General features: G+C 38.4%; 4 protein-coding genes across 5 annotated transcripts; all 4 read left to right on the top strand.

The window, feature by feature from the left end:
* The first annotated feature begins 434 nt into the window (after positions 1-434).
* LOC104441045 (protein MOR1) lies at positions 435-22090 on the top strand. Its single transcript, XM_010054049.3, has 54 exons — positions 435-867; positions 3078-3183; positions 3277-3400; positions 4052-4131; positions 4216-4393; positions 4478-4542; positions 5068-5150; positions 5338-5423; positions 5548-5661; positions 7889-8008; positions 8186-8288; positions 8668-8804; positions 9163-9228; positions 9595-9712; positions 9797-9837; positions 10613-10684; positions 10767-10871; positions 10946-11051; positions 12103-12215; positions 12297-12384; positions 12459-12559; positions 12686-12793; positions 12910-13015; positions 13106-13185; positions 13269-13418; positions 13544-13619; positions 13748-13872; positions 13962-14072; positions 14187-14336; positions 14429-14503; positions 14579-14660; positions 14743-14858; positions 15024-15125; positions 15221-15295; positions 15382-15477; positions 15556-15657; positions 15755-15856; positions 15965-16147; positions 16213-16324; positions 16460-16536; positions 16614-16693; positions 18169-18231; positions 18329-18443; positions 18665-18787; positions 19018-19095; positions 19227-19385; positions 19465-19623; positions 19955-20052; positions 20183-20339; positions 20419-20535; positions 20687-20782; positions 20890-20961; positions 21036-21321; positions 21422-22090. The coding sequence occupies exons 1-54, from the start codon at positions 708-710 to the stop codon at positions 21682-21684; spliced, it is 6060 nt and encodes a 2019-aa protein (XP_010052351.2). The 5' UTR covers positions 435-707; the 3' UTR covers positions 21685-22090.
* A 26170-nt stretch (positions 22091-48260) lies between these two features.
* LOC108959192 (protein MOR1-like) lies at positions 48261-49492 on the top strand. The gene is made up of 6 exons (XM_039310700.1): positions 48261-48363; positions 48498-48662; positions 48756-48884; positions 48996-49093; positions 49200-49356; positions 49445-49492. Exons 1-6 carry the CDS (start codon positions 48292-48294, stop codon positions 49490-49492), a joined length of 669 nt encoding a protein of 222 aa, XP_039166634.1. The 5' UTR covers positions 48261-48291.
* A 12945-nt stretch (positions 49493-62437) lies between these two features.
* Positions 62438-65137, top strand: LOC104441044 (protein MOR1). The gene is made up of 8 exons (XM_010054048.3): positions 62438-62776; positions 63119-63232; positions 63556-63636; positions 63771-63935; positions 64031-64159; positions 64272-64369; positions 64476-64632; positions 64720-65137. Exons 1-8 carry the CDS (start codon positions 62516-62518, stop codon positions 64780-64782), a joined length of 1068 nt encoding a protein of 355 aa, XP_010052350.1. The 5' UTR covers positions 62438-62515; the 3' UTR covers positions 64783-65137.
* A 1381-nt stretch (positions 65138-66518) lies between these two features.
* On the top strand, positions 66519-70499 carry LOC104441042. 2 transcript variants are annotated; one of them, XM_010054047.3, is made up of 4 exons: positions 66519-66736; positions 68859-69058; positions 69240-69504; positions 70133-70499. In XM_010054047.3, the coding sequence occupies exons 1-3, from the start codon at positions 66647-66649 to the stop codon at positions 69493-69495; spliced, it is 546 nt and encodes a 181-aa protein (XP_010052349.2). In that variant the 5' UTR covers positions 66519-66646; the 3' UTR covers positions 69496-69504; positions 70133-70499. The 2 variants fall into 2 exon arrangements, with proteins under 2 accessions (XP_010052349.2, XP_010052348.2); XM_010054046.3 differs by lacking the exon at positions 70133-70499 and having other exon boundaries at positions 69240-69847.
* Positions 70500-71181: the final 682 nt, after the last annotated feature.

Below are 71181 nucleotides of genomic sequence, written 5' to 3'. Positions count from 1 at the left end.
TCCCTCTTATTTCGCCCGACAATCTTACAATCAAGCTTCCAACGAGACTTCATCAAATATAAAACGGGCTTCATATCGATATGCATAGAAACTGAAAAGGTCTATCCTCATGATGTCGGCCGGTCGCCGATTCGATACCTTCGATTCACCCCTCGGCTCGAGCGAGGAAGGCAAACACGCTAGGAAATCCGAAAGGGCTGGGGCCCAGGCCGGGGCTGGGGCCGGGGCTCGAGGGGGGGGTGACGTGGTCTTTTCCCCCCACCCCACCCCCACGCCTATGGGGCGAGTGAACAAACCACCGGCCCGGTGCAGCGCGTGAGACAAGCGCACATCAGACGGGCGAAAAACAGCCGCACTCGATTGAAATTGAAAACGTACAACTCAAAAAAATACACAACACCCCCAAAAAAAACCAGCCCTTTTTCTCCCTCTCTCCCTCCCCCATTTTTTGAAAGATAAACCATCGCTTTGTCATTCTCTCTCTCTCTCTCTCTCCATCGCCGGCTCTCCGCCGTGACAACCAGTGAAAAATTCACTGAGAGATCCTCCCTCCCTCTCCCTCTCCCTCTCCCTCTCTCTTTCTCTCTCTACCTCCCTCCCTCCCTCTCTCTCTCTATCTCTTCGAATCGACCGATTCTTCGAGCTCCGGCCGGGGGAGCGGCCGATCGGCTAGGGCTGCGAATCGGCGGCGTCCGGAAGAGGCGGCAATGTCGGAGGAGGAGAAGCTGCTGAAGGAGGCGAAGAAGCTGCCGTGGGAAGATCGGCTGCTCCACAAGAACTGGAAGGTCCGGAACGAGGCCAACCTCGACCTCGCCGCCCTCTGCGACTCCATCGCCGATCCCAAGGACCCCCGCCTCCGCGAATTCGGTGAGTCCGTTGGTTTCTCCCCTCCCTTCGTCGGCGCTTGCGGGTCGCCCCTCGGGCCGTTAGATCTGGTCTCGCGGGCGGTGATCCGGCCGTCGGTCGCGGTACCGTCTGGTGCCGCGGGGGCTCGCGCGGGTGAAATGTGGCGGTTTCGTGTGGCGGATGAGCTGAGCGATGCCGAATGCTCGATTTTTGGGGTTCGGTTTTTTGGTTTGAATTCGCGCCTGGGGGTGCTCGTCTGTTGGTTTGTTCGCGTGTTGGTTGTGAATGCATGTGGATAATTGGCAATGCTGCTCTCGCCCTCGAGGAATTGCTCGAGCATCGTCCTCTCGTGGCGTAATTAATTGGATTTGTGGAAGTTTGAATGCTTACGAATCGCCGACGCCTAGAGAGCCTCGTTGTTTAGGCGATGCTTCCGGAAATTGACCTGCCTGATGGTTTATCTGACCCTTTGAAATTTGGCGATGGTATTGCCTGTGCCAACTACAATTGTTGCCTACCGATTCCAAAAACTAGTAGTAAAGCTGAGTGTTGGAAGTGGAGGTGTTCTGCCTGGGAACACAATGCAGACCTTTACATATCTGTTTTCCAGCAGAATCTTTTCTTCATTTGGGAATCTCTGATATTTTCTGTGGCGCCGATGCTTTATGGAGATGTGTTATGCTTTAGAGGATTGCGATTTAATCAACTTTCTTTGGCTTTTCATAATTCCATTATGTTGGAATGTAGGTTTTGCAGTAGGGCTAACTTTAGGTTACCGATTAAATTCAATATCTTTTGGTGATGCTCTAGTGAAAGTGAGCTTCCCATGAATCAGTATGTGTCGTCTTGCTTTAAATTGCATTTGCTGTTTCTCTACCTTATATTTTAAAGTAGGACGGGATTGAAGTTGAACAAAATGCTTCCTTAAAAGCAGCATGGGCAGGAGTGTAGTATATGGTGGCACTGGCAAGCAAATTCAATAGGACCAGGGTGGGGTTAATTCTTGTGTTTGCTAAGATTCTATCCATGAAATAGGGATCAAGGGGTTGAAATGCTCAGATGAATATGGAGAAGGCTGATTTCTGTGATGGATAACGGATCATTGTTAGTCAACCACTTGAACTAAACATTACTTGATTCAATAACTTGGAGGTGAAGCTCAAATTGAGCTCGGTAGAATTGCATTTCTTGAACTCTTAAAAGATGGCTCAATAGTCTCGAGTCCAAATGTCTAGGCAGTTAAATTGAGATCGGTTTGTAAACAGAATAGGTCCTTGGGCCAAATCACTAGCATTTCTCCAATATACTTGGGAAAGCTCTCTATTGACCAATAACAATGAAGATGTTTTATACCTAAAGGGCGTTGGGTGCACAAAGCTTCCCACACTGCGAGGGTCTGGGGGAGGAGTTATGTAGCATTAACCCTGATTTTCCAGAGAGGCTGTCTAAAGAAAAGCAAATTCATACCTATTGCTGAACATGCATATATAAGCCCAATTTATTCCAATTGGTTTCAACCCAAATGGAAAAATTCACAATTCATAACTATGAGACTATTGAATGGGAGCATTTTGGTATTTCTCTATGCAATCTAGAGGCCCTAATGTTGAGAGAACCAAAAATTGCATAGAAGCACCAACATCTCTGATATTTGATATCAAGTCTGAGCAATAAGTACTGTGGTCAACTAATCAATAATGAATATGACTATGTTATTATCAAGTATAAAAAGTTTGAATTTAGAACTCGTTAATTGATGCAAGAAAACTAGGATACATCTCTGATATTTGATATCAAGTCTGAGCATTTTGGTATTTCTTCTACTATATGGTTGACATGATACCCTCAGACCAAATGAAAGAGGTATACTTGTGCATCGGTTCATTGTGCTTGAGTTAACAGGATACACATTGGCTAGAGATTTCGGTGAATTAATGAATGCTGAGTGTGGGAAAGTGGAAGGAATTCATTGGATTGCGTGTTTGCGTGTGTGTGTACAGCTCATTAGCTCTTATACTAGTTTTGCAGCTTTTTGCCTTAAACCCTGCTTTATATGAATGTATCTGATAGTGTCCTTGTAAGGCATTCAAAACAACTGCCTAGTAGATAGATGAGAAACAGACTCCTAGAGCTTAATAGGTGGAAGTGTTATAGAGTAATTCAATTAAAGCTGATTTGTGTAGAATTTGTGGTATGCAAATGTTTACTCTTTATCTTTCCTTTTGTTTTAGGGCCACTTTTCAGGAAAACTGTTGCAGATTCTAATGCACCTGTCCAAGAGAAAGCGCTAGATGCTTTAATTGCATTTTTGCGAGCTGCAGATGCTGATGCTGGAAGGTATGCTATTGAACTTTTAGGTTTAACTTAATTTTATGGATTCTTTATTTTTCTCTTGTTTGTTGATTCTGATTATTTGACCCATGCCTTTAGGTATGCGAAGGAAGTATGTGATGCAATTGCTGCAAAATGCTTGACTGGAAGACCGAAGACGGTGGAAAAGGCTCAGGCAGCATTTATGCTATGGGTGGAATTGGAGGCAGTGGAAGTTTTTCTGGTACTTTCTACTTGAGATATATACGCATGTGCTGCATCCTTTAATGACTTTTTATGCTTTTTAATGATTGTGGTTTTACTAAGTATTGTACGAGAATAATCAGTGTGCTAATGGCATCAGTCACTTTGATGATTTGTAGCTGAAGAGGGCCATGTGACCTTTTCTTCTATTTTTTAGCTGATTGTGTGAAGGGAATGAGCCATTTCCCTTACTTTTTTATTAATTACGAGCATGTGAGTTTAAGTACATGGTAATTATGTCTCCTTGAAATTTATTTTGAAATTCTGTTAGGCTCTAGCTGATACCAGGTTTCTTAGTGTAAAATGTCATCGTTAGAATGATCCATGCGTGAAGTTATTTTGTTGGGAATGATTTAAGCTAGGTTCAATTCTACACTGGCTGTCCCTCATCAGGCTTTGGATTGTCCAGTAAATGCGAGAGCTTGTATTGTTATTTGCGTTTAAATCTTTAAATCTTCTCTCTTTGGCCACATAAAAATTTTTCAGTATAGGTTGTCAATGTCGATTGTGTTATTAGTACACTATTTATGGCTGTCACCAATTTATTTGTTCGGTGCTCCTAGATGAGATCATGATCCCATTGCTTTTTTAGCCAGTCCTCAGACATTTACAAGGACTTGTCTAATGACAGGATACTATGGAGAAAGCAATCAAGAACAAAGTTGCTAAGGCTGTTGTCCCTGCAATTGATGTTATGTTTCAGGCATTAAGGTATTGTGATGAATTGCTTTGGTGAAGGCATTCATGCGATTTTCCTTTGCCCTTTTTCCTTATCAGACATGATATTTTGATCAGTGAATTTGGGGCAAAAATTGTACCGCCGAAAAGGATATTAAAGATGCTTCCCGAACTGTTTGACCACCAAGATCAGAATGTTCGGGCATCATCCAAAGGACTGACCCTTGAGCTTTGTCGTTGGATTGGGAAAGACCCTGTTAAATCCATATTATTTGAGAAAATGCGAGATACAATGGTAAAATAGCTCTATGTTACACCTTTTATCAAATTCCTTTCCATTCATGCGAACAAGGTTAACTTTTTCTCTGATTAACTGTAGAAAAAAGAATTGGAGGCTGAGCTGGTAAATGTTTCGGGGACAGCGAAACCAACACGAAAAATTAGGTAAATCATGTTTACTCAGCATTTTTTTCTTTCAAAGTTGCTTCTTTATGAATATTTGCTCAGCATCGTTTTTTCTTGATAAGACTGTGTCTCAATGTAATTAGCACAGTTGATGTATGGTTTACCCTATTAAAAAATACAACTGATAAGATGATGAACGTAAGCTTTTGATGGCTGAAAGTTTATTACATTATATTGGTATCTGGGGATAATGAGGTACATGCATGTTCTTTGTGTACGAATGTTACATAAATTAAGTTAGAGCTGACAATGTTACATCTTGATCAAGAGAGAGCAGACTAACTTTTGTTTCTTGTTTATCTTGATTTTTTTTTTTTTGGACAATTTGTTTATCTTGATTGACAATGCTGTATAGTCCTGTATGTTGCGTTGCTTTTGCTTGATTTGCTTTCTGGCAACTAAGATCCGATGCCTGTCTCTGCTAGGGTAGCTTAATCTGCTCACTTAAATGTAGTGTAGCTATAGCAACAATAAAATCTTTCGGCCTTTGCCTTGCCTTGTCAGATCTGAACAAGACAAAGAGCCAGAACAGGAAATTGCATCTGATGTTGTGGGTCCCGGTCCTTCTGAAGAAGCTGTGGCTGATGGTATGTGTCTTGCCACCTCACAATTGAACCTTTTGGTGATTAGGGTGTGTCCTTTTTTTTTTTTTTTTTTTGGGGTGCCATTTTCTTATTTTTCTCGTATGAAAGAATTGCTTGAGTTGCAGTAGAGGATGGACTGTTGATGCTATGAAGTTTTACTTACTACTTTTTTCTGGTATTATTGGATCAGCCCCTCAGGAAATAGATGAATACGAGCTTGTTGATCCGGTTGACATTCTGACTCCTTTGGAGAAGTCAGGTTTCTGGGAGGGAGTGGTTAGTAGTCCTCTAGAATGCATTTTTCAGGGAAATCCCTTAGCTTTCTTTGTCATCACGTGTATGCTTGCTGCATAATGTCAGATATTTGTTTGTTACATAAGTTTTTCTATTAACGCCTCAGAAAGCTACCAAATGGTCAGAGAGGAAAGAGGCAGTCGCAGAGCTAACCAAGCTGGCTTCAACCAAAAAAATTGCTGCTGGTGACTTCACAGAGATAAGCCGTACACTGAAGAAGGTATGCAATTATTTTTTGCTTCACTGCAATTATCTGACATTGAATTTGCAAGGAGTTAATTGAAACTTTATCAATCACACGGTTAGATATCTGAATTTGGGACATATGAAGTACTCGATTAGAAAAGATGGAACGTTTTGCTTCTTTTGGAAGAAATATTGTGAACTGAGCTTTGTCAAAGGGGCATCATACTTGCACTTCATATGTTCACCGGAATGGATACTCTATTTCCAGCCTATGCTCATTTGGTTTGGAATAGATATCTATTCCCTGCCTATTTTTGATAGAACAACTATTCCATTGTCTGGTTCCTGGGGCCCCCACCAGTTTCATGGGACTAGGAATATCTTCAGTTTTTCTAATGAACCAAACAAGCCATTTTTCCCGAATAGCTATTTCATCTTGTGAACCAAACTATGGAATACCTACTCTGTTACAATTTTCACTTTATTCTACACCCCATTGAATAGCTCTTCTATTTCTGCTTTAGTCTAATCTGTGAGCCAAACACCGTGTCAGAATTCTGTAAGTTGATGCAGGCCTTGTTGGAAAATCTTTGGGAATGAAAGGAATTATCATTTTCTGCACTTGTTCATATAAATAGCAGTTCAGCCATGCTCCGCTCGCGTTTCTTATGTATGTAATAATGAGAGCAAAACCCAGATATTTTTATCATTGAGAATTGTTCCTAATGATGGTAGTCTTTTCCTTGAACAACCTACAGAGACCATAGTTATCTTCATTTCTTCTTTGTTCCTACAACTCATGTCTACTCATTTAGCATAAAAAGAAAAGAAAAAACCCTTTTAACACTTCAAAGCTCTGACATGTCATTTTGGAGCTTAATTTAGAAATCATGGATATGTGAAATCAATTTTGATGGTTACAAGAGCTCTGACATACAGGATTTAGAGAGAGACTGAAAGTAGCTAACAAAGCTGCGAATGCACGAGTATCCTTTTGGTGAAAATTGTGCTTAACCATTTGACTTGTTATTTAACATAGCAGGCCTTATTCCCATGATCGAAAAGGTTGGGTGCACAGTTTTTTGCATGAATGAATGGGAATACTTTCTGTTTTAAGCAGTCCTCCTCTCTCTAATTAATCTATTGCAAGTCAATAATAATAATGGTAGATCAATATTCCTCATGATTTGAGCTTTGCAAAGAATGATAGTACCTGCAATGATGCAGAGTTTGGTTTGGCTTTGTAGAAGATTTAGCTCTTTCAAGTGATATGATTTTGGGTAACAAGAAGTAATATGGTCATGCCTTGGAGGGAAGTAATCTACCATAGGATTAAGGATTTTGAAATCAAGATTCTAAGACATTGATTCCACAAGCTTCTTTGTCATTGAAGGCTCCAGGCATCTGGTCCTTTTAATAAATCTCAATGAACTGTTATTCATTTTTGAATTCTAGGTCTTATAGCAACTTTCATTCGCAAAGAGTAAACACATAATTTGGCAGTCAATCATCCCAATCGTTTGATCTTTCATGTGCTCGTGAACAAGGGAAAAGAATGAGTTCAACGTGTCTTCAGTCTCTTGACTTCTGGCTTCATGTTCTCAGATAAAAACACGCCATCAAAGAAAGTCATCGACTTCATGATATTATGTCAATTGTATCAATGGTTATACTAAGCTGAATGCGGAATTGGAATAATTGATGAGGAAAAATGCAAAGCTGTTTCACAACCAAAAAGAATTTGCACCCAGCCTTTTAGAGTGGAAAGTATGAAGCTTTACCAGATGTTCCACCATGGAAAACGGAAAACTTATTGATTCACCTAGGAGAATGGTTTAATCAATAGTAGATTATGAAAGTCGCTTACACTTATTGAGTGGTTAAAATATTATATTGAACAATGAATGATGCAAACTGCATCCTCTGTTGGGCAAAAAAAATGAATTCTATGTTGGTAGAATGGGTGAATGGTGTCAAGTTGATAGATTTAATAGTGAATTGATTCATTGGCTTGTGATATGTATCTGGGAGCTCCTCTGGTCAATAATTTATTTGGGATCATTCCCATTGCTGAAAAATGGAACATAGCATGCCCTGCCTGAATCAGCGTATTCATATTGTTTGGTCCTGGAATTAAATTGCATTGTAAGATCAAAAACCAGATGTGGTTGACTCAATATCTATACTCATCGTTTTTGATCTTCATATTTTCTTTAGTTGTGTGAAACTGTTAAAACTCTTTTGCTATCTGTAATTTTCAGCTTATTACGGATGTGAACATAGCCGTCGCAGTAGAAGCCATCCAAGCTATTGGAAACTTGGCTAGGGGACTGAGATCCCATTTTTCAGGAAGTTCCCGCTCCTTACTTCCGGTTTTACTGGTAACAACTACAGCCTTTTTTTTAAGGGCATTTTCTTTATATAAGAACAAGAAAAGTGTCTAGGTTTATCTTCATCTATCAAAAAAGTTTTTGGTTTTGGTTCTTTGTCCTGTAAAAGTGATACTTAGACCATTTTTATTGCTTGGTACCAATTTGCCTGTTTTGCCTGTTGAACAGGAAAAACTCAAGGAGAAAAAACCAACCATGACTGAGGCACTTACTCAAACTCTTCAGGCAATGCATAAGGCTGGGTGCTTAAATCTGGTGGATGTTGTTGAAGGCAGGTTCAAATTTGATTATTTATCATAAATTCTGGATCAGTGAGGACAACTAAGTGCTGGATTGTGTTCTCCCCTTCCGTTTAATGCAATCAGCGTAGTAGTTTGCTCACATCAGTGATTTTTTCCCTCTCAAATTAGAGACTTGCACTTGATCATCTGTGGCAGACAAATAAGCATATGTTGTATTGTTGCACTTCACATCCAACATAAGCTCCATTTATGTCTCTTAGTGAAAGTTGGGGATATCAAGGTTTTATGTAGGGTGTGAAGTGCAATAACCCCCTTAGTTCAATAAAATGTAATATTACTGATGGGTAATGCTCTTAAGATGTGGCGTCTTGGTAGCTGCTGGGTTTATGACATATTGTTCCTTTGCAGATGTTAAAGCTGCGGTTAAAAATAAAGTTCCTCTTGTGCGATCATTAACTTTGAGCTGGGTGACATATTGTATCGAAACAAGTAGCAAGGCAGTTATTCTCAAGTTGCACAAGGATTACGTGCCGATTTGTATGGAGGTCAGTGAATTCGAGTTGGAAGCATGGTTTGTTAGTTCAAGACATTCAAATATTGTAGTATGACAATCTTAAAATACTTGTTTAAATTTACTTCAGTCCTTCAGGGAGTTTGTGTTTCCCTGATTTACTACTCAAGCTCGGTTTATCTCATGAGAAGATTAGAAAAGTCTTCAGACAATGTTCTTTTCTTAGAAAATGTTATCTTTGTCAAAATATGGCCCAATGGAGAGATAGTTCACTACTTTGAACATCATGGTCATGGCTGCCTTTCTGCTTAATGTAGTTTATCAAATGTTTTGCTCTTGTCTGGATTTGGTGTGCGATTGTCCGAAATTTAAAGTTACTTTTTATCTTTTAGTGCCTCAATGATGGGACGCCAGACGTCAGAGATGCTGCCTTTTCAGTTTTGGCAGCCATAGCTAAGGTAATCTACGTTGTCCATGTAGTCTTAAGTCCACATTCATTGTGGCTTCTGGATGGTCTTTTAGTTTCAAAATGTAGTGACTATTAAATATGACTAGTTTGAATTGTCATATGATGCTTTTAAATGATCCTGCATAGCAAAAATGTTTGAAACATGTAATTCAGTAGTGAAACTTTTCCTCTTCACAGTTTGTATGTATCTCATTATGTGAAGTAGGAGTAGGTCTATATGGTGCTCTCAAGTTATAGAATACCAATTTGTCATAGAATCAAATACTCTGATTAAGCCAAGTAAGAAATAAATAAAAAGGGCTCAAAATTTTTGATTGTTCACATCTGGTGGTGATACATTTCCTTTCCTTTCCAGTCGGTTGGCATGAGGCCTTTGGAGAGGTCGCTTGAAAAACTCGATGATGTGAGAAAAAAGAAACTCTCTGAAATGATTGGGAGTTCTGGAGGCGCTGTTCCAACTGGTGCTGGGGCAGGTATGTGAAATATTCTTTGTTCTGCAGATTATTAAAAATAAACATTTCAAGCGAGTATATTCTAAAATTTTAATCATGTCTCAGCTACTGTCCAAGCTTCTGGTGGGATCTCTTCCTCAGTGGAGGTTAGCTCAGTTCCTGCCATTTTTATTCAGAAGTCCATTTGAATGCTTTAGATGTGCTTCCATTTTCAATTTTGGACTTCCTTGGTGCTGTTTGTCTGCCACTGGATATGCAGTCAGTATACCGAAGCTTTGGCACTCGGAAAGATTGTCAGCAAATGGGTTACTGGTAGATTTGAACAGGAGCCATAGCTGAACTGTTTTTACCAACTCCTCCTAAGGCTTTTGACCTTGCCTGTGGAGTGTCCTTGACACCTGTTGTTTTGTTGTATTTTTGAGGACTGACCTATGTATTCCATTTTTGGCCTCTGGGGACTCCACAGGGGAAGGGAAAAGAAAGGGTGGGCCCCGGGGGGGTGGCCTTTTAAAAGCAAAAGTACCATAAATTAGCATAGCCAAAATGTCATCTCTTATGGTTTTTTGTTGACCAACGCTTTCGTTATTCAAACCTGACCGGATCATGAACTACTTCACTGTTAATCTCTGAAAAGTAAGCTGGATACTTTCAATTGGCAATAGACAACAGGTGGTGTATTTCAATCACTTTTACTTATGCCATTATTAAATTGTTTTCAATTGGTGGGAGTGATTATGGTAATACTTGGTGAAGTGGTTATGCTTCATTGTGAAACATGTTATGTTCTCTTTACCATCTCATTCATGCTTGTCTTGTTACATTCCATGTGATTTGGGAGTTATTTAATTTTTCGGGTCATGTAAAAAGGGCTTTTTTTTTTGGTAGTTTTGCTTATGCTGGGATTAATAATTATCTACACAGGTTGCAGACAGTTCATTTGTTAGAAGGTCAGCTGCTAGCATGCTTAGTGGAAAGAGGCCACTTCCTGCTGTGGTTAGCATGACTGTTTGGTTTATTAAATTTGGCTGCTTTGCCACTTATAATTTTCATCTAAATGATATTCTGGTTTTGTCAGAATCCGGGCAAAAAGGGAGGCACTGTCAAATCTGGTGGCGGAAAGAAGGGAGAGGGGACTGCACAGGCTAAACCTTTGAAAGCTGTTGTACCCGAAGATGTGGAGGTGATAAGACTCTCCTTTGAAAATTTATTGCTTCTTTCTCTTGAATTATCGAACAAGTTTGTGTTAATCAACAGCCTGCGGAGATGAGTCTTGAAGAGATTGAAAGCCGAATAGGATCTGTCATACAAGCAGATACTATTTCCCAATTGAAGAGTGCTGTTTGGAAGGAACGCCTTGAAGGTTTGGAATTTATTTTCCCTTAACAATTTGTCAAATGAGCAATAGGTCAACTAAGCGTTCACTGAACTCCTTCCTGCTGTTGGTGTCTGTGTCACATTATCGTTTTAACTTTTTTGTCTATCAGAACTATATTTTTCAAACAGTAACTTTCTGTGTTTCACTGAGGGTCCATTTGGTTGTATTCATTTTTCTGTTTTCTTGAAACAGTGTTTGATTCATGAAAATATAATTTTCAACATGAACAGAAGTTATTTAACATAACTAATGCTGGGAAGTGTGTTTTCATTTTATAAGGGAATTGCTTTTTCCTTGGTGATGAAAAATTTGAAAACTAATCTTCTTTTTTTATGTTTTAGGTTTGTAGTTAAAGAATGAAAACAGTTGTCCTTATTTTCATTCAGAAACAGTTTTTAGTTGATGAACAAAGGCGTTTTGGTACTTTTTTCTTTTTACGGAAAATGAAAACAGAGAACTGGACCAGTTTTTTCATACCAAACAGGCCCTAAACTTGTCTTTCTTTCTTTCTTTACCAAGCAGTAGTTAGTTGAACCAGTTAAAAATTTGTACACCTTGATCTGTTGAAAGACAGATTCAGAAGCAAATTCAGTTTTCCTCTGTTTGATTTTGAAGTGTCTTAGATATACTGAGATTTATAGGACTCTGGTCAGATATTCTAGTTGGAAGTCAACATCCTGTGATGCATCTGTAGCTGGTAAATGGGATGTTGGAGCGGGTCTGGTTTTATGTTACCTTTTTGTTTATGATTTCTTAACAAATGCCTGTTTTGGTGGAAGAATTAGACAGTGCATCTTCAAAATGGATGATGGTTCAAATGTTCATTCCATTCTACTTTGAAAGCGTAGTACTTTATTTTTTTGCATTAATGTTTACTATTGGTTAAACATATACATGCATATTTCATGTTTCTTTGGGAAGTAGAAGAATGGCAGATTCCATTGTTCAAATAGAATCAATTCTCGACATGCAGCTTTTAACTCTTTTCTAAAAAAGTTTGCCCTTGTTTAATGTTTAGCTCTGAATATCCTTGCAGCAATTGGCTTATTCAAACAACAGGTGGAGCAAACACAGGACTTGGACCAGTCAGTAGAAATTTTGGTTCGATTGCTCTGTGCTGTGCCTGGATGGAATGAGAAAAATGTTCAGGTTTTGGAAGTTCTCTTCTACTTGTTTACTTGTCAGAATTGATTGACTTTGTTAATATGGGTTTCATTGTGAGTATTGCAGGTCCAGCAACAGGTTCTTGATGTCATTACATATATTGCTTCCACTTCTGCTAAATTTCCCAAAAAGTGTGTTGTCCTTTGCCTCCTTGGTGAGTATCCAATTTGAGGTACTTTCTTCTATTACCCTGGTATGTGGACTTGTTTTGACTTAATTAAATATCAGGTACAAGTGAACGTGTAGCAGATATCAAAACCCGTGCTCATGCCATGAAGTGCCTAACTACTTTTTCTGAAGCTGTTGGCCCTGGATTTGTTTTTGAGAGAGTGAGTTCTTTCTTTTAAGAGAAATATTTGGCATAACTCGAACCTAAAAAGACACAACGGTGTATTTTTTTTCCCAGTCGATTACGCGTCTTGTGTTGACTGAAGATATGTACTTTGTTCTTGTAGATGTACAAAATTATGAAAGAGCACAAAAATCCTAAGGTCCTCAGTGAAGGAATTTCGTGGATGTTCAGTGCAGTTGAAGACTTTGGCGTGTCACATTTGAAACTGAAGGTTATTTCTAACTGTTTTTTAACATATGTTTTGCAGTTATAGGTTTTTTTTTTTTTTTAGTATATTTTATCTTCATTGTTATAGTGAAACTTATGACATCTGGGAATTGGATACAGGATATGATTGACTTCTGTAAAGATACTGGACTGCAATCTAGTGCTGCAGCAACTAGAAATGCTACTATCAAGCTTATAGGCATTTTACATAGATTTGTTGGTCCAGGTAATTTCTTTCTCAAAAGACTATCGTCTTAAATTGTTTGCATAGCTCCACTTTGTGAATTACATGGATGTGGTCTTTATTACTCTCTAGATATTAAAGCCTTTGTTGCGGATGTCAAGCCGGCCCTGCTCAGTGCACTTGATGCAGAGTTTGAGAAGAATCCATTTGAGGTATATCATACTGATGTTTAAGACTATTTTATATTTGCTTCTTGAGTGCTTGCTGGAAGTATCTACATGTGAAAATCCTGCAGGGTAGTGCCGCTGTTACGAGAAAAACTGTTAAGGCCTCTGACTCCGTGTCGACTGTGTCTTCGGGTGGGGTAGATGGCCTGCCACGTGAAGATATAAGTGGGAAGATCACCCCTTCCTTGCTGAAGAATTTGGAAAGTTCAGATTGGAAGGTTTGGCATCTGAGTGATGAAGCTGTTTATCCTATCTCTAACTTCCGGTTTTTGAATATTCTTCGTGATAATCGGCAATAAGCAAAATAATGATCATATTGATGCACACAACTTTCGATCTCCAGGTCCGTCTTGAATCCATCGAAGCTGTCAACAAAATGTTGGAGGAGGCCAACAAGCGCATTCAACCAAATGGAACTGGTATGAGATGGTTGATTCTAAATAACACTGATTCCAACTCTTGTTTTGACAAGTTTGATAAAAGTTGATTTTCATATTTTTTTGCGTATCAAGATGACCTCATTCATTAAAATTGCTTTGATATGCAGTTGAGTTGCTTGGTGCCCTCAAAGGACGCCTGTATGACAGCAATAAGAATTTAATCATGGCAACTTTAACAACCATTGGTGGTGTCGCATCTGCAATGGGTCCAGCGGTTGAGAAGTCGAGCAAGGTTCTTATCTTCCTGTTGGCATTATGTACTTTTTCTCTGTGCTGTTGAAAGCTGATTATACTCAGAAGTGTTCTTTTCTCTATTTGCAGGGTATTCTTTCTGATGTTTTGAAATGCCTGGGTGACAATAAAAAGCATATGAGGGAATGTACTTTGGCTGCAATGGAATCATGGCTTGCAGCTGTTAATCTTGATAAGATGGTCTCTCTATCTCTCTCTCTCTGAGACGCGTGTTCATGCTTGTGTGTGTATCTGTAGGATATGGTTATGCTTTATTTATGGCTCCACTGAACCATGATGAGGCCTCTGCTACAGGTTCCGTACATTGCAGCTGCTCTAATGGATTCTAAGCTTGGGGCTGAAGGGCGCAAGGATCTTTTTGATTGGTTGGGAAAGCAAGTTTCTCGCTTAAGCGATTTCCCTGATGCTGTGCATCTGCTGAAACCAGCTGCTACTGCTATGACTGTAATGTCAAAATAACCTGCTTCGATAATATCTCTTCTTTGGACCCAAACCTTTTCTTCAGATTGATAAGGACTGCTGCTGTAACTTTTCAGGATAAGTCGGCAGATGTTCGTAAAGCTGCCGAGGGATTCTTCGGTGAAATTTTGAGAGTCAGTGGACATGAATTGGTACGTATATGTGCAATCAATTGCAAAAGTGTGGCTTCTTTAGTATGTGGTGATCATGGTGACTGCTGTGTTCAGGTTATGAAACATTTGAAAGACATTCAAGGCCCAGCCTTGGCTGTTGCACTTGAACGATTGAAGCCTCATGGAACATTCCAAGGTGCTCTCTCTCTCTCTCTCTCTCTCACGCGCATGCGTGCACGCGCACACGTTCTGTTTTGAACCTGAAATATTGCTGGCAGAATCATTTGAATCAACCAGAGCTATACCGGTAGGGTTACCTTCCAAAAGTGGCTCTAAAGTTGGAAGAGCTACTTCTCATGGTGCATCAAAGCCTGGAAGTCGGACTGCAGCTTCGGTATGTTAAGCTCTCATTAATGACTAAAGAATAAGATTAGAGATGGAGTGAGATCCTTTTGTTTATTTCATGAAGGCTGTGTTGGTTCTTTCTAATTTACATTGGAGGGATAAAATTGTATGAGGAATGATGGGGATTTTGATTCTTATTTTCCCATTTGCAAAGAGGATTGCTGTGTCAAAGGGCTCAAGAGGAGACTCGATGATTTCTGTGCAAGACATTGCTTTGCAGTCACAGGCTTTGATAAATGTCAAGGACTCAATTAAGGTATGAACTAATGCTTCTACAATAGGTTGTATGAAAAAGACAAAACTTTAGCTGAGCCACTCTTATCCGCGTTTCAAAAACTGACTGTCCTATAGGAGGACCGAGAGAGAATGGTTGTTCGGAGGTTCAAGTTTGAAGAGCTGAGGATAGAGCAGATTCAAGATCTTGAGGTAACTGTTGTTGGGTGTTGGCTGGACATATGGAGCACCGTCCTTCTCTTTGTAATTTTTCTTTGGGATCTACACCTTTATTGCAGAATGATATGATGAAATATTTTAGAGAGGATTTGCACCGGCGACTTTTAAGCTCTGATTTCAGAAAGCAAGTGGATGGGCTTGAGATGCTGCAGAAGGTATTTAAATGGTATTCTTGTTGCAACAAGTGCAAACATCTTGACATTGTGTTATGATAATGTTTGCTTTCCCTTCAGGCTCTCCCATCTGTTATTAAGGAAATAATTGAAGTTTTAGATATACTGCTGAAGTGGTCTGTGCTACGGTTCTGTGAGTCAAATACGACGTGCTTGTTGAAGGTAACTTTCTTGGTGAAATGGATTTATGTGGTTTGTTCATAGAATTGGTGATTTTGCAGCATCGTTCTATCTCTTAACATTTTAACATGATGAGTAGGTGCTGGAATTTCTCCCTGAGCTTTTCAACAGATTAAGGGATGAAGATTACTTGTTGACTGAATCAGAAGCAGCAATATTTCTTCCATGTTTGATAGAGAAGGTTTTTAAAACAAGCCTTGGCATTTTCAATTTTGGATGCAAATGCAACTACATTGAAGAACGTGAAACTGTTGTAAGATTCATAATTTATGCCTCTTTTTTGCTGCAGTCTGGGCATAATATTGCTCAAGTGCGAGAAAAAATGCGGGAACTTACAAAGCAAATTGTTCATATATACTCTGCAACAAAATCATTTCCTTACATTCTGGAGGGGTTACGTTCAAAAAACAATCGAACTCGGATAGAATGTGCCGACCTTGTAGGATTTTTGATGGACCATCATGCAGCCGAGGTATATTCTTAAATGTCATTGTCTTTCTTTTATAACTTTGTAGTCTAACATTTCTTTTTCAACAGATTACTGGACAGCTAAAGTCCCTTCAAATTGTTGCAAGCTTAACAGCAGAACGTGATGGTGAAATTAGGAAAGCTGCCCTAAATACTCTTGCTACGGGTTATAAGATTCTTGGTATGCAATGACATAGCTGTAGCTACATGTGACTGACTTTTATGCTGTCTCTTGTGCACACGCACCTTAACTGGTTGAACTTGATGGTTGATTGTTTATATATGGATCTGTAATTTTATTCATGCACTTTTTCAGGTGAGGACATTTGGAGATTTGTTGGGAAGCTAACTGATGCTCAGAAAAGCATGTTAGATGACAGATTTAAGTGGAAGGTTGTCTCTATTTCACACATGTAATTCTACCTTCTTTAGTTTACATTTTATAAACTAATACTTGTTCAAAATACTAGGCCCGAGAAATGGCCCAAAGGAAGGAGGGTAGGCCTGGTGAAGCTAGAGCAGCATCTAGGCGATCGGTCAGGGAAAATGGGTGTGTTTCTGATGTTCTTGCTCTTTATGGCACTATAGCATTTGCCTTGTTTTGCTGCTTGAAATCTCTTCTCTCCATATATTGGAGATTAATCTTTTGTCAGCTTATCATCAGTCTCTTCTTGCTCAACTTCTTTTTGTGATTAGTCTGGTTATGTAGGCTAATAAGTTCTTACCTTGGTAAACTTCACATTAAAGGAAAAAATTGGCTCTGCATCCTGCATACTCCAAAAAGCACATGCTAGTGTACACCCATATTACTCATTTCCATACACATACAATAGATGGAAATGGATGCTTATGCACAAATTAAAGAGAGCTCATAGTTTTATCTGTTTTCTGCACAGGCATATCCTGTTGTCTAAAATGGTTGAAAATAGTAAATGTTAATGCGTGATTGTTTTCTACTTCATTTTTAACTGGGGATAGCTGATAGATTATAATATTCACTTTTATGGTTTTATGTGCTTGAAAAGAAGTGAGCACGACAAAAATACTGGAAAATTCTTACTTTTGAATTGAATAAAATAGAAGCAAGAAGAGAGTTTCGAATTTTTAGGTTGTTCTGGACATATTATTCGTGAAATCAATTTATTATAGGCCATAGGGAAAACAAGCAGCATCATGATAATAAAGCACTTAAAGAACAGTACTGAAGAAAGTACAAAAGTAAATTATGCCACCTTTGAGATTTTACACTGTTTCTCAAGCAATAATTTGGAACAACTTCCCATTTAATGGTACCCTAGCAAATTAAAAATCAAAATCAATGTTCTCAACGTGTCGCACTGGGAGTAATAATTTTACTTTGTCTCGACTATTAGCATATAAAAAATGCTGGTTCTTCCAGGCATAGGCTTTAGAATAAACCCTTAAATTTTATGTGATGGAGTCTTTTGGCAATGCATAAAGCTTAATAGTCCAGGTTCTAAGTACAATCAAATGTTCATGCCTCATCTCAATTGTATTATCTAATGAAGCCTACCCATTCCATGCCCCATTTTGGACAACCCCCCAATTCTCAGTTTTATTCCCTGTAGTGAAGCTATCCATGCACTATGTAAGCTGTCTATACAGCACTTATGAAATTATTGATGTTTTCTTATCATCTAAGGAACACCTATTCCAATGATGCCACAATTTAGACGTGTTATATGTGTTTTTGATTTCGTTACCCATGCCTTAGCTTTTCATACTCTGAATAACCTTTCTGTTTTGAATTTCTAATTTTTTATTTATTTGAGTTTTACTTTCATTTTAAGAAAAGTTGAAGTAGCTGTGCTTTAACTAGCTGTACTCAACTTTTTGGAAAGATAAGAGGAACGAGGGTAGGTTTGATGGTTTGCGAGAGTTTTAACCTTTAGATGCTGTGTCAAAACAAAACAGTTGATGTCATTGAAATTATTTTCAGCTTTAAAGTATGATGCTTGCTTCTACCAATTGAATCATCAGTCCTCTTTAATCTCTTCATTTCAGGTCTGATATGGCAGAGCAAAGTGGAGAAGTGTCACGGTCTATTTCTGGTCCTATATTTGCAAGGTATGGTGGCTTTCCTTCAATTCTGCTAATGTTTTGACTTTGAACTGTAATTTTCTTCTTCACCCTCCATCAATATGCTGGGTTAATTTTATTTCAGGGAGAATTATGGTCATTCTGAGGTTAATGTGGATAGGCACTTGATGTCACATACTAGTAGCTCCACAGACTGGAATGAGGCACTGAATATAATTTCATTTGGTTCCCCTGAACAGGTTATGTTCGACATTTTATACTATGTATTGGATTATCTTCACAAACAAGAATGAGTTCTTCATATTTCTTAAAGTTCTTGCTCACCCTTGTGCATAGCAATCCATATTTAAGTTGTGCAAGCACAGATTTAAATTCTGTCCATACCCAATCTGTACTTTCTTGTACCTGCTCACTTTTACTGAAATAGAGTTTCCTATTTGTGCTTTATTATATTTAACAGTCTATTGAGGGGATGAAAGTTGTGTGCCACAAACTGGAGCAAGCCACTAATGATCCAGATGGCAGTGGTATGGAGGATCTTGTGAAGGTCTCGGATAGACTTGTTTTATCCTTGGCAGATAAGGTAAAAATGACAGTGAATTAAGGGGCTTAACACCCCACCCTTTGTCCATCTCTATCCTTGTCCATGTCAATTTGTGGGTGTACACTTTCGTGCTCTGCTTTATTTTTGTTCTTGTTAAGGTCTTTGCTTGTTCTTCTCTGTTCCTAGCTGTAGTTGTTATTGGAACTTGCTTGACATTTTTTTATCTTTTCGGGCTCAAAATATTTCTTGATTTCTTTGCTTGTTATTAGGTTGCCAAGACATTTGACTTCAGCTCAACGGGAGCTTCATCAAGGTCATGCAAGTATGTTTTGAATACCCTCATGCAGGTGAGTTAACTTTTAGCAGCTTCAGTGTCATTTAGCTTAAATACAACCTTGTTTCTTTGACAGTCATTTACATCTTATGTGTATGTGGAAGAGCTTATTGCAGAATTGTCTGACAAATTTCCTTGCTGCAGACATTTCAAAACAGACAACTTGCGCATGCTGTCAAGGAGGGTACTCTTGACCGCCTTATTACTGAGCTTCTACTTAGACTTTTGGATGAAAGAGTGCCACGTATGGATGATGGAAGCCAACTTTTGAAAGCTCTGAATGTCTTGATGCTTAAAATTCTGGTAATTTTTGCAATATTCAAATTCATATTTTACTTGGTGGTGTCTTATTCAGTGGTTTGACTTGTCCTTGCATATCCAGGATAATGCAGATCGATCTTCGTCGTTTGTTGTCCTTATTAACCTCTTACGTCCATTGGATCCTTCAAGATGGCCTGCCCCAGCTGTTAACGAGACAGTTGCTACCAGGAACCAGAAATTCTCTGAGTTGGTTGTCAAATGCTTAATTAAACTTACGAAGGTGACGTGTAGTATTCCTCAAATGCTAATTCTGTCTATCTATGACATTTAAGGCACCTAAATATGATAATTGTTGCATTTTTTTGTCCTTTCAATCTTTGAAGGTAGAAAAAGGGTATTTTAGGCGAATGTTATTTCAACTAAAAGCTTTATCCGTGCGAGTTTCTGTGGGATTAGTGCTGAATGTTTTATAAACTTAAATTGATAGATGAAGGCATGGTTTTTTTTTTTTTTTTTGAACAAGATGAAGGCATGGTTTAATGTATCAATAGTTTAGCAATCCAGTTGGCTACTGAGTGCTTGAAACCTCGGACACTTTTTTGCTTCCACAGGTCCTTCAGAGTACTATATATGATGTTGATCTTGACCGCATCCTTCAGAGTATACATGTCTATTTACAAGAACTGGGAATGGAAGAAATCAGGCGAAGGTTTTTACCAACTTTATTTAGACAAATCATGTGATTATTTTCTAATGATTTATTACTATAAAGATACCTTCAGTCTGCATGAACTGACATTTTCTCCCCTCCTCTTGGTAATTTGCTTTGCTCGGGAAAGAGCTGGGGCTGACGATAAACCATTGCGTATGGTTAAAACTGTCCTACATGAACTTGTAAAGCTTCGTGGTACTGCAATCAAGGGTCACCTTTCCATGGTTCCTATAGATATGGAGCCCCAGCCAATTATTCTTGCCTATATTGATCTTAATCTTCAGGTATTACTTAATGAATCAAGCACACATTTTGGTCAAGTTGAAATAGCTTTTTTTAATTATTCTGTTTTGTGTGAAATAGACTTTGGCTGCCGCTAGAATGCTAACCCCATCTGGCCCTGTTGGCCAAACACATTGGGGTGACTCCACTGCCAACAATCCAACTCCTGCTACACATTCTGCAGACGCCCAATTGAAGGTTAGTTAGCAGATGGGTTTGTTGTCAAATTTTGTAGTTTGTTCTCACTGATGCCACGGCATGTTTTTTCTTTATTTTTGTCTGGGTTTTTCACGTTGCTTCTCCTCTTTTGTGACTTCTCCTTACTTCCAATAATATTGTGCATCTGCAGCAAGAACTTGCTGCCATATTTAAGAAAATTGGTGACAAGCAAACATGCACCATTGGCTTGTATGAATTGTATCGCATCACTCAACTTTATCCTCAGGTAAATATGTGACATTATAGACTGCTCATGAAAGTTTGCATATACTAGGCTGGTTTGTTTTTAATTTCATTTTGCTCTTCTGATGGTATTACTATTATTTAATCCAGGTCGATATATTCGCTCAACTTCAAAATGCTAGTGAAGCCTTTCGAACTTATATTCGAGATGGTCTCGCACAGGTTCGTGGTTCTGTTAGCCATACTCCCTGGATCATAATTTCTACCTGTTTTTGACATTGGTTCCCATTGCTCAGATGGAGAAGACTGCCGCTGCTGGGAGGACCCCTTCGACTTTGCTAATGGCTACCCCGCCCCCAGCTGTCCTAAATCTTTCTTCCCCCAAATTGACACCATTGTCTCCTGTTCACACAAATTCCACAGCCGATGTAAAAACTATTAATGCGAAACCTGAACCCACAAGTTTTAGTTTACCGCCATCATACAGCGAGGATGACAGGGTTGTCTCTGCCATGAGTTCAAGAGGCCCTCATACCGATGCCCTGTTTGCAGAACAAAGAAATGAAAGATTGCTCACTGGAGGTAAATTGTGCTAGTTAGAGTTGTCGCATCTCTTTTTCCTGTTCATGTTTTTTTGTCTCTTAACACTTTTTTCTGCTGTGTGCCAAACTGGTAACTGTAGTGAGCGGTGGTACATTGGACGCAATCAGAGAGAGAATGAGGAGCATCCAATTAGCAGCAGCTTCTGGTAACCTCGACTCTGGAAATAAGCCACCATTCTACACAAACGGCAATGTACCATACGGACAAAACCCAAACACAACAGATAACTTGAGCATGGATGATGCTGGACAGGCTGGAGTTCGTCCGATGGACGAGAAGGCCCTGTCTGGCCTTCAAGCCCGAATGGAAAGACTCAAAAGTGGGACTCTTGAGCCGCTATAGGGTAGTTGTGAGCTGTAAATTGATTTCTCCACCTTGTTAGGCGAGATTGCAGATGTTTGCAATACCGTCACAAGGCCTGCAATTTATTCCAATTGAACTGCCGACGGAGATATGGCAGAATCGAGTTTTTCAAGTGAATTCGGCTCGGAGCCTACTTCAGGCATTTTGTGCTCCCCATTTCTGCCGAAATTTTGCAATAGCACTTCGAGCATACTTGCTGTGTTTCGCGGTCTGACAGGTTCTTTGTATATGCTTAGTAATTTTTCCGACACCGATGCACCTTTGTCTTTCCCTAATTTAATCTATGTATATACTGAGGTTTTATGGTTGCCCAAGCTAAGCTTCCTGTATTCCATTCTGTTTAACACAAATGGGAAATATATGCTTAGAAAGAAAGTTTGCTTCAGATGAATTTGCGAGAATCCCTGCGCCACTGTAGTCTTATTTGTCTGCTTGACATGTTTCCTGGTTGGTATATCATCAAAATAAGACGTGCCTAGTCTCTGCTCGGAAGAACAAACCATCCCGGCTGGAGTCGAGAAAACTTGGACTTTTAGGAGACGGCTGAGCCATGGATGCCAGCTCCGCTGAAGGATCGTCGGGTGCGCTCTTGAAATCTTCCCCACGAGCTGTAGCTCGGCCCTTGCCCTTTCGCTTTCTTTGCCTCTTCCTCGTCCTTCCTGAGTATTGTCTCGTTGCAAGGATTCGCCAGTAATTTCTCAAGCGCGACAGCATTGTCGGTGAAGTACGCAGCCGGTTCAGGATCACTAGGTCGGCCATAGTAACCATTGAACTACAACCTCCTTTAGATGCTAGTGCTGGGATCTGACATCTCTGCCGACTCTCCCTCCTCGAACGGAACAACCCCTATCTAGCTTAACTGTAGGAAAGCCGAAGGGGAAAAGAAAAATAAAGAGAAAATAGTCTAAGGGTGCGTTCTTTTTGCAAAAAATGAGTATGTTCTTTATGTGAAAAATGAGCATTTTGCAAAAAAATGAGTAAATTGAAAAATATTTTTCTCAAAATAATCGCTTAAATCGCTTATACAAATAAATGAATGAAACTTTTTTTTGTTACCCATGAAAATAGTTAGGTATAAATTATTATTAATAATAAAAATGTTTTCTATTTACTAACTTTCTAAAAGATAAAAATAAAATCATTCATTTTTCTGAAAAGAATGCACTCTAAAAATCGAAAATGGGGCTATAAGCAGGTTTGCCATATACAAGATGAAAATTATATGGTTCAGGACACAAATGGGTATGTGTGTCATTTTCTTTAAAAGTACGTGAAAGAATTTCAAATTAGAGTTGATATCCTAAAAAATCCCAAATTGGTATACTTGTTTTGTAACAAATTTACTCCGATTGACCATAAAAAACTCTAAACTGGTTCAAACTAATTTATTCGATTACAAAAAATTCAAATTAGTAAATTTGTAACAAATACACCCTCCGCTAAATTGGATTAATACCACAAAAAAATCACAAAAATTGTAAATTGTGACAAACGGAGCGTAAAATCCCAAATTTGTATACTAGTCAATGGTCACGTATAATTTAATTTAATAATTTGATAGTAAAATTTAACGAAAACTAATAGAGAGTAAATTTATTATAAGTGTACTAGTTTGGGGTAAATTTGTCAAAAGTATATCAATTTGGGGTAAATTTGTTACAGGTGTATCGGTTTAAGATTTTTCAGAGTATTAACCCTTTAGTAAAATGATAATTGTCCAAAAAAGTCCTAAACGTCTTATGCAGTGGCTAGTTTAGTGACGAACTTATATTAATTGAGTTTTAGACATTTTGATGATTTACTAATTTAGTCCTAAATCTTTTGGCGATTTGCAAATTAGTCATGATAATCAATTTTGGTTGAAAATCATTGATGTGAATATCGATCGTCTTACGTGGCACAAGCATATAGGTAAACTAGTGCTGACATAAACAATTTTTTCTAGATTTTCCTCCTTTTTTGTTTTTCATATTTAAGCAAGCAAGCAAGGTCGCTAGGCAACTCTCATTGACCATAGGTGAGAGGGCTGATGGTCCTCACTTGCTCTAGGGGAGGGTGTCGCAGGCGTTGCTGCCACAAGTGAGGGCATTGAGCCCTCCCTAGGCTTAGGCAAGGTTGGCTGGTGACCTCAATAGCCCAAAGTGGGAAAAAAGAAAACAAGAAAGAAAAGTAAAGAAAAATCATAAAAAATTCAGAAAATTAAAACAATTATATATATTTTGGTTTGAATGAATAAATTTGCAAATCATTAAAAATTTTATAACTAAATTTAAACAATTAAAATATTTAAAATTGAATTAACTGTCGTATGATAAGTTTATGACTCTTTGAATAATTTTTCCAAGAATCATAAGATGATTTATTATGATTTCATATCTATTGTATGATAATATAGTAAGTGCTTACATATACTTTTAATAAGATAAGTCATATCTAATGGCAAATGTCATTACCAATTATATGAGGAATTACATTCATGTTTTGGACATGTAAACGATTCTTGAAATGCTACATCACTTGTTAATTAAAGAAAAGAGAAGAAACAATTTGTTTTTCTTTTGAGAATGATGTACGTATTTCTACTCTTTGCAAGGGTACGGAGCATTAAATTAAGAGAGCTCAGGATAGACGATCTCGGATTCCGCAACCCGAAGCTCTGCAAGCGGGGAATATGCCTCGATCACGAAAGTGGGGAACATGCCTCGAACCGAAGTGGCTCCTACCTCCGTCGTACATTCCAACCATCAACTTCTGTTGCTTTAATATTAGTCAAATCGCAAGGCGCTAGGATTAAGGAGGTGGGATCATGAGAATTTTGGGGAGAGGAGCAGGTCCACGCGATGCTCCGGGCCACTCGAATTGAATCGATGTGTACATATATACATATAATATTTAAGCGCTGCTTTTAGTAAAAGAAAGAAACCCTTCCTTTTAGTTTTAGGTTAATACCTTAAAAAAACTCTAAACTGGTATATTTGTGACAAATTTACCAAAAATTATTTTTTTTGACCATAAAAAACCCCAAACTGGTACACATATAACAAATTTACCCCGACTAACTATAAAAAACCCTAAACCGGTACATTTATGACAAATTTACCCCAAACTAATTTATTCGACCACAAAAAACCCCAAACTGGTAAATTTGTGACTAATATACCCTCCGAAAAATTAGATTAATACAAAAAAAAATCACAAAAATTATAAACTATGACAAATAGAGCGTAAAATCCCAAATTGATATACCGGTCAATTGTCACGTGTTATTTAACTTTATAATTTAACAAGAAAATTTAACTAAAACTAACAGAGGGTAAATTTGTCATAAGCGTACCGGTTTAGGGTAAATTTGTCAAAGGTATACCGGTTTGGGGTTTTTGGTGGTAAAAAAAATAGTTTGTGGTAAATTTGTCACAGGTGTACCAGTTTGGGATTTTTCAAGGTATTAACCCTTAGTTTTATTCATTGTTCTCTTCCTAACTCCTCACCTCAGTCCTCCACCTCCTCGCACATGGAGTATGCTCTCTCTCAAAAAACGATATTTTCTAGGCTCTATTTGTTTCATTAAAAGTGTGACATTTCTGGAAAAAGTTTTTTCAAGAAGTTATTTTCTAGAAAAAAAAAAAAAGATAATATTCTTAGGTGTGTAAAATTGAGACCTGAAAATAAATTGAAAAATATTTTCTATCGTTAAGTACAATCTGATTTGATTTTTCCAAATAGACATATTATTCAAGCATCAAGGTCTTGGCACATCACTAAAGTCTCGGGTTTGGCCTTGATGGACCCCGACTTGGGTGTTGGAGACCTAGGTCTTGCATCAATGGACCTAAGTGTTGGAGACTGAGGCTTGGGCTGTATGTTCTCAATCCCGACCTTTATGGATGCGGGCCCAATTGTCACACTTTGGTGATGTATGAAGAGGATAATATTCACCAAAACCAAGTCGAATACCAATTGTCACAATTGGGCCCGCATCCATAAAGGTCGGGATTGAGAACATACAGCCCAAGCCTCAGTCTCCAACACTCAGGTCCATTGATGCAAGACCTAGGTCTCCAACACCCAAGTTGGGGTCCATCAAGGCCAAACCCGAGACTTTGGTGATGTGCCAAGACCTTGATGCTGAATAATATGTCTATTTGGAAAAATCAAATCAGATTGTACTTAACGATAGAAAATATTTTTCAATTTATTTTCAGGTCTCAATTTTAATTTGGAATTTTACATGTTCAGTAATAATATTTCAGATATAAAGATAAAGGTTATGTAGTTTGGAGCTATGAAAGTTATTAATTTTGTGAGGTGCGGAAAATGCGAAGGATAATTTTTCATAATAGTTGGAATTTGATGTATTAAGCTTAATGATAGTTATTGACATGTACAATGGCGGTGTTGAGTGATGGTCATTAATTTATCGCCATATTAGTTCTAGTCTTCAAATTGAATATTCAATGAGATTTTTCTAACATATGTTATTTTTCACCAATATTTTTAGTGAGTTTGAAACAGTTTTCTAATTTGTCAATGCTCGAAACGAACACCAACTTTCTTTTTTATGTACTGATTTACTTAATATTTTGGTAACATAACAAAATATTTACTTTGGAAACCACATAGATGAACCATTTGTTATTGTTTAACTTGTGCCACATTTCTTTATGCTTAACCAATTATTTTAAATCACATGCTCTTAGTACATTGAATCTAGTTCAGCTATGATGGCACGCATTACTTCGCCTATTTTAACCTTAACAAATTAATGCTCTTGATAAGCTTCTTATCAATTCATTTTTTACTTGGTCAAGAAGTAGCTTTCTCTCTCTCTCTCTTCATTTTTCCACCAGCCATCTTTAACCACATTCTCCTTATGACATCGAGCCACGTTTAGCTTTGAGGTCATATCTTACATCACCAATTTTATTTTCAGTCATTTAATGCCCTCATGACTTATCATTTTACTTGGCCAAGAAGGAGCTCTCCGAAGATATCTTCTTGTAGCCAATCCTATGACCATTTGCACCCTAACTAATTATGGAGGGCCACTCGAAGCATTTTTAATTGAACACACAAACCCTCCGACTTGTAGGTCTAATGATTTTAAAACAGTGATATTTATCTCTTTTCCTTAACAACTCTTGAGCTTTATCTTGGCCAAATGTGTGGGTCTTCAAGCTTCAAAGTGAGAATCTCCACTCCATTAACTTTGAGCTACTGACTTTCTTCTTTGATCTTTCATTTCCAATTCCCCTGAGTAAAACCAAAGACCCCACTTTTGTGTTGTTGAAGCTTCTAGTTTCATCTTTTCAAATGATCACAAGGTGTATAAAACTTTGATTTGCTCAAATCATTTTCAAGGTAAGGGAAAACTCTAGGGGCTAAATTAGATTGATCTACTTGATAGAGTGGTGTTTGATAGAGGAAAATAATTTTCAAGCACATAAATAGTTTGTTATGGGCAAGTATATTGATAACTCTATAAAAATGGAGTTATTTTATCTATTTTAGGTAATAAATAATGTAATATCTATAAGAAAATATTTAGATTTCCTTCTATTTATTCAAATTTTCCTTGATTATGCAGCATAACGAGATATGGACAAAATAGGGAAAAGAATGACAAAAAGAAGGAAATGAAGATTTTATGATTAAGGAATTCAAATTAGAAAGAGTTGGAAGATGTATATCAAATTAGAGATCTGTGATTTATTCCCTAATTTTATCAAAAAGAATTTGAAGGTGGATATCAAATCAGGGATTCTTTGATTTATTCGCTGATTTTATACGAACAATAAGCAATTATCTTGGGAAGGTAGTTAGTTTATTTATTTATTTTAATAGATTGTTTTTCATTGTTGTGAGAGTTTTTCACGTATTTTGAAGAGAAGACAAATGTGGTAACAAAATTCTTGCTCTTTGCTTTAGGATGCTGGGCTTAATTTATATTTTCTTTTCCTTTTCTATTATGTTCTAGTTTTCTTTTATTAGGGCTACAACGTAACTTGATTATGATGATATGAATTTTAAAATTTTTATGTTTTGCAAGTAATTTCATTCATGTGAGTTATATATAAACATTTGTGCCTTAATGCTTTTAAATGACCGGTCACCATTTGAATGATCCAATGTGCATGTTTGAGACTGAGAAGTAATGATAAGCAATTGCTCCTTATAATATATAACCATGAATTAAATGTGGATAGAGATATACCGTGTTATTTGTGTAGTTTTCGGTGGTAATGTGGGCCAAAAGATTCATTGTAAACTAGGGATGTTAACAAATTTTAATGCACTTATGCCTATTTAAATTCACATAGAGATATGGTGGATTAATAAAATAAGTAGGTTTACTATGCCTAAAGATAGGATAATAAATAGATTAAGAAATTTTGCTATCGTATGTTTGATATTGTTTTTGTATGCGTAATAATCTAAAATTTATATTTTGTGGTTATGCCAGAATCGTATGCTCAAATATATTTATTTGATTGATTTACTGCGTTGAATTTTGATTTTTTTTCTATGTTTGTCAATTTTAATTTATTTCCAATTCAATTTTGATTTGTTAGATAAATTTTAGAATTAGTATATAATATTTAATTATTTAATCATCAATCTCTGTAAGATGATATCTTTTCTCATCATTATATTAGTTGTTCGATATGTTTACCGCATTTAGAATTTCATGAACATATTACCTTGTAGGTCACTCATCCTATCATATTAAAGCAAATAATAAAGCTTTTATTATTGCTAATGGCATACATGTAATTTCCATCATAATTATGTTTGCTCTAGACTCCTACTATTTATAGTTGCAATATTGAAGCTTGTAACCCTAGAGCCTGTAACATTGATATTGATAGTGTAGAAATTGCATAGTGCGACACAGTGTTTTTTCCCTTCCAAATTTCAGGAGGGGTTTTCCACGTAAGAATTCTTGCTTGTTTTTCTTCTCTATTTTCCTCTTCATATATTTGCATTCCTAACAATTGGTATTCGACTTGGTTTTGGTGAAATAATGGGTGTGAATATGGATGAAGGGAAGGTGAAGATCGATCAGTTCAATGGCAAGAACTTTGGTTTTTAGAAGATGCAGATTGAAGATATGTTGTATCAGAAAAACTTGCATTAGCCTTTATTAGAAGAGAAACTAGTTTCTATGAAGCAACAAGAGTAAAAATTGTTAGATTGGCAAGCTTTGGGTTTGATTCATCTCACATTGGCAAAGTATGTTGCTTTCAGCATTACCGATGAGACGACAATGGTGGATTTGATGGTGGCATTGTCCAACATGTACGAGAAGCCTTCTACATCAAAGAAAGTTTTAAAGTTTATTTTTGACGCGTCATCTCTTCAATTTGAAGAGGGAGGAGGATGCTTCTATAATAAATCACATCAACGAATTCAACATGATCATGACTTAGTTTACTTTGAGGGATATCAAATTTGATGATGAGGTAGGAGCTTTAGTCTTAATATCTTCTCTACCTGGAAGTTGGAGTGTAGCTTTGACTGTACTGAGCAGTCCGTTTGGTACCAAAAAGTTGAAGCTTTAAGCAATCTGATATTTGATTCTTAGCAAGGATATTTGCATAAGAGAATCAGGTGAATTTTGAGTGCTACCTTAAATACTACAGGCAGAAGGAGAAGTAGTTAATGAGGACGGAACCAGTATCATGGTAGATCAAAGTCTAGAGGGAGAAGCAAATTGAGACCACGTGATGGAATAATTTGCTAGAATTGCAAAAAAGAAAAAGAAAAAGAAAAAAGAGCCATCTGAAATGAGATTGTAGAGCCTCAAAGAAGAAATGAAATAATTTGCTAGAATTGCAAAAAAAGAAGAAAAAAGTGCAATATGAAATGAGATTGTAGAGCCTCAGAAGAAATTTTAGTAACTAGATTTAAACCAAGAGGAAGAGAAATTCATGAACACAACTCCTAAAGAAACGCAAATAGTGATGCCTTAATTTTGAGCATTGGTGGTAGTCCAATTGAGTCTTGGATTCTTGATTTAGGTGTGTCTTTTCACTCTATTTCATGCAAAGAATTAACACACAATTTTATTGCTGGAAAATTTGGAAAGGTTTGTCTTGCTAATGATGAGCTTTTGGATATTAAGAGAAAGGGGGATGTTTACATAAAAGCCACTAATGGATATCAATGGAAGTTGCATGATGTCAGATACATTCTAGGACTTCAGAAAAAAATTGATTTTATAAGTCGATTGGATAGCACATGATACAAAACTATTTTGGGGGATAATTCTTAGAAAATAGTTAAAGGTGCTTTAGTTGTAACATGGGGAACAAAGCCAGGAATGCTCTACATGACTAAAAGCAGTAGAGAAATTGTAGTAGTTGCTAAGCTAAAAGCTGATTCCAAATTATGGTACCACAAGCTTGCACACATAAGTGGAAATGGGATGAAGTTGTTAGCATCTAAGGTAAAACCCCCTAATTTGAACCCCCCGATTTGAAGTTTATAGATAAGATTGTGTTTTGGGCAAACAAAAATGCGTCAGTTTTTCAAAGTTTAAAGAAAACTAAACAAAGGAAAACTAGAGTTGGTGTATATAGATGTGTGGAGACTAGCTCTTGTGCATTCCCTTTGAGGGTTGCGTTGTTATGTCACATTTATTAACGGCTCCACAAGAAAGGTATGGGTTTATTTTATGAAAAAGATGAATTTGACATGTTTGTTATTTTTAAGAGATGGAAAGATAAAGTGGAGAATGAGACTGACTTGAGAATTAAATGTCTAAGGTCTGATAATGTTAGTGAGTATGATAGCAAGGAGTTCAAGCAGTTTTGTGTAGAAAATGGAATTAGAATGACAATAACGGTTCCCAACATATTGCAGCAAAATGGAGTTGCTGAGAAGATGAATAGAACTTTGAATGAGCGTGCAAAAAGTACAAGGATGCACATAGGATTACCCAATATGTTTTGAGTGGATGCAATTAATACAGTAGCGTATCTAATTAATAGAGGATTTTCAGTTCCACTTGATTTTAGGCTACGGAAGAAGAATGGAGTGGAAAAAAGGTATATCTCTCGCATTTAAAAGTTTTTGGTTGTGTTTCGTATGTCCACATAGCTTCTAAGAATAGAGACAAGCTTGATGTGAAAGCTAAAAAATGTTTTTCATTGAAAATGGTTCTGATTATTTTGGCTATTGATTCTGGGATAAACAAAATAGAAATATAATAAGAACTACTGATGTTACATTTAATGAAAACATTTTGTACAAGGACAAATCCGCGATAAAATCTAGTCTGAAGAAACAAACAATAGAAAATAGAGAGATTGAAATGGAGGAGGTTTCTAAAAGTGTTCTAGTTACAAATCTTGAAACTGTTGCTGTAAATTCTAATAAAAAAACTAGAACAAGAATCACATACACCTAAACCCACCTTAAAAATATCTATTAGAATATTTAAATTTGTATAGAGATATTGTTCGTCATTGCATTTTTTGGCTTTAACTAGGTTGGTGAACCAGTAGATTTTTTGGAAGTAGTGCAAGTTGAAGATTATGTTAAGTGGGAGTTAGTAATGCAGGATGAGTTGGACTCTGGACTTACTTGAGAAGAACAAAACTTGGGTGTTAACTCAGTTACCAAATAGGAAGAAGGCATTGTGGAACAAGTGAGTGCATCAGGTCAAAGAAGAACATGATGGCAATGAGAGAGATAAAAGCAATGTTAGTAGAAAAAGGGTTTCAGCAAAAGAAAAGAATTGACCACACATAGATTTTTTTTTTTCTAGTTGTGAAAGTGACTGTTATTAGGTTAGTATTGAGTATTGTTGCTACTAAGAATTTACATCTAGAGTAGTTAGATGTTAAGACTGCATTTCTTCATTGTAACATGGAGGAGGATATCTACATGGTACAACTATAAGATTTTTAAGTTCATGGAAAAGAAAATTATGTTTATAAACTGGAAAATAAAAAGTGTATATGACTTGAAACATGCTCCTAGACAGTGAAATGGATGTGGTAATAGGTTCATTAGAAGTGACATGGTCACTGTTCTTATCTCAATTCGACGACTACTATATCAATTAGCTGTTGTATGTAGATGATATGCTCATTGTAAGATTTAGCACGAGGGAGATGAACATACTAAAGTAGCAATTATCAAGAGAGTTTGAGATGAAGGACTTGGGTGTAGCAAATTAGGGCATGTTTGGCAACGTGCCAAACAGTGCCAGATTTTGATTTTTTGTTCACAGAATCAGTTTGGGACGAGAATTGCGTTTGGTAAAATTTTTGTTCCCGGGAACAATTTTGGACAAGATTTGAGAATAAAAAAAAATTTGATTCTCCGTCCGAGAATCAAAAAAAGAATCAAAATGGTGAAACCCTCGCTCTTCCCTTTCGTCATCCCGGTTGCCGTCCGCCACCGCCCACCACCGTCCGCCGCTGCCGTCGGTCACCGGTCCGGCGAGGCCCAGCCTCGCCGGTGGCCAGGCCGGCCTTGCCCAGCCCCGGTGAGGCCGGCCTGGCCACTGGCGGGGCTGGGCGAGCCTCGCCCAGCTGTCGGTGAAGCTCGCCTAGCCACCGGTGAGGCTCGCCCAGTGCCCGGCGAGGCTCGGCCGACGAAGGCTGACCTCGTCGAGGGCCGGCCACGCTCCGGTGAGCGTCGCCGGCCCTCGTCTGCCGGTCGCCGGTCCGGCGACCGGCCATATGAAGAAGAAGAAGAATAGGAAAAAGGGAAAAAAAGAAAAAAAGGAAAAAGAAAAGAAAAAAAAAAAAAAGTAAAAAAGTAAAAAAATTATTTAATAATTAAAATAAATTAATTTGGAACAGAATCAATTAACACGGTATCAAACGCAATTCTATTCCAGAATAAAAAATTTTGAATAGTTACCAAATGCACTTTTTTACTCAGAATCAGTTCCCGGGAACAGAATAAAAAATAATCATTTCTAGTCAGAATCAGCTCCTGGGAACAGAATCGTTACCAAACGCACCCTTAGATTCTCGGGATGAGGATCATGCGGGATAAGTCCAAAAGAATTCTAAAGCCATCTTAAGAAATGTACATTGAAAATGTGTTGGATAGATTTGGAGTTTAGAATACAAAGCCTAGAAGTATCCTTTAGGAAATCACTTCAAGCTCTTAAAGAAGCAATAACTAAAGATAAATGAAAAGTGTGAGTATATGGCTAAGGTGCCTTATGCATTAGTTGTTGGCAATTTAATATATGTTATGATGTGTACCAAACCAGACATAGCTCACACAATGCTTTGTTAATGCAGATCCGAGAAACTATAAAGTAATTATTAAGATACTTGAGGGCACTTTAAGTATGTTATTATGTTTTATGAAAAATGATGTAACTTTACAATGCTTTGTTAATGCAGATCTTGGTGGTGCCTTGGATAATGGAAAGAGTACCTCGGGTTATATTTTCACCTTACATGGCACTGCAATCAGTGGGATGTCCAAACTTTAGAAGTATATATATCTCTCAACCACTAAGACAGAGTATGCTGTTATATTTAAAGCTGGTAAGGAGATGATTTGGTTGAAAAGTTTCGTTAAGGAGATAATGTAAGGAGCAAGATAATGGTATTCTTTTCAGTGACAGTGAGAATGCTATTCGTATGGTAAAGAATCCAATATTTCACTCAAGAACAAAATACATTGAGTTAAAATATGATCAAATTCGTCAATTGATTGATAATGGGACATTGTTGTTGACGAAGATTCATGGTGTAGAAAATCTAACAGATATGTTAATAAAGGTTGTCACCATTGAGAAACTAAAGCTGTGCATTGTCTCGGTTGACCTCCATGGTAAATGATGAGAAGGGCCGCCACACTAGAACAATTTGGGTTACGAAGATGAAGACTATGAAACATTATTGTTGTTTTTTTAAGATCAACCTTCAAATGAGAGATTGATGGAGTTATGGAGTTTGATAAAAAAAAATAATAATGTTCAAGCGTAGAAATAGTTTGTTATGGGTAAGCACTTCCTAATAGATCACTCATCCCGTCATATTAAAGCAAATAATAGGGCTTTTACTATTGCTAATGACATACATATAATTTCCATCATAATTATGTTTGTTTTAGACTCTTGCTATATAAAGGGACAATAGTTTTTATAGTTGTAATATTGAAGCTAGTAACCCTAAAGTTTGTAACAGTTTGTAACACTGATATTGAAAATGGAGAAATTGCCTAGTACAATACTATGGTTTTTCTCTTCCTGATTTTGAAAAGAGTTTTTTCACATAAAAATTCTCGATTGTTTTTCTTCTCTATTTTTCTCTTCATATATTCATGTTCTTCACACTAATTTGTATTCTTGATTGGTTGGTTGATATTTGTTAATTTAATTTAAATTTGATCTTGAGTACAAGTAGATTCCAAGATTGACAAGTAGAGTCATGTGATTTCTTACCTATATTGAAATCTTTAATATATGCCTAGAAAGTGTTTGAAAGAATACCCAAATGGTTTTGTTGCATCTCAGAAGGGAAATAATAAAAAAATAATAAAACTAAGCATAAAAAGAGGTATTCTAATAAATTTTGACAAGGTTAGGAGAAATTTGGAAAATTATAAAAGTGAGAGGGTGCTATTAATTGGGTTATTTTGTGGGTTTAAAAAATTAATTAGTGAGCTATTGAGTAATATTAATTAAGGGACATGGAACCAAATACAAAAAAGAGTTTAAAAGCTTTAGGGGCAAATTTATATTTTTACCAAGTTGAGGGACAAATGTGCAAAAAAATGAAGTTTTGGGGTTGTTCATTGCATGAGGAACTTGATAGGTGATTAAGTTATTTTTGGAGATATTGTGTAATTAATTTGGAAGTATGATGTTTTGGTAATTTTGTAAATAAAATACTAAGTATATTTTGGATGACAATTAAGTGGCCTTGGTGTTAAATTTAATTAATATTACTTGATTAAATGAAAATATGAAAGTGTTGTAGAGTTGATAATTATATTCTTGTAATTCAAATAAGTTACCAAAGTTAGCTAAGTATTGCCGATTAATTATGTGATTGATTCTTTGAGTTATTGTTGCTCACGTGGTCGATTTAATAGTGCCCATTCCTAAGTTATGGATTGCCTATCTATTGTTTACGATTAAATGATGATGACATGGCATGGAAAGAATGAGATTATATGTGTTGAAGTGCACGTAATTAATTGTCTATCATTAATTGCATGAGAAGTGGCAAATTATTTAGAGGTACATGTCAATTGTTATGTTGCTATGAAATATATGTGAATGATGCTGCATGATTAAGACCTTTGCCATGGCTTATTGCTACAAAGTGAATTCCCTTATATGAGTATGTGGATGAGACTCTATAGTTAACTAGATGTCCTACCGTACGAGACGGTTCTTTACAAGGTTGAGATGGTATGAAATTCTATTATGATATAGCTCGTATATTAATGATATGACATGACTTTTATAGTCATGGTATGATGTTAAGAAATGACCATCATTATGCAGATATAAAATGATGTATTTATCTTCACTGATGTAGAGGACATCCGTAATATGTATGATTTTGTCCCTTATGAGTTGGTGGTGATGATGCCTTGTAGTCAATCGACATGGTTTTGGCCAATGACAAGTATGGCATGTGTATGTTTGTGAACTTTATGATAAGTATGACATTGCCTATATATATTCTTGTGTATAATAGTGGGCTACAAGTTGATGCTGGTGCATTATGAAATAATATGTCATATGCTTACTTTTGAATAAATGAACTTGCAATGTTGTTAATGGTTTTTACTAGCATATCATGAGGGTAAAGATAGATCATTTGCTTATGCATTTATCATACATGATTATTTTATATAGCTTGAACTCATGTTGTTTGTTGATAATAGGTTGAGTGGTAAGTTGATCTCCTATCTTAGACCTAGAGAGTTCATTTATTGAACTTAGGCTCACTCTAATATATTTTATATATTTGTCAAGTTAGGAGTATAAGGGCATTAGGTTAATGCTTTCGAAGATCACTAGTAAGGATTGGATTAGAGTGTGCAGCAAAAGTGGAGATGGGTTTATGTACAAAGGGTTTTGTTGTATATTAGCTATGGTTGAATTACTTGTACAATTGATCATAAATTAGTTAGTTATTAGAAAATTGAAGTGAAATTAATTTATATATTCATTCGAGGTTCAAATTTTAAGGAAATTTAGGTCGTGACACCAACCTTGATGGACCTAGGACTCAATGCTCAAGCGTTAAGGACCTTAGAATGGGCATGGAGATCCCGGGCCTAAGTGCCAAGGTCTTAAGTACCAGCGCAAAGATCCTTAGAAAAGGTGTTGGGGACTCATGCTTGACCTTGATAGACTTGGGTGTAGACGTTGAGGTCTCGGGGCGCGACCTTGATGGACATGGGCCAGGACTTGGGCATTAGCACCAAGATCATTGTCCTAGGTGTGGGATCTCGAGCTCGAGTGCTGTGGACCTAAGCTAAGCCTCAATAGACTCGAGCTCGGGCGTTAGAGATTCGGGTGCGAGCATTGAGGTCTCAAGCCTACCCTTTATGGATCCAGGCTAGGGTGTTGTAGAGTTGGGTAACTATCCTGAAGTCCTAGGCCGAGACACTCGTGCTTGACCTTTTTGGACTTGGCCAAGCTTGGCCTTAATGGACCCTGATGGACCTAGCTCGGGGTGGTGATCAAGGGGCCGGGAACAAGTGTAAGGGTTTTGCTATCCAAACCTAGAGTTCCTAGTCTAAACACTAATATCTAACTATATTTTGAGGGGTTAATACTAGAAAAAAATCCCAAAATAGTACATCCACGATAAATTTACCTTCTATTAATTTTCATTAAAATTTTGTATCAAATTGCTAAGTTTGATGACATGTGACAGTTGACGCGTGTACTAGTTTAGGGTTTTATCCTCTGTTTATCATAGGTGTACCGGTTTATGGCTTTTCGTGGCATTAATCCAATTTAATGGAAACTAACCGATGGGATCAAATTTGTCGCAAATGTACTGATTTTGAGTTTTCTGTGGTTAAAAAAATAGTTTGAGGTAATTTTGTTATAACTATACCACCTTGGGATTTTTCATGGTACAAAAAATTAATTTAGGATAAATTTGTCACATGTGTAGCAATTTGGGTAATTATTATAGTATTAACCCTCTTTTAAAAACATTATTTTTGATTTTTTAAGGAGGAAATTATTTTCTTGAACTTAAGTATATATTTTCTATTAACTAGGAAAGCATTTTTCATTAACTCATTCTCTTAAGTGATCCAAATGCCAAAAAAAAAAAGAAGAAGCAAAAAAACCAGTTAGTGTCCTTTTGCTCTAGAGAAAGTATATAAATGATACTTATGGATTGTAGATCAAGAAAATATGTACAAATAAATGGATTATTGGTAGCACTCTTGTATTATTGGTTGCTAGAAGAGAAATTTGAAAAACACCAAAGATAAATATATATATACATATATATATATATATATATATATATATATATATATATATATATATATATATATCAACATGACATATTCATAACAAAAATAGTCATTTAAATCAATAATATTGAAACAAATATCAATGATCTAGTCGATCGATCCATCGCAACACACATGTCAATAATCTATCCCAATGACTAATTTTGAGTTTGGATATCAACCATGATCATGCATGACATTCCATGACAAGGCAACCAATCTCCCTCCGAACAAGGTCTCCACTTATATTGTCGGTGGCTGGCTCATAAAGATATCGTAAATTAGCATGCATACTTATAAGCTCCCCAATGGACTCACATAGATATTGAGCAGTAATGCCAACTCACAACAACTTTCTTCACAATCTACCAAGCCAAATCCAAAATCAACATCACAAAGCCATTTACATAATAATAATAATAATAATAATAATAATAATAATAATAATAATAATAATAATAATAATAATAATAATAATAATAATAATAATAATAATAATAATAATATCACACAATCTTTTGTAACTCAACTTGTCCAATGGAATACCTTTTGCAATTCATAAACACTTCTTAAACTATTTTATATAATGAAAAGGGTAGAAATGCTCGATTTGAAATTATGCAACAATAATGTTGTAAATATACTTTTCCTCTTTAAAGAAATATAAAACACATCATGCTTCTTTAACTCATAATATATATTCTTATAGCATTTCAAGGTCGAGGTTTATAAAACCAAAGAAGAGAAGTATTACTCATCTGGGAATACCCAAAAACCAATAACATGCAATTAAACGAGCTGACAATCTTGTAATTTTATCAATTAAATGAGAAATTAAACAAGCATCGACATTAAAACTAAGTAAAACACCACAAAAGTTATAAAGTAAAACACTACAACAATTATAGAATGACTATACTAATCTTAAACGCTAACAAAATGACTCCTATGCACTAACAAAACTCTCAATCAAAATAAATATTCAAAATTATCTGCAATTTAAAGTTTGAGTACGAAAGTTTGATCGCGTCATAACTTTCTCCAACAAACCCCACTTCAAACAAGCTTACAGTTATGAGGAATATTTTTTAAAGCATTAGAAGACTCACAATTTTTTTTTTTGGTCGTAAAAAGACCCGCAATTTGGCCGACCCAAAATCAAGTTGGATGCTAATATGGTTCCCGATCCCTGGTTCCATAAAATTGGAACCGATGACGGGTGGTCCGATTCCCAATTCCTCAGACTGACTTGGTCGGACCAATTTATTTATAAGGAATAGGGAACTTTTTTCTGTTGGTCTGGCTCTTGGGAATCCAATGCATCGACTTCTGTCAATCCTTTGCTTTTAAATTCGTTTAGAGGGTGGTTGTAATAATTAAGGCTAAACATCTAAACTTGCGACCTGTACAACCCTACGTATTAGACAAAATTGTGTGAAATGGTTTTTGTGAGTTTTTTTTTTTTTTTTTTTGGTAATCTAGGGAACCCCGTCAGCCGTTCGTCACCTTACGGCGGTACATAGCCGCCAAGTAAACCCTGGAGTGATGCTAGCGGAGGACCCACCACCCCGACATCACGCTTAAGACGCCGATGCTTCCACTGGGTTTTGACCCTTGCACCTTTCCCCCAAGGTTCAAGGTCTTATCCAACTTCGCCACCAAGGCCGGTGGTAAATGGTTTTTGTGAGTTCCTAACCGCAAATCCCTGAAACCAAGTACATGTGTTAGGCATGTAGCCAAAATGATATAAATGAATCCATGCCAGTTCCCAAAAAAATAAGAAGATGCCAAAACTAAAAAGAAAAAGAATGAAATAAGAAGGGGACAAATGAAAGCCATGGTTAATGGTTCACCATTTTCCTCTATGAAACTAAAAGTTTCAAGTGCGCAAATTCCTTAGATTTCTTCGCTCCCTCATTAGAAAAATTCTTTGAAGCCTTGGGCTGTGACGAGATCGACTCTGAGATTTCCGGTGGCTGTGCTGTGTGTGTATGTGCGTGCTCATATGGATATGAAGATACAATGTAACGTGTGTGAAGCGGCAGAGGCGAGCATCCTATGCTGCGCTGACAAGGCGGCCTTACACTGGTCCCCGTCATCTCCGTCCTCTCTGGCCTCCACCTCCCCCTAGCCTGGTGGTTTGCCTCCCACTCCAACCCTCCCGTGGCCATCCTCTCCGACTTTTTCCTTGGCTGGACCCTCGACTTGGCCGACAAACTCAGTGTCCACTGGTTTTGTTGGACCGCCCAGAAACTGGACTGGACCGATTGATACAGTCTGGATTAGGTGTTCCGGTTCTCGGTTTTGGTTCAGAAAATTGGGAATCATCTTTCTATTCCGATTCCTAGTTTCCAAATAGAATCCAATCGGATCGGATCACTAACTTTTTTTTTTTGTCTTCTTTCTCTTTCACATTGAGTGACCGTGCACTTTCTATTATTATTATTTTTTTCTTTTTCTTCCCCCTTCAAGTTTTTTGACTTCTCCAAAATTTCCATACTTTATAGTCTCTCAGTTTCCAGGATCTAGATACCAATGGCAAGCAAAATCGGAAGCACAAGGAGTGGGTCGAGCCCGGCGGTCCAGGACGGCTCGTCCTCGGCAGCCAAGAACGACGGCTCGAGCAGGGTCGGCTGGGCCGAGCTGCCCCAGGACCTTGTACGAGCCATCATGCGGAGGGTAGCGATGTCGGAGGGCTCGTGGCGGCGGAGGAGCACGGTGGCTTGCGTGGGAGTTTGCCGGCACTGGAGGACCCAGGTGGAGGAGGTCGTAGGGGTTCCCGGAGGTTCTGGGATGGTGGCCTTCCTGTTGTCGACCGACCCGGTGAGTTGCCATTTGCCCCCCTTTGATCGTATATTGATGGTCGATCCTCGTCGGTTTTCGAATGCGCGTGATACCCAGAAGTCGTTGCCTCTAGATTGAAGTTGGGTTTGCTTGTTCTCGTGGCGTTTTCATCACGAGCTTGACGAGCAAGCGCGCCGCCCCGGGGGGGGGTTGTATGAATTGTGTTTTGCGAGGACTGTGCAGATGGGTTGATGATTGGTTTTTGATGGTTTTATATGTACTGGGCTCAAGGCCCGTTCGCCCAAAGTTGGGCCCAATAAAGGCCCGGCCCACGGGAATAGGGCTCGTGGATGGGGGAAGGTATAAAAGGGAGGAGAGAGAGAGAGAAGAAACCTCTTGGATAATTCAACGTACGTACGTTCCTTTTCCCGCGCTCTCTCTCTCAAAAACAAAAAAGAAGAAACAATAAGCATAAGGCATCGTTCTTCTTCCCTTTAAGGCGCCATCGGATTGTACAGGACCAGATTTTCTTCCTCTAATCGGCGTGGGTGTCTAATCTGTGGCTAACAAGGTACGCTCGAATCTGTTGTGTGCTTTATGATCGGTGATACGTGTTTTTCCCGGGCTTCGTCTTCCGCATTGATTTAGGGGTTCGATTTAGTGTCGAATCCGATTTTCGGGGATTCGTTATTCCCAACATTGGTATCGGAGCCCTAGTTCACGTTTTCCCGACCTGTTTGATATTTTTTGATTGAATTTTCGCGAAGAAAATCGGCCGGCACGGATCGGGGTGAGAAATCCCGATACCCGAGCACTGTTCATCGATTTTTTCGAGTTTCCGTAAGTCAAAATCGAATTCTAATGGCATAGGAAGAAAGGCGACGTCGAGGCGAGTCCGACGACATGTCGTGCGCCGCCAGGCGACGCCGCACGCGCCCACATGCGCGGCCAGAAGCTGATGCGCGTGGGCGCGACGCGCCCGAAGCGCTGGCATCGGCCGGCACGTGCATTCCACGCGCCGGTGGCCGAACCGGCATGTGCTCGCCGGTGGCCGGCGAACTGGCACGCGCCGGTCGGCGGACCGACGTGTGCTGACGTCACCCAACGGTCAGTAACCGCTGGGGTGACGTCATCGATGACGCCGATTGGCCGGGCGGTCACCGGTTGGCAACCCGACCCGACCCGAATTGCGGACACCGGCACGCACGTGGAACGTGCCGGATGACGTCATCCCGCGCACACGCGCGGCACGTGCCGTCCGTTTGCTCGAACCGGCTGACTTGTCCGTCCGGTCCGACCGGTCCGACGACTTGACCGTTGACCAGTTGACCGACTGTTGACCGTTGACCAACGACCGTGACCGTTGACTTTGACCATTGACCCGAAAAAAAGAAGAAAAAAGGATTTGTTTATTTTTATTTTTATAATGTTTATGTGGGTTAGAGGTAATCCATTTTTTATTCTGCATTTGTTGTATGAATCATGGAAAATTATGTATTTTCCATTTTGTTTCTTATGGATTAAAAGTGATCCATTTTAGTTCTGCATTTGTTGCAGGAACTATGATGCGTTATGCACGGATACCTGCAATCCCGAGATCGGACGAAGGAAGAGCTAGACTGAAAAGGCTGATGAAAGAGTTACCTGATTATCGGTGGCTTGATGGTGATTAAGTATCACATATGGTCAAGGTCAATCGGATGATACAGGAAATCATCTGGAATGGTTATCTTATGCCGGACTTTGAGAAGGTGCCGGCTTTGATGAACACTCTTCCACCTGAATGGCAAGCAGTGTTAGATCGGTTATGGGAGGTCAACGTGGTCCCGGATTACAGGGGGCTAGTGGAAGCTTTTGTAAAAGAGTACTATAGGATTGAGTTGGCCAAAACTTCAACCCTTAGATTGAGCGCCACATGGCGCAGAGTGAATGCGCCTTGGTGGCGACACGAGAGCTCTTCAAAAGTTTTCCTATGGTTGGCAAATGTGCCTTCAGTTTTCTCAGATACTTTGACTGATAGATTAGAAGGGACTTTCCCTATTTATTTCTTAGATTAGTTTGAGATGTTTTTGAGTGTTGAATATCTCTTTCTATGTTGATATTTCTTTTGGATATATTACTTAGTGTAATGAATTGTTGTATTAGTTGAAAGCATTATTTTTATTGGATGTCAATTATCTCATTACTTTTATTGTCATTATTGCTTGATTCTTTGTGGGTAGTTAGCTGTGGGTAGTTCATAGAAGTTTTTGTAGCTTCATAGAATTGATTTTGCATATGACAATCATATTAATGATAGTTTTAAATTAGGATTTTTGGAGGATGATTGGAAACGTAGTGACCTTTTGATTCTGAAACCTTACTTGAAATTATTTATTAATATGATGGGTCTATACAAATAGGGATGCATAAATGATATGCATTAATTATTCGTGCACATATGTCTGATGTGTTTAGATTGATGGATTCAGTAACTAAGAACGTAATTGCTGATGTGAACGGCAACAATTGTGAAATATTGAATATGAAGATTCAATATGTGCTGGAAAAGCAAGAAGCACTAAAAGCTCTTGACCATGTTATGGAAGATCTTGAGGATGCTATGTGCCACCTTGAGTTGGTAGAGGACCGCTTAACTGCATGTGAGCTGAAAATAGATATTTGCAATGCTGGTTCTAGCTCAGAAAGGGCTTTGAGCTCTAAGCACAAGCGTATTGATTCATTCAATATGTGGGAATGCAAATGATCAAGTCCTTATTGAAAGAGATCAAGAGTTAACTAACACAAGAGAGGAGAACGTCCTCCAGTGAAGAAAATGTCAAGGGTGAGGTGTTACAACTGTGACAAGAAGGGTTACTATGCTCGCGAATGTTGTGAGTCAAAGAAGGTACACACCTCTTGTACATTTGAGAACTTTGTTTATGTGTCAAGTTCTGAATTATTGGCTGAATCCAATCCTTTGTGGACTGTAGATTCAGGAAAGACAGACCATGTAGTGAAGGATAGAGAATCCTTCATGGAATTCCGACGATACCGACTGGAACTAAGTGGATCTATGTGGGATATAACTCCAGAAATGAAGTTAAAGGGATTGGCACCTGCCAATTGAACATGCGTGATGGACGCATCTTATTCCTACATGATGTTCTAAATGCTCTAGAGATTCGTCGAAATTTAAGTGTCTATTTTGATATTGGTTAAGCTTGGTTTTAATGTGAACTTCCGTAATAGCGATGTAGATTTGTATTTGGATACAAACTACTATGGTTATGGTCACTTTCTGGATGTTTTTATTATACTAAATGTTGACTGTGGTGATGTCAATGTTTGTTGTTCCCTTATTTCACGTCTTTTACTTCATATGATAATGATGTGATTATGTGGCATGCTAGACTTGGTCATATTGGCCAACAACATATGAATAGACTGGCCAAAAAGGGCTTGTTGGGTAATATTGAAAAAGGCGATTTGCCAATATGTGAGCATTGCCTAGTAGGGAAAACGACAAGGAAACCATTTGAAAAAAGGTAAAAGAGCTGAATTTCCTCCGCATTTAATCCATTCTGACGTCTGTGGTTCAATGAATGTGAGAGGAAGGCATGGGGCTGTTTACTTCATCACTTTTATAGATGATTATACTCGATTTGGATATGTCTATTTGATTTCTCATAAATCTGAAGCATTATGTTGTTTCAAAAGGTTTATGAACTTGGAAGAAAATCAATTAGACAAGAAAATAAAAGTATTTAGATCCGATCGAGGTTGAGAATATTTATCTGATGAGTTCAGAAAATTATGTGATGAAAAAGGAATAGAAAGACAATTGTCTATTCCATATACTCCTCAACAAAATGATGTTGCAGAGAGAAGAAACATAACCCTAATGGAAATGGTTAGGTCCATGATGGCGCATGCTAACTTACCTATCACCTTTTGGAGTGATGCGTTTTTAACTGCTGCCTATATACTTAACTGGGTGCCTTCCAAATCAGTTAGTTCCACTCCATATGAGTTATGGATAGGTAGAAAACCGGACTTAAGTTTTCTTAAGCCATGGGGTTGTACTGCCTATACTCATGAGTCCTCTCATAAGTTTTGAAAATTGGGTCCTAAAAGAAAGAAGAGTACTTTAATGAGATACTCCGAACACTCGAAAGGGTATGTGTTCATAGGTGAGCAGGAAAGTGGGAGTATAACTGAATTTGAATCACGGGATGTCACATTCTTAGTGGATGAATTTCCTAAGAAGGGCGAAATAGGAGAAGATTAGTCCCTATTTGAAACCTTGGATCAAGATAATGATATTAGTGGAGTTCGTCCAAGTGGGAGTAATATGAGAAGTGATGAATTGAATTCAACTTATTCTCAATTATAACCATATGATGAGATGATATCGTCATTATCTAATCCGAGTGGGAGCATGATGGGGAATGATGTGCTAAGTGTACAATCTCCCATACGGCGAACAAGTCACCAAAGTATTCCCCGTCGACGTTTTGACATTGAAGGGGAAACTTTTATGATTGCTCTGCAAGATGAGGATGAGCCAAGAAATATTAATGAGGCTCTAAATTGCCCTAGTAAGGAAAAATGGATTTATGTAATGAAAGAGGAAAATGAGTCAATGAAATCAAACCAAGTCTGGGAACTGGTTGATCTTCCAAAAGGGACGCAGAGCTATTGGGAACAAGTGGGTTCTCAAAATAAAGCGAAAAGCTGATGGCTCGATAGAAAGGCATAAGGCTCGCCTTGTGGCGAATGGGGTATAATCAACAAGAAGATATTGATTATGAAGATACATTTTCTCCTGTAGTGAGATTTACCTTGATTCGCATTATTCTGGCAAAAGTGGTTAGTATGGATCTTGAGTTATATCAAATGGATGTAAAGACTACTTTTCTCAATAGAGAATTAGAGGAAGAAATATATGGAACAACCTGCTGGTTTCATAGTGAAAGGCCAAGAAGAAAAGATATGTTGACTTTGGGGGTCGATATATGGCCTTAAGCAGTCGTCAAGACAATGGTATATATGATTTCATAATGCTATAATGGCATATGTTTTTACAATGATAGATGAGGATCATTGTATATATATCAAAAGATCCAATGATCAATTTGTGATCATATCATTATATGTTGATGATATACTAATTGCCGGAAGTAATTTGGAGCTTGTCAATACTGTCAAAAGTTGGTTGTCTTCCAATTTTGAATTGAAGGATATGGGATTTTAAACCCATAGACACTCATATTGTAAAAGGTGCAAGATTGAGCAATAGATTGTGTCCAAGGACTCCACAAGAGAAGGAACAAACGGAATATGTTCCTTATGCTAGTGCTGTTGGGAGCTTGATGTACGCTATGATGTGTACAAGACCTGACATATGTTATGCAGTTGGAATGGTGAGTAGATACCAATCCAATTCAGGTCAAGCACGTTGGAAAGCCATTAAATGAATACTAAGGTATTTAAAGTGGACTACTGATTATATGTTGAGTTATTATGGAAATGATCTGCAACTCAAAGGCTATTCTGATGCTGATTGGAGAGGAGATTTAAATGAAAGAAAATCTACCTCTGGATTTTTTTTCTTACCGAATAATGGCACCATATGTTGGAGCAGTAAGAAACAAAAGTGTATAGCCTTGTCCACGATGGAAAATGAGTTCGTGGCATTATCAGCAGCAATAAAAGAAGATGTTTGGCTTAAGAGATTATTGGATCATTTAGGTGTTATTTGAAGTGCTGCAGATTCATTGTTGGTTAACTGTGATAGCCAAGCAGCAAAAGCGTACACCAAAGATTCAAAATATCATGGTAAAACCAAACATATAGATACAAAGTATACTTTTGTCAAGAATATGATTGCACGAAAAGATGTGAACTTAGAGTACATACTACGCATAGAATGGTAGCAGATCCTATGACAAAGCCAATACCTAGAGATGTGTTTTGTGGCCATATGAAATCTTTAGGATTGCGTAGAGGTTGATGTACTGAATATTGTAATTTCCCTAAGTGTTCACATTTGATGAATTTGTGTTTTCATCATTAATGCCTATGAATCTTTGTTTGATCTTTATGCATCTTAATGCTCAGTGCATTACTTTAAGTTAAGAGAAGTATGTCGGACAGATATAAGATTAGCCCATTCACACGGGTAATCGCCTCTATTTACTGTGTGATAAATAGAGATGAGACTGTTTTTAAGCTTATTATCTAGGTGATAATCAAGAGCTCAAGCTTAAAATACGCATGTCGCCTTAACTGAGTGTTAAGATGAGGACATAATACTTACTATGTTCGAAAGTAAAATACCCCACATATTTTATTTTATCTATCTAAGATGCCAGATGTGAGTTTTGATGAATTTTGTGAATGAGTAGATACGTGAACTCAAGTTAGACAATGGGTATGTCTGAATTATCATCTGTACGGTATTGAAAGGTGTAGACATACGCTCCATGGGAAATGAGTTAATACCGTAATATGTATTTCATACTACGTATGCATATGCCGACCAATAAGAGTGGCAAAAAGTTTGATCTCAACTTTTATTACGTGTGAGACTCTTGAGGAAAAAAGTTCCTCAATTTTAGTGCCCTCATGACTTTTACTTATTCTCAAGGTTTCTATTTAGTGTTTGCTATCTTAGGATGTTGCCAATGGTCATGAGTTTGATTCAATCTAATTGGGCATTTCTAGAAAAGCAAGCTGAACTGAAATTGAGAGTTTGAAGGAAAGAGGAAGATCGATTTTGGAGAATCACATTATAGTTTTGTATTCACCGGTTAACCAATTATGACTGTTTTTGTGATAATCACAATTGTGAATACAATATATATATATATATATATATATATATATATATATATATATATATCATTGTTTAAAAGAGATCAAGAGAGATATAAATGTGATTGATTGATCTAAGGTACTGCATACTAAATCTACTCGGAGTGTGATGCCCATTATGAGCTGCTATATATTCCTAACAGATGTATGGCAACGAGCTCTCCAAGTATGCTGGTCGCACGGATTATTCACCGGTATGAATGTTGAAGAGAGGTAAAGAGAATCTTGTTCGGCCCACCATGTGCGAGTGGGAGATGATGGTTTTATATGTACTGGGCTCAAGGCCCGTCCGCCCAAGTTGGGCCCAATAAAGGCCCGGCCCACGGGAATAGGGCCCGTGGATGGGGGAAGGTATAAAAGGGAGGAGAGAGAGAGAGAGAGAGAGAGAAGAAACCTCTTGGATAATTCAACGTACGTACGTTCCTTTTCCCGCACTCTCTCTCTCAAAAACAAAAAGAAGAAACAGTAAGCATAAGGCATCGTTCTTCTTCCCTTCAAGGCGCCATCGGATCGAACAGGACCAGATTTTCTTCCTCTAATCGGCGTGGGTGTCTAATCTGTGGCTAACAAGGTACGCTCGAATCCGTGGTGTGCTTTACGATCGGTGATACGTGTTTTTCCCGGGCTTCGTCTTCCGCATTGATTTAGGGGTTCGATTTAGTGTCGAATCCGGTTTTCGGGGATCCGTTATTCCCAACAGTTTTGAATGATGCGCACCAGCATTAGAGATTAGAATTGATGTAGATCGAGTTCTTGTTTTTGGTTACTCGAGAAACGGAGTGATCATTTGTGCTTTTTCGACAGCCTGCGAAGCTCGTGCGCGACGTGGTGGAGCACGCCATGCGCGATCCGGAAGGCAAGGTGATGAACGATGTCGCCAAGGCTGCAGATGGGGTTGTCATGTCTTTAGCAGATCAGGTGGTGATGCAAAACTTGTTCCTTTTTTCTCTTGGTAACTTATTGTTCTAACAAAAACTTCTGTCCATTTTTTTTTTTTTTGGGGTAAAGGTAAGTCCAACAAAACAAACGCTCAAAAGACAAAGGAGTCAAGAGAGTACCGTAGTACCACAATAAAAAAGAGTCAAACAACCATTAGGAGGCAAAACAACAACAAGAAGGGGAAGAACACAATCAATCAAAGATTGACGACCGCAATTCCCAACTTTGTTGTAGTCTTCTATTCCGGGAAATGTTTGTTCTGTCCATTTTTGTTCTTAAGAACGTAGATTTTTCTTTTACTTTTTGTTTTTGTTCCAAACTATTTCCTAACCAATATTGTATTTTGGAAAATAGAAAAATTAATTGATATTATCAAATGGATTTATGTTTTTTTTTTTGGAGAACAAAAGGACAGAAAAATTAAAAAAAACATGATTATTACCAAACAGGATCTTGAGGTTTAGGTTTTGCCACTATTCTTCATCGTCATTTGCATCACGTCTATCTGATCTCTAGCAGATTTCCAAGATGACATCCTCTCTTGGCTCAATGGGAGCTTTAGAAGCATCGCAGGAGCACGTTGAGAGCGCCCTCCTGCAGGTCGGTTAAACATCATTTCAAGTTTCAAGCGCATGCTTCATTGCTACCTCTGTCTCGCCAATCGTACCTGTCTTATGGAGTAACCTTAATTTATTCAGAACAAAATAGTCCGACAATTATGTCTGTTGCTGCAGATCTTTCGATTTGAAAACAAACAGCTTTCGCGTGCTGTCACGGAGGCCACTTTCGAGCTTCTCATTACCAAGCTTCTTCTTGGGATTTTGGATGAACGGCTCCCGCACACATGCAGTGGGATGCAGCCTCAGGGATCTCTGGACGTCTTGCTGTTTAAGATTCTGGTAATTCGGCGGTATATTTCGAGAAGCTGTGTTAACTTTGCTAGTTTCTTGTTCCAGTGGTTTTGACTCATTGTCGCATACGTATATATCCAGGACAATGTCGATCGGACTTCATCGTTTGTTGTCCTGATAAGCCTTTTACGCCCATCAAAGCAGCCTTCACTGGCTGGGAACCACAAATTCCATAAATTGGTCATCCAATGCTTAATGAGATATACTTCGGTGATCTAACTTATCCTTAAAAAATTTCTTATACACTTGTATTAGTATTTTTCATGACAATTTGACGAATAATTCATTATGATAAAGTCCCAACTTTCCTCGACCACGCAGGTTGTCAAGAGTATTATACACTCTGTTGATCTTGACAGCGTCCTTCTCAGCATCCACGAGTATCTACAAGAACTGGGATTGCGCAGAATCAGGCGAAGGTTTTCTCTAACAATTCGAGACTTGTGCTCTAGATCATTTACCTCCCATCTGGTGAACACATGAACTGATGTCTTTTGTTTGGCAATGCAATTCTACTCTGGAAAGAGCTGCCATTGGCAATAGTCCGCTGCAAATGATCCTAACCTTTCTCCAAGAACTCGTGAAGCTTCTGGGTACGGCGATCGAGGGTCACCTCTCGAGGATCCCCAGGGGCATGGACCCTCAGACTATTATTTTTGTCTACATCAATCTTTATCTCGAGGTAATTAACCACTGCATTCTCGTTTGGTGTAATCTCAATCTCAAAACGGCTTTTCCTAATAACTTATCGGTTTCTTGTGATGAAATAGACCCTGGCTGCTTCGAGAAGGAGACTCACATCGCCTCCTGCTGAGTAAGGTAAGCGGTGGTGATTCAGCTGGCTGCAGCCCAACACTCTCCCCCCTCATTCTGCAGATTCCTTGTGAGTCGTGACAGTGAGTACGCCGATTAGAGAACTTTTTAAGTCGAGATATATATATCTTGCCTACTATGTCAGACCGCGCTGACATTTTCGTCTTCGATGAATTTGCCTGTCTACGGCGCGCCATTAGGCATGAATGCTCTATGTTTCGCATCACAGCACTCAAGCAACGTGGTCGCCAACATTGCTTTCTTGTGATGTTCTGTGTCTGAGCATTGTTAATGGCATGATTTGTGATGCATGCCTTCTAGACATGATCCATAAAATTGGTTGGTGAGGTGTATAAGAACTTTCCTTGTCATCCATTGGGAAGTACATGTGCTTTTCATTTCAATGAAATGAAAAGCATTATACCTCTTCATTCATTCTTTTTGAACGAGATCCTATGCCGTGTCAGGCCTAAATTGACAAATTTAACCTTGTGTTTTGTTAAAACTAACACAATCCCAAAAACCCTCACATTCTCTCTCTCTCCTTTCTTTCTTTTCATGAGCAACAACACCACGCAAATGCGCCTCGCTGCCATTGCCCATTGCTTATGCCCCGTCATTGTACGTTGCAAGCTCATTACTCCCAAACTTTGGACCGAGTCAAAAACACCATCTTTTACTCTGGGGGCAAAAATACCCATCTCGAGTGAGCCATCAATTTGGTAGCTGAAATGGAAAACGACGCGATATGAGTAAAAATTAGAGTCTTGGCGCCTCCGGCGAAGACGGAGGTCCATAATTTGGATGGAGCTGCCATTTCAAAGCCGAAGACAATGAAGCTCTTATCTTAGAGAAACTCAGGGGAACTGGTTTGGATTCTAAAAGCCCTTTTTATCCACTGAAAATGTGGATGCAAATATCTAGCACGTAAAATCAAAATAGCAAGTATAATCAAAATTTTAAAAGATGGATCTACTCATCCTACAGCTAAGTGCAATCCTCGTCGTAGACCTTACCCCAAAATTGCCTTCGACTCGGATGTCATTGAGATGTGCGAAAATATATATTTTTTGTCAATTAAATGTCCTAATCGTCGACATGGTTAGTTTAGATTATCACGCCAAATTTGTATTAATTTTATTTCATAATTTTTTGTGATTACTTAATCTTAATTGTTTTTGGGTCAACCTACACCAGATCTTACTTAAGGATTACTTATTAAATATAGAAATAAGGACGTAAATGATGCATGAACTTTAGTTTTCGAACTTTTAATTTATTTAATGCCGTCTTTAAATTTTAGCTCAATGTGTGATGCGGTTCCTGCATTATTCAAATTCGTTTCTCGAATATATAATAATAATAAACTTAAATCAATAGAAAAATAACATTAGAGATTTTCATACAATCCATTAACTAATTTGAACCAAAAGCTATGGGATCACATGGTACATTAAATTTAATTTCAGAAATCATACTAAATTAAATCAAAATTAAGAGATCATAGTACATGTTGAGTTAAAGTTCAATGGCCCTTTATCTTTGGTACTAAGTTTTTTCATATTTTTTTTATCATTTGGAAATATTAATTTTGCAGCTCATCAAATGCTTAGCGTAATCACAGGCATTTAATCAAGACTGTTCTTTCTTCAAAGTTTCTTTTTTTCATGGTCGGTCTTTCTTTGAAGTTGTCACGCAAGCTTATCGTCTCTGTCTCTGTGTCTTGTTGGAAGATACGCAGCTTGACAGAATATTTGATTAATTCTAATCCGATTTGTACAGATCAATTAAGATTAGATCTAGAATAGATTGATTTGTAGGATCATTAATTTCCATGTTCACTCTTACTCTTGTATTATAATTTGTGCAAGAAATTTTCTAAGACTATGCAGGATGAGTTTGAAATGAGCATGATGGGTGAACTATCCTTCTTTCTCGGACTTCAAGTAAAACAATTGAAGGAATGAATTTTCATTCATCAATAAAAATATTTTAAAGAACTTGTTAAAAAGTTCGGCTTGGAGAATTGCAAAAAAACTGAGATACCGATGTCAAGTTCCTTGAAGCTGGACAAAGATGAAGGAGGAGAGAAAGTTTGACTAGAAGCTATACAAAAGTATTATTGGTTCACTTATTTATCTTACTGCTTCTAGACCTGACATTTTGTTTAGTGTTTGTATTTATGCCAGATTTCAATCAAATCCCAAAGAATCTCATTTAAGTGTTGCAAAACGCATCATCAAATACGTTGCATCAACCTCTAATTTAGGTCTCTGGTATCCAAAAGAAGGAGACTTTACTTTCCTTGGATATTTAGGCGTAGACCTAGCATGATGCAGAGTTGATAGGAAGAACACCTCGGGCACTTGTCAATTACTTGGGAACAAGACAGTATTTTGGTTTTCAAGAAAGCAAAGTACTGTAGCTCCTTTAACAGCAGAAGCAGAATATGTGGCTCTTGGAAGTTGTTGTTTACAAATTTTGTGGATAAAGCAACAGTTAAGAGATTTTGGAATCGAAGACTCATGCACCGAGATCAAATGTGATAACACCAGCGCGATTAATCTTACCAAGAATCCAATTCTCCTTTCAAGAGCAAAGCATAGAGAAATTCGACATCATTTTATTAGAGATAATATTCAAAATGGAGAAGTCTTGATTTAATTCATTGACTCAAAGAATCAACTAGCAGACATTTTTACAAAGCCTCTTGAGAAAAGTCAATTCGAGCTTATTCGTTCGAGACTCAATATCTTAAAGTCTGAAGAAGTTCAGACTCAGGAATAAAAGTCTAAAGATACTCAAACTCAGAAGATCAAGATTATTTTTGTTTTTAGAAATTTTTCTCACGGATAAAATCTCGAAAATGTACGTTCATCTATTAATCTGTAATTGATTGATGTTATTTTCCCCAATTTTCGTGATTATTGCAATCATTCCTTTTTAAAAAAAGAAGTTATTTTTTGAAAAGACGGTTATCTATTTTTTTTCAAAAAGGCAATTATTTTTTAAAATGCATTTTCTATTTTTCCTTTTACGTCGTTCCGTATGCTTCTTTTTGACTGCCTTATATACTGATCGTCTTCCTCACAAACCCTAAAAGCACAGACCTTCACTTTCTTACTTTTACTCTTTAGTTTCATCTTCAAACTTCTCACATTTTTCGCGAATCGAGTTTGGAATCTCTCAAAGATTATGAGAATGGCTTCCCAAAGAAAGTCTTCAAGAATCGCGAACAGGGGACCACAACACATGTGTGAGGGTCCTACACATTTTGACCTTACTGAGGAAGAAGAATCCCCAAGACAGCAGCAGAGCCCACAATATTCTCAACCGCGTCAATCTCCTCAAGCTAGACCTCAAGATATTGATCAAAGAGCGGAGGAAGAAATCATTGAAGGCGTAGAACCCATAAGATCTCAAAAGCCTGCTTTTATCTTTAAGCTTTACTCTACTTTGAAGAAGGGAGGCACTCCCTTGAACTATATCGATGAATTTTTGAAAGAGAAAGGGTATTGAAATGAAACCCACTTTTTGTGAACAATGAGACGTTTGGGAGTTGCTCCTACGGGGTCGGTAGAGCAAGTATTTGCAAATATACCAAGCGATCCATGTGTTGGAGGTCTTAGTCAGCCTGATGGGAATAATGATGCCAAAATATACACTCATTTTAAGCTGAGACTGGGTGTTGGGGCGAATATTCGAAGCAAAAGGACATATTTGTTTCGCTCGGATGAACACAAACGACTTTACACTAAGTTGCTAAAGAGAGGGGTGATCAACTAAAGAAGTGTGGACTTTGATTTCCTTGATTTTCTGAATGTGAAGTTGAGAGAGAAATTCACTCTTCTTCAACTTGAACAATTTTGCTCTGAATCAACGGTGGCTCATCCAGAACTCACTACATACTTCTATTCTAATCTAAGTTTCTTGGATGCGAATAGATTTTCTTTTAGTGTTTGAGACCAGGACTATATTGTTGATATTGACACATTGGCAGATGTGATTGGAGTAGAGCAAGGGGCATTTTAATCAATTAATGTGTCTGTTGGTTGTGCGACGGTAGAGCTTGTTCGGGATGGAATGGCTGAAGGAAGAATTTTGTACTTAAGGATGAATGCTTAAAACATTTTTCTTCACAAGATCGTGATCAATTGTCTCAGACCCAAATCAACTTTGAAGACCGACATTTCTAACTCAGAAGCAAAGCTGATGTATGCTATTAACACTGGCAAGAAGTTCTCTCTGCCTCACACAATCATGTTTCACATGTATAGAACGATGGTGAAAGACAAAGGCTAACTTCTGTATTAGCGCTTGTTACAAAGCTATTCAGCCTCCCAAGATTCTATGTGTTCGTACTTGTGAACAAATGGTGGTAGGATTGAAAATGGTTTCCAAAATGTGACTGAAGGAACTAAACAAAGCGTTGGAGCGAGTTAAGGAGAAAACGTCTGTCAAGACTCACCAAGTTTCTTCGGCTGCAAAACGGAAAGGGAAAGAGCCAATGACTGTTCCATCCAGAAAAAGAAGAGCACTCATCTTGGAGGATGAAGAAGATGAGGAAGAAATCACCATTTCCGCTCTTGCATTGAGAAACCTACAAGGTTTTGTTCCATAGACAGAGGAGAGAGAGGATCAGGACAAAGAAGAAGAAGAGCAAAGGAATGGAGAGAGAGAATCGATGAGAAAAGAAGCAGATGAAGAAATGATTGCAGAGGAAGAAGAAGGCAGAGGTGAACAAGAGGAAACAGAGAATGAAGAGTACTTCTCACCGCCTGAAGGCAATGAAACATAGGGAGTTGCTAAGAAAAGAGGTACCTCTTCAATCGTTTTTACTAGTGAAGATGTTAGCCGTTCACTTGCAGATCCAGAAGATATCTATACTTCTCAATTTCCAGAGGAAGGTCATGAGATTTCATCGCCAAATTTGGGTGCTCATGCTGACTTGCCATCATCTGCCAATACTCCTACCGATCATGTAGAGGCAAGCACTCTGACTGATAATTCAGCAGACTTTCGCAGAGTGCTTGAAGTTCTTATGGAGATGCGAGGCCATATTTATGCCATGAGATGCGAAGTTCAGAACTTGCAAAATGTAGGTCAAGCCTCTTCAATTTCCTTGCATGATCAAATTCATGCTCTTGCTCTTCAAGTTCAAGCTAATGCCAAGGGTGAAGAAGTGGCTCAACTGAAGGAGGACTTGAAAAAGCTGGAAGGGATTGTCCAGTCAATGAGAGATTTCCAGCTTGTTCGCGTTTTATCAGGATTTGGATTGTTTGATCGTTTTAATGTTTGCTGCATTATTTTAAGCACTGTTGGTATTTCATGGCAAATATAGTTGTTTATTTACAGGACTAACTTATTTCCTATGGATGCGGATTTAATGCTATCTTTTACTAAGTTAATTATCTTTTTTGAGATATCCATGTATGCTTGAGTATTGTTTTGCAGGTAAAAAATATCCAAATCTGCAAGAAAGTTTTGTCACTATAAAAAATGGGGAGATTGTTGGAGAAAACGTTTCCATCAGTCTAGTATGAAGACTTGCAAACTCTTTCATCAAAGTCTGAAGACCGCCGAACCACCAGACTCAAGATTCAGAGTCTACCCTAATTGACAGTTTCTAGACCGTCGAAGAAGACTTATCCAGAGTTGAGTATTTTTTTAAGGATTTGATTCTATCGACTAAAGAAAATCTCTCGGCTGGATATAGCATCTCGGAATCTATTATTCATTTTGATTCAGGTAATTTAGATCCGTTAATTGGTGAAAACATACTTGGAAGGTTCTATTTATGGAAACTTAGATCCTGATTGTATGGGTGAGCAGGATTGGTGGGCTATCGTCATATTCCTTAAATAATTCGAGATCTCCCTAATTGATTCTGTCTAACGAGTAAATTGGAAGAGCTCCTTTGGAAAGTGCCAACGGGTATGAAGGCATGGAGGAGTATATAAGGAAGACGTTTTAATTATTCAAGTGTGTGCGCGATAGATAAATTCCAAGGTCTGAAGCTCATTATTATTTGTCAATTCAATTGTTGAGCGTGAACTTGTACTCAAAAGAGAGTTTATACATTTGTGAGACCTTGAGAAAGTGTAGCAGAGTCTCTATACTGTGGAATCAAGGACGTGATACTGTAATGACTCTTTTGATTCATAGTGAAATCCAATCGGTGAGCTGTTAGTGCGGGAGAGTGGACGTAGGCTTGGATTAAGCCGAACCACTATAAATCTCGTGTTCTTATTCTCTTCCCTAAACTCTTTTACTTTACTCGTAACTTTATTTAATTGTTAGAGTCTCGTTTCTATTTTAAAGTCTACTGTTAAACAGACTCAGGTTAAAAGTAAAGTTTTACTCTATACTTTGCAAAAGTTTGTTTTCGCACCTATTCACCCCCTCTAGATGCTCATACTAGCATTCACAGCTTGAACTCATGTTGTTTGTTGATAATAGGTTGAGTGGTAAGGTGATTTCCTATCTTAGACCTAGAGAGTTCATTTATTGAACTTAAGCTCACCCTAATATATTTTATAGATTTGTTAGGTTAGGAGTTCATGGGCATTAGGTTAATGCTTTCGAAGATCACTAGTAAGGATCGGATTAGAGTGCGCAGCAAAAGCGGAGATGGGTTTATGTACAAAAGGTTTTGTTGTATATTAGCTACGGTTGAATTACTTGTACAATTGATCATAAATTAGTTATTTATTAGAAAATTGAAGTGAAATTAATTTATATATTCATTTGAGGTTAATTTTTATGGAAATTTAGGTCGTGACACCAACCTTGATGGACCTAGGCATGGACACCAAGGTCTCGAGCTTGGCTTTGATTGACACGGGCAAGCGCCAACATCTCGGACCCATCCTTGATGGACCTAGGATTCAAGGCTCAAGCGTTGAGGACCTTAGCATGGGCATGGAGATCCCGGGCCTAAGTGCCAAGGTCTTAAGTACCGGCGCAAAGATCCTTAGAAAGGGTGTTGGTGATTCGGGCTTGACCTTGATAGACCTGGTGTCGCAACCAAATTTTCGGGGGTGTGAACCACCTAGGGTTTGACTAATGAATTGTTAAGCCTAGATTTAATTCGGGCTCTCCCAAGTCCATACCAACTCGCGACTTAGGTTCAAGTTCTTAACATGCAATTGATTTTCAATCAGGAGTCGCCATTAATCTATTTTTGGTGGGTCGATTAGAAACCCAAGTAAAGTAATGGGAGATTCACTTTACTCCTACGAACCAGAGATTTGGGTACGGGGACTTGGTTACATTAGATTTCTCTAACGCCCTTTCGGTACCATTTCTTTTATTTTAAAAAAAATGTTTTTGCAGGCAGTTTGGATTGATGTTAAATCTAATTCCCTAACATGTGAAGTGTCCATGCAGGTGCGCAAACCACCAATTTAACACCCAAGAAAGTAATGAAATAATGCAGGACTTATCTCAAAACAACGAAAGCATCTGCAGTGTTAAATTAAAACCCACATCAACAACCCTAGATATGGTTTCTAATTAACACGCAATTTTTTTTTCCACTTAATTAATGAGAATCATGCTTTATGCAATGCATGCCACTAATTTAACATGAAATGATATGACATTACAACATGACTTAGCTATATGACCTAAGCGATATGACATAAATAAGCATGTAATCTATCCTGAAGCATGAGATGGATTTATTCTAAATTTTTTTTTTTTTATTTTCCATGAGATTCGAAATTAAAGAAATGCAACACTTAAATATGCAATCTAAATTAATCTAATGACCTAATTCTAATGACGGGCAATTTCTAATTAAATGAATCTAACAAAAATCACTAAATGACATGCATTGTATGAACCTAATTCTATATGACATGCGCATGATTTTTATTTTCCTAATAAACATGCAATCTATCATAATATGCAATGACGTGTAAAGAATGCTCTAATTCTAAATTTTTTTATGAAATTCGAAATTTAAAATTGCCAAATAATTAAACGTGCAATTTAAATTAATGAGAAGAAAATATAATATCCTAAATTAATGTTTTTGGTCTTTTTATTTAAGAAATTCGAAATAAATTTCCTATCCTAAACATGCAACATAACATCAAAACCAGTAACATCCTAACATGCATTTAACCTAACTCAATTATTTTTTTGGGTTTTTCCTTTACGGGAGCAATCAAATAAAAGTATCGAGAACAGCACAGCAACAAATCAGACAAGATATCATCCACGTCCATTTTGGAAATAAATTGACGAATCATATCTCGCGCACGAGATCGGATTGGTCAATTTCAAATAAAATCGCGAATCGTATCTCGAGCGTGAGATCGGATTGGCGATTTTTCTGTGCGATTGCGAGTCGTATTTCAAGCGTGAAATTGGACTATCAATCGTATGCACGTTGTGAAATTAGGAAAAGTTCCTAATTCATGAGAGATCAAGAGATCTCTTGGATATGGCAATATTGATCAAACATTCAAAGAAATATTGCGATATTATGAATTAGGCAGCGACATATATGAAAATAAGATTATTCGAGAGTCTTACCTAATTCATGATGTCACGTGAGTGACACTTCCAAATTCAGACGGATGATGGTGGCATCAATGATGGCTTATTGCTCCATGGTCTCAATGGAAACGGGTTAGAACGTCAACGGCGGTGGGCTCTGGAACTCGCTAGGATGCCGAGGAGCAATGGTGGTCGAAGACGAAGAACCAGGCTAGTGTGGAAAATCTGCAGAAAATATTAAAATTACAGGGACAAGGCGCACAACACGACAGGTGCCAATGAAGGGGTGGAGGCGGTGTTGTCCCTGGACATGTGAGCAAAAACCAGCGGGGAGTGAAAAATTTCCTCTCTGTACATTGCCGCCTCCCTCTCTCTCTAGCCTTGTCTTTTTTGACTTGTGGCTTTCAAGAATTTTTGCTTCTGTTGCATTTGACCGTGAGTGGATGATTTACTAAATTGTCTAACTACTCCGACGAACGACGCCAGTGGGTCACCATCTTCAATCTTCGAGGGCATTGCAATATTTATTTCTTCTGGCTAGCACCCACGATCTCTCTTTGTTTCTTCTCATGTCACTCACGAATCATACCTGCAACAACCAAGACAACGTGGAGTAATTTTTTGCCACAGAACAACAGGATCACGGGACAAAGATCAACAGAACAGCAATTCGTCACGGTGTTTGGTCAAGGGACAGTGTCGCTCGTTGGCACAGCGACAAGGAGCAGCTCTATTCAGCACTGGGCTCACGTCGAGAGTAGGGGTATCTAGTCACGGGAGTACAACGTCGCGGCAGTAAAAGATGGCAAGCCTCGACGTTGTGCGGGGATCCGTGGCTCAATGGATTGGCGACAAGCTCACGACCAAGAGGGCTTTTTCTTTCTTCTCTCTACTCCTCCATTGTGGCTCTCTGTACTATGGCCGTATATTCAATTTTTCTTTGGCCCCAACGAAACATCACCAGCACTTTAAATTTCTCCCCATGGAACCACACGAACCTTTTGCCAATTCCATCCCCTCTTGAGCTTCGGCTTTTTTATGTATAGCAAGGGCCATGTGTATCAATTGCATGGTCCTTTTTTCTCTTCGTTGGTGGGCTTCATAAGAGCGGTGATTCGCCGGCACTGCAACTTCTCGGTTTGGGATGGTCAGGCTCGAGCTTCGACAGCAGCTCGCCGTTATTGCTAGGGATTCTGCGATGGCTTAATAGGCCACACAGATGCGGCTTGCGTCGGGATGCCTCGAGAGAGAAAGGAGATGAAAGTGAGATGTTGACGGAGAATTGGCGTGAATCTCCACGGTAGCAAGAAGAATTTGACTTTGAAGACCTAGTGGGCAATGGGATCTTCAATTGGCCAGGGGCGAGTCTCCTTCTTCACGATTTCTCCTTCATGTGTAGAACATCCGCTCTCTCTCTATTCTTTGCTCGTCTCAAAATTGTGGCCGTGTGTTTCTATTGTATGGCCCCCTTTGAAACCCTACGCGAAAAACCATTTTATAGGCCGAAGATTAGGGTTTTAATTTCCTTTTCAAATCAACATCCGCGAAGATTTCTTTTTGTCACTTTTTTTATTTTTCACATCTCCTGATTTTATCGCCTAAAGATAAGATTGCAACCCAATTTTCTTAAATTTCAAAAAATCTACCGTAATATTTTTTCAAATCTCCATTTAAGTAATTTTTGTCATTAAAAGAAAATAGGCTCGGACCAATTTACTTGCTTCGTGGGCTTAGTCCGGCCTGCCAAATTAAAGCTTAGAACCACTAATCCGAATTCATTCACCACCGATCCAATAAAATGCAAAAAATGTAAATACACCTGAATCTATATGCAATGCAATTATTATTTTTTTAGGGATAAAATTAACCCCTAATTTTCTATGCACTAAATAAATAAATGGGCCGCCAAAATTTAGGTGTCAACACCTGGGTGTAGACGTTGAGGTCTTGGGGTGCAATCTTCATGGACATGGGCCAGGATTTGGGCATTAGCACCGGGATCATTGTCCTTGGTGTGGGATCTCAAGCCCAAGTGTTGTGGACCTGAGCTAAGCCTCAATAGACTCAAGCTCGAGTGTTAGAGATTCGGGCGTGAGCATTGGGATCTTGAGCCTACTCTTTATGGATCCAGGCTAGGGTGTTGTAGAGTTGGGCAACTATATTGAAGTCCTAGGCCGAGTCACTCGTGGCTAGGCCCAACCTCTATGGACTCGTGCCTGGCCTTTTTGGACTTGGCCAAGCTTGGCCTTAATGGACCTTGATAGACCTAGCTTGGGGAGGCAATCAAGGGGCCGGGAACAAGTGTAATGGTTTCGCTATCCAAACCTAGAGTTCCTAGTCTAAAGACTGATATCTAGCTATACTTTGAAGGATTAATACCAGAAAAAATCCCAAACTAGTACATCCGTGATAAATTTACTTTATATTAATTTCCATTAAATTTTTATATCAAATTGCTAAGTTTGATGACACGTGGTAGTTGACGCGTGTACCAGTTTAGGGTTTTACCCACTATTTATGATAGGTGTACCGGTTTATGACATTTCGTGGCATTAATCCAATTTAATGAAAACTAACCGATGGGATTAAATTTGTCACAAATGTACCGGTTTTAAGTTTTTGGTGGTAAAAAATTAGTTTGAGGTAAATTGGTTACAACTATACCACCTTGGGATTTTTCATGATAAAAAATTAATTTATGATAAATTTGTCGTAAGTGTAGCAGTTTGGGTAATTATTATAGTATTAACCCTCTTTTAAAAAAAATATTTTTGATTTTTTAAGGAGGAAATTATTTTCTTGAATTTAAGTATATATTTTCTATTAACTAGGAAAACATTTTTCATTAACTCATTCTCTTAAGTGATCCAAATGCCAAAAAATAAAAATAAAAAATAGCGAAAAAATAGTTAGTGTCCTTTTGCTCTAGAAAAAGTATATAAATGATACTTATGGATTGTAGATCAAGAAAATATGTACAAATAATCATATACATAACTTACTGTGAGATTCATGAGATCAAATGGCTTTGATCAACATTCGTTGTCATGTGTCAATCGAACCAATCCTTCTTAAACTGATGCATGCATGATATCATTATACAATTTGTCACACCCAAAAAAGAAGAAGAAATAGGCATAATGATATGGCCATCGTTCCACTTGAAGAAGGTAGTCTCAAACAACAACTATAACATGTTATTTGACACACACGCGCACACACACGCACACGACAAAAAATCAAGTTGGTTTCAATATTAAGTTTGTACGATCCACAAAAAAAAAAAAAAAATGTAAACCAAACAAACTATCAACAACTCCTTTAAACCATACCTAAAATCCAACTTTCAAAAGTCCCTATGATAGCACTCTTGTATTATTGGTTGCTAGAAGAGGAATTTGAAAAACACCAAAAATAAATGGAATAAGCAACTATAGTTCAATGAGTAACATATCTATTTTGGGCAAATCAAGCAACTACTATATATAATTAAAACACAATCATAACTCGAGCATAACAAACTTCAAGATCAAAATGAGTTATATATATATTTCAACATGACATATTCATAGCAAAAATAGTCATTTAAATCAATAATATCGAAACAAATATCAATGATCTAGTCGATTGATCAATCTCAACACACATGTCAATAATCCATCCCAATGACTAATCTCAAGTTCGGATATCAACCATGATCATGCATGACGTTCCATGACAAGGCAACCAATCCCCCTCTTAACAAGGTGTCCACTTATATTGTCGATGGCTGGCTCATAAAGATATCGTAAATTAGTATGCATACTTATAAGCTCTCCTATGGACTCACATAGATACTAAGCGGTAATGCCAACTCACAACAACTTTCTTCACAATCCACCAAGCCAAATCGAAAATCAACATCACAAAGTCATTTACAAAAATAAAAATAAAAAAATCACACAATCTTTCGTAGCTCAACTCATCCAATAGAATACCTTTTGCAACTCAATTCATAAACACTTCATAAACTATTTCAAATAATGAAAAGGGTAGAAATGCTCGATTTGAAATTATGCAACAATAATGTTGTAAATATACTTTTCCTCTTCAAAGGAATATAAAACACATCATGCTTCTTTAACTCATAATATATATTCTTATAGCATTTCAAGGTCGAGGTTTATAAAACCAAAGAAGATAAGTATTACTCATCTGGAAATACCGAAAACCAATAACATGCAACTAGACCAGCATCCACCGGTTTCGATGGACCGTCTAGGAATTGGACTGGATCGATCAATTCAGTCTGGACTAGGTGTTCCGATTCCCGGTTCAGAAAATCTTTCTATTCCGATTCCCAGTCCCCAGATAGAATCTGACCGGATCGGAGCACTCCAACTTTTATTTTTGTCTTCTTTCTCTTTCGCACAGAGTGACCGTTTCTATTATTTTTTATTTTTCTTCCCCTTCAAGTTTTTTGACTTTTCCAAAATTTCCATACTTTACAGAGTCTCTCAGTTTCCAGGATCCAGATACCAATGGCGAACAAAATCAGCCGCACGAGCAGTGGCTCGAGCCCGGCGGTCCAGGACGGCTCGAGCAGGGTCGGCTGGGCCGAGCTGCCCCAGGATCTTGTACGAGCCATCATGCGGAGGGTCGTGGCGTCGGAGGGCTCGTGGCGGCGGAGGAGCACGGTGGCTTGCGCGGGAGTTTGCCGGAACTGGAGGACCCAGGTGGAGGAGGTCTTAGGGGTCCCCGGAGGTTCTGGGATGGTGGCCTTCCTATTGTCGTCCGACCCGGTGAGTTGCCATTTGCGCCCCTCTGATCGTATATTGTTCCCGATTCTGGTCATCCGAACGGTCGATCCTCGTCGGTTTTCGAATGCGCGTGATACCCAGAAGTCGTTGCCTCTGGATTGAAGTTGGGTTTGCTTGTTCTCGTGGCGTTTTCATCACGAGCTTGACGAGAAAGCGCGGCGCCCGGGGGGGGTGTCTGAATTGTGTTTTGCGAGGACTGTGCAGATGGGTTGATGATTGATTTTGAATGATGTGCGCCAGCATCGTAGATTAGAATTGATGTAGATCGAGTTCTTGTTTTTGCTTACTCGAGAAACGGAGTGATCATCTGTGCTTTTTCGACAGCCTGCGAAGCTCGTGAGCGACGTGGTGGAGCACGCCATGCGCGATCCGGAAGGCAAGGTGATGAACGATGTCGCCAAGGCTGCAGATGGGCTTGTCGTGTCTTTAGCAGATCAGGTGGTGATGCAAAGCTTGTTCCTTTTTATCTTGGTAACTTATTGTTCTGACAAAAATTTCTGTCCATTTTTGTTCTTAAGAACGTGGATTTTTCTTTACTTTTTGTTTCTGTTCCAAACATATTTTCTAATCACTATTCTATTTTGGAAAATAGAAAAATTAATTGATATTATGAAAATGAATTTATGTTTTTTTTTCTGTTCTGAAGAACAAAAGGACAGAAAAATTAAAAAAACATGATTATTACCAAACAGGATCTTGAGGTTTAGGTTTACCACTATTCTTCATCGTCATTTGCATCACGTCTATCTGATCTCTAGCAGATTTCCAAGATGACATCCTCTCTTGGCTCAATGGAAGCTTTAGAAGCATCGCAGGAGCACGTTGAGAGCGCCCTCCTGCAGGTCGGTTAAACATCATTTCAAGTTTCAAGCGCATGCTTCATTGCTACCTCTGTCTCGCCAATCGTACCTGCCTTGTGGAGTAACCTTGATTTATTCAGAACTAAATAGTCCGACAATGATGTCTGTTGTTGCAGATCTTTCGATTTGAAAACAAACAGCTTTCGCGTGCTGTCACGGAGGCCACTTTCGAGCTTCTCATTACCAAGCTTCTTCTTGGGATTTTGGATGAACGGCTCTCGCACACATGGAGTGGGATGCAGCCTCAGGGATCTCTGAACTTCTTGCTGCTTAAGATTCTGGTAATTCGGCGGTATATTTCGAGAAGCTGTGTTAACTTTGCTAGTTTTTTGTTCCAGTGGTTTTGACTCATTGTCGCATATGTATATATATCCAGGACAATGTCGATCGGACTTCATCATTTGTTGTCCTGATAAGCCTTTTACGCCCATCAAAGCAGCCTTCACTGGCTGGGAACCGCAAATTCCATAAATTGGTCATCCAATGCTTAATGAGATATACTTCGGTGATCTAACTTATCCTTCAAAAATTTCTTATACACTCAGTATTAGTATTTTTCATGACAATTTGACGAATAATTTGTTATGATAAAGTCCCAACTTTCCTCGACCACGCAGGTTATCAAGAGTATTATACACTCTGTTGATCTTGACAGCGTCCTTCTCAGCATCCATGAGTATCTACAAGAACTGGCAATGCACAGACTCAGGCGAAGGTTTTCTCTAACAATTCGAGACTTGTGCTCTAGATCATTTACCTCCCATCTGGTGTACACATGAACTGATGTCTTTTGTTTGGCAATGCAATTATACTCTGGAAAGAGCTGCCATTGGCAATAGTCCGCGGCAAATGATCCTCACCTTTCTCCAAGAACTCGTGAAGCTTCTGGGTACGGCGATCAAGGGTCACCTCTCGAGGATCCCCAGGGGCAAGGACCCTCAGACTATTATTTTTGTCTACATCAATCATTATCTCCAGGTAATTTACCACTACATTCTCGTTTGGTGTAATCTTAATCTCAAAACGGCTTTTCTAATAACTTATCGGTTTCTTGTGATGAAATAGACTCTGGCTGCTTCGAGAAGGAGACTCGGATTGCCTCCTGCCGAGCAGGGGAAGTGGTGGTGATTCAGCTGGCTGCAGCCCAACACTCTTCCCCCTCGTTCTGCAGATTCCTAGTGAGTCGTGACAGTGAGTACGCCGATCAGAGAACTTTTTAAGTCGAGATATATATATATCTTGCCTACTATGTCAGACCGCACTGACATTTTCGTCTTCGATGAATTTGCCTGTCTACGGCGCGCCATTAGGCATGAATGCTCTATGTTTCGCATCACAGCACTCGAGCAACGTGATCGCCAACATTGCTTTCTTGTGATGTTCTGTGTCTGAGCATTGTTAATGGCATGATTTGTGATGCATGCCTTCTAGACATGATCCATAAAATTGGTTGGTGAAGTGTATAAGAACTTCCCTTGTCATCCATTGGGAAGTATATGTGAAAAGCATGATACCTCTTCATTCATTCTTTTTGAATGAGATCTTATGCCGGTCCTAAATTGGCAAATTTAATCTTGTGTTTTGTTAAAACTAACACAATCCCAAAAACCCTCACATTCTCTCTCTCTCTCTCTCTCTCTCTCCCTCCCTGCTTTCTTTTCATGAGCAACAACACCACGCAGATGCGCTGCCATTGCCCGTTGCTTATGCCCCATCATTGTACGTTTTTTTTTTTTTGGTGATTGAGGATCCATCGGAGCCTGTCCTTGTCGGCTTACGCCGATTTAGGGTCTCACGGGCCTCTGCGATGGAGGCCCAACAGTGACTATAGCTCGAGGGAAACTGCCCAGCAAGTCACCGCCGTTGCGAGCTCATTACTCCCAAACTTTGGACTGATTCAAAAACACCATCTTTTACTTCGGGGGCAAAAATACCCATCTCGAGCGAGCCATCTATGTGGTAGCTGAAATGGAAAACAACGATGTTGTCGCGATATTAGTGAAAATTAGGGTCTTGGCGCCTCCGGCGAAGACGGAGGTCCATAATTTGGATGGAGCTGCCATTTCTAAATCAAAGACAATAATGAAGCGCTTATCTTAGAGAAACTAAGGGGAACTGGTTTGGATTCTAAAAGCTCTTTTCATCCACTGAAAAAGTGGATGCAAATATCTAGCACGTAAAATCAAAATAGCAAGTATAATCAAAATTTTAAAAGATGGATCTACTCATCTTCCACAGCGAAGTGCAATCCTCGTCGTAGACCTTACCCCAAAATTGCCTTCGACTCGGATGTCATTGAGATGTGCCAATATATATACTTTTTGTCAATTAAATGTCCTAATCGTTGACATGATTAGTTTAGATTATCACGCCAAATTTGTATTAATTTTATTTCATAATTTTTTGTGATTACTTAATCTTAATTGTTTTCGGGTCAACCTACACCAGATCTTACTTAAGGATTACTTATTAAATATAGAAATAATGACGTAAATGATACATGAATTTTAGTTTTCGAACTTTTAATTTATTTAATGCCGTCTTTAAATTTTAGCTCAATGTGTGATGCGATCCTTGAACTATTCAAATTTGTCTTCTCGACTATATAAAAATATTCAATATTGTTTATAAACTTAAATCAATAAAAAATAACATTAGACATTTTCATTTAATTTCAGAGATCATAGTATATGTTGAGTTAAAGTTGAATGGCCATTTATCTTTGGTACTAAGTTTTTTGATATTTTTTATCATTTGGAAATATTAATTTTGCGGCTCATTAAATGCTTAGCGTAATCACAGGCACTTAATCAAGACCGTTCTTTCTTCGAAGTTTCTTTTTTTTATGGTCGGTCTTTCTTTGAAGTTGTCACGCAAGCTTATCGTCTCTGTCTGTCTCCCTGTATCTGTATCTGTCTCTCTATCTGAGGAAAGCAACTGTGAGAAGTGTGTACTTTACGCCAGAGAGAGAGAGAGAGAGAGAGAGAGAGAGATGGCTTCCTCGCTGGTTCTGGCGGTGGTGTTCGTGCTCGATTTGATAGCCTTTGCGCTCGCTGTCGCTGCAGAGCAGCGGAGGAACACCGTGAGTGGTCTTTGTCCAGCGTGCTCAGCTACAGCATCGAGATTTCTTTTGCTGTTTCTGTGCATCTCTTCTTCTTTTCTTTCCCTTTGCATCGTGTGGGGTCCTCGTTCGCGTCCTGCTGACGCTTTTTGAGCTTCTGGGTCTGAGACTCCGGGGTGGTCTTGAGGACTTCCCGGGGGAAATCTTCCGTGAGTTGTCTAGCTCGAGTTGGTGCCTGTGAATTTGGTAGATACGTGTCGTTCTGTAAAGGTTGACGCCGTGCGAGTGCTGTGCTCGGTTTGGAACTCGCCCTGCTGCTGAAACTTTCGAGTGTCCTCTGTAGGAGACGGGCTCGGGGTTTTCAGGAGAAATTGCAGGCAGTTTTGAGCTAGAACACATGTTTAGTAGTTTAAGGATATATTTTTTGTTGTAGTTGGTTGAGCTTTATGTCCTTGCTGAGAATTTATACTGATTTCCAATCTCCATTATAGGGTTATATTCATCCATGAGCTATAGTATTTGATGGGTTTTTTTTTCTGTTGTTTGGATGCAAATCTACTTTTGACTTTTGATTACTTTGGCTCTCTGTTCTCTTCTGGATCGGCTATGAACTTTGTGGAAGTATCGCTGAATTTGGTTCTTCGATGCATGAACTTGAAGCCTTGGCTCTTGTTATAGTGAGCATATTGAAGGACATGATCCAGTCCGTAATAGTCAGCTTGAATTGCTCTTTTTTATGTTAGTATTTGTGCTATGTGCTTTGTGCTCTGTTTGGTTTCTCTGTTGTTAGTAGCGGTGCAGGTGGTTCCTGGATCCCCTCTTTGATGTTCTTGTGCTTATATTTGATTGCCATCAAGCAAGGACAGATTTGTAGGAATTACTTGGGAAAGTAGTAGCTTTAGAGTACTGGCTTCGCAAACTATATTTTAAATTCTGAATCATGTTTCTGTCAGCTAGAAAATAATGTTAGATCATGTGTTGGTAGTTCAAAAATGACTGTAACTGTATGCTTAACTACTTAAGTGGCCTTACTAACTGTCCTTTCTACATCTCCTCCTCTCTGTTCTGCTTACTGGCAGCTTTTGTTGTATGGTTCTCATATAGTTGATGTGAATGTATTCTTATCGGCTTGTTTTGCTTGCATTGAGGCTAGTCATCCCGAGATGTTCTTAATGAGTTGAAGCTTAGCTTACCTACCAGGAAAAAAGGGGTTCTGGTGTGTATTCAGTAACAAGATCTTTGATGATTATACAAATGATTGCCAGTTCCATGACCTGATTGTGAAGGCTTGAAAGAAACAGTGAAGTGCTTTCCTTTTCCTTTCTTCTGTCCATCTTAGAAAAGGATAGGTAATTTTGGGACTGACCGTGTTGTTGGAGACTCAATATGTATGTCAATTTATGTTGATTGTGTAATATCCTGCAATCTTGGGTTCCTATTCTTTCATGTGTGAACATAGTATAAATACATGTGTGCAGTCTCAATGACAGACGGTTGTTCTCGCTAATCATTTTTCTTGTTATCACAATATATGTAGTTAAGATGGCTCTATGATCCTTCCCATTTGACACTTTTTGCACCTTTAAGTGTCTTGAATTGAGTATTTGCCTTCACCTTCTTGAGGCACCACACCGCCTAGATCATAGATTTATAAAGAGTTTGAACCTGGACAGGTTTGCGAATCCTTGGAGTCATCATCATATGCTGCATAGGATCTGCCCTGTTCATGTGACGCCCTGTTCATGTGACGCCTGTTGTTTTCTTGTTCTCATCTTGTTCTTTAGGAATTAGTGGCATCCAGCTATACCTAGTATAACAAGAAAAACACAACTTGCCAATTTTATTAAGTGTCTTACATCACTGACTTCCATTTTGTGATGGTTCTCTTATTGCTTTGTGCAATATGCACATTCAGCTCCAGTCAGTACCTAGTCACGCCAAGACTCTGGAACATGTTCACCAGGATCTTAACAGTTGTCACATATCAGTCCAGCAATACTTGTGAAGTTTCTCTTGGGCATATAATTCATATGGAGACGTGCAGTATAAGACATACATAATGTGTATATACTAGTTATGACGAATATAAGTAGTGTGGACAGCTTACTCTGGTTGATCTCACTTGGGAATGTCATTTCTGCAGGCGACGATTGCGGAAGATGCTTCAGAGAAGTATTGTCATTATGATTCAGACATTGCGACCGGGTTAGGCGTGGGATCCCTATTGTTCCTTTTGGCTAGTCAGCTTCTGATAGTGGCAGTGAGCAGATGCTTATGCTGTGGAAAAGCTCTGTTGCCAAGTGGTTCTAGGACTTGGGCTATAGTACTCTTCATTACCAGCTGGTATGTGCTCATCCAGAATGCCAGTTGTGCTTATCTTGAGACATGAGATGGTTTTATTGCTAAAGCATTGATTCCCTATGCTATGATGCTTATGTCCCCAATTTGTAGTTCTGGTCATATTTGTCAACCCTCAAGACCTCGGTGGTGACCCATGATTATTTTCTCGGATTTTATCTTGTAGGGTATTCTTTATTATTGCTGAAGCTTGCTTGCTGGCTGGTTCCGTGAGAAATGCTTACCACACCAAATACACTACACTAATTTCCAGTAACCCCCCATCATGCGAGACCTTGCGGAAAGGAGTCTTTGGGACTGGGGCTGCATTTATCATCTTCACGGGCATCGTTTCCGAGCTTTATTATGTTAACTATTCCAAAGCAAATGAAGCTGTTGCACCTTACACCAGAGATACCGGCGTGAGGATGGGGAATCTGTAGCCGACTTTGGTAAGTGGACAGAAACGTCTGGGTCTAGTTGTTGAGCTCTTGCATCAAACATAGCTGGGAATCGTTATGGATAGCTGTATGCGTGATAGAAAGTTCCAATTAGATGCTGGTTTCATGCCGGTTGTTGTCTTGACTGCATACAGCAGTTGTGTTACTGGTAGATGTTTGCTCATTCAGGATTGTCAAATTCTCTCCTGAGGTAAGAGTAGCTTTTCTAACCTCTAAATTTACAGTTCATGTAGTAATCTTTCTTTTTGGATCAAAAACGGTTCTCGATTGCTTGCTTTTGACTAGGTTAGCATGAACGTTATTTCAGAGTTTTATAAACGACCCTTTTGGTGCACTCTGCCTTATGGTTGCCCTTTTAAATGAAGGGATTTACTGGTCTATAATGTACTGGAATAAGCTGTCGATCATCAGGAAAAGTAAATCGCGCAAGTAACAGGTCCGCACAAAGGGTTACCAGAAGGCAGTTCAATTTATCTGGTTCAGTGCAATTTTCCTTGTAGCAATGTGGTGTCCATAATGTAAACTTCTGCACGTTTATACTAATCCGACCAGTGAGGTTCACGAGTACGATGCAGGAAAACCATGCATATTCACAATATGTATTGATATTTGTTCGCAGGATCTTGAAGGTAATACAATCGACAGCTTGGAAATCTTCAACCAGTTGGTCTTAGGATCGGATTTCTTCGATTTCTCTAGTCGAACGTTTCAATCACAAGTCACCCATAATGAGAAGCATTATGCTTTGCATCGAAGTTATGTACACGGCCTATGTAAAAATGTGGATTGGACAAGTTAGTGTGGATCTCTTGACAAATGATCATGTGTCAGTCTCGACAAGTGATTCATGCATCCATGCATGCAAAGGCACCTATGTCGCCGACTCCTGTTGGTATATGTAAACTCGACATCGTGGTGTTGTTAGTGAGGTGATTGGGATTTTCTGTTTAAATAAGTGCAAGGTCTTGAATTCGATTCTTTCTCAATTCAATCTCTTTAGTCAGTGAAAAATGGAGTATTTTCTTGTGTATCTTCTGTCGCTTCGATCTTAGTCGTGTACGTATAAAATTGGCCTAATGCAGTCGTTGAAGCACAGATTTACAGCACTACACGAACAAAAAGTTAAGAACTTGAGGATTGCATTTAAATGTCGATCTTGTTGCCAAGCCTCAAAGTTGTGACCCGCCATTCTTATGCAAGAGTAATGGTAGGGACAAATTTGCAAAATAATTCATAATCGGAAGTATCAAATTCTACATGAGTACTTAAAAATGGAACATCTTCGTGCACTTCTCCGATTTTGGTCAAATGAGATCCTTTACCTTCTGGATGGATTAAACCCAATATTTATGGAACTTCTAAAGGCAGCCTAGGACTTACTGGTGCAGGGGTTTATTTAGAGACGAAGGAAGTAGACTCCCTTGGTGGTTTTGCTGCGTTCGTAGAAATATGTTTGTCGACACAAGGAGAATTTTGGGTTTTGTGGTTAGAACTCAACTTCACAAAACAACTTAATTTTCATAAGATCATCATCGATTCTAAGAACATCACAAATCAAATTAATCCAAAATTCTTGATTGATAATGGTGGCCCTACTTTGCTTAAAGAAATCAGAAGACTGTTATGCTCCTGTTTTGAGTTTAAAACGCATCATTACTTTCGGGAAGT

This window comes from Eucalyptus grandis, chromosome 4 (assembly GCF_016545825.1).
Source record: "Eucalyptus grandis isolate ANBG69807.140 chromosome 4, ASM1654582v1, whole genome shotgun sequence".
NCBI classification, from domain to species: Eukaryota; Viridiplantae; Streptophyta; class Magnoliopsida; order Myrtales; family Myrtaceae; genus Eucalyptus; species Eucalyptus grandis.
Note: the sequence above shows the minus strand (reverse complement) of the source record. Positions and strands in the feature narration are given on the sequence as shown.

Bases quoted from the DNA above. Each gene is read 5' to 3' on its own strand.
- LOC104441045 (XM_010054049.3), top strand. From the start codon at position 708: ATGTCGGAGGAGGAGAAGCTGCTGAAGGAGGCGAAGAAGCTGCCGTGG. The intron at 14,504-14,578 runs GTACGTATATGT...TGCTGTGTTCAG, and splicing joins GAGTCAGTGGACATGAATTG to GTTATGAAACATTTGAAAGA. The intron at 18,232-18,328 runs GTATGGTGGCTT...ATTTTATTTCAG, and splicing joins TCTGGTCCTATATTTGCAAG to GGAGAATTATGGTCATTCTG.
- LOC104441044 (XM_010054048.3), top strand. From the start codon at position 62,516: ATGGCGAACAAAATCAGCCGCACGAGCAGTGGCTCGAGCCCGGCGGTC. The intron at 62,777-63,118 runs GTGAGTTGCCAT...CTTTTTCGACAG, and splicing joins TCCTATTGTCGTCCGACCCG to CCTGCGAAGCTCGTGAGCGA. The intron at 63,936-64,030 runs GTAATTCGGCGG...ATATATATCCAG, and splicing joins TCTTGCTGCTTAAGATTCTG to GACAATGTCGATCGGACTTC.
- LOC108959192 (XM_039310700.1), top strand. From the start codon at position 48,292: ATGACATCCTCTCTTGGCTCAATGGGAGCTTTAGAAGCATCGCAGGAG. The intron at 48,885-48,995 runs GTGATCTAACTT...TCGACCACGCAG, and splicing joins GCTTAATGAGATATACTTCG to GTTGTCAAGAGTATTATACA. The intron at 49,094-49,199 runs GTTTTCTCTAAC...TACTCTGGAAAG, and splicing joins TTGCGCAGAATCAGGCGAAG to AGCTGCCATTGGCAATAGTC.
- LOC104441042 (XM_010054047.3), top strand. From the start codon at position 66,647: ATGGCTTCCTCGCTGGTTCTGGCGGTGGTGTTCGTGCTCGATTTGATA. The intron at 66,737-68,858 runs GTGAGTGGTCTT...TCATTTCTGCAG, and splicing joins CAGAGCAGCGGAGGAACACC to GCGACGATTGCGGAAGATGC. The intron at 69,059-69,239 runs GTATGTGCTCAT...TTTATCTTGTAG, and splicing joins GTACTCTTCATTACCAGCTG to GGTATTCTTTATTATTGCTG.